General features: G+C 50.1%; 2 protein-coding genes and 2 pseudogenes across 2 annotated transcripts; 1 reads left to right on the forward strand and 3 right to left on the reverse strand.

The window, feature by feature from the left end:
• Positions 1-7,377: 7,377 nt before the first annotated feature.
• Positions 7,378-8,406, reverse strand: LOC136105199 (olfactory receptor 14J1-like). Its single transcript, XM_065844828.1, has one exon. The coding sequence runs from the start codon at positions 8,404-8,406 to the stop codon at positions 7,378-7,380; it is 1,029 nt and encodes a 342-aa protein (XP_065700900.1).
• A 10,758-nt stretch (positions 8,407-19,164) lies between these two features.
• On the forward strand, positions 19,165-20,061 carry LOC139828675 (olfactory receptor 14J1-like). Its single transcript, XM_071812820.1, has 2 exons — positions 19,165-19,899; positions 20,026-20,061. The coding sequence occupies exons 1-2, from the start codon at positions 19,165-19,167 to the stop codon at positions 20,059-20,061; spliced, it is 771 nt and encodes a 256-aa protein (XP_071668921.1).
• A 3,265-nt stretch (positions 20,062-23,326) lies between these two features.
• On the reverse strand, positions 23,327-40,022 carry LOC136105107 (olfactory receptor 6E1-like; annotated as a pseudogene).
• Positions 40,023-45,746: 5,724 nt separating this feature from the next.
• LOC136105109 (olfactory receptor 14J1-like) lies at positions 45,747-46,916 on the reverse strand (annotated as a pseudogene).
• Between the last annotated feature and the right edge of the window lie 19,431 nt (positions 46,917-66,347).

The following is a 66,347-nucleotide window of genomic DNA, read 5'->3' on the forward strand; positions in this document are numbered from 1 at the left end:
CCTCACAGTCACAGGCCCTGGTTGTTGTGGGGGATTTTAACTTCCCTGATGTTTGCTGGAAGGACCATTCAGCCAGCCAGCCACAGTCCAGGAGGTTCCTCCAGTGCATTGATGATAACTTCCTCATGCAGATGGTGGAGGAGCCGACCAGGAGAGGTGCACTGCTGGATCTCATCCTCACTAACAAAGAGGGTCTGGTCGAAGCAGTAAAGGTCGAGGGCTGCCTGGGTTGCAGTGACCACGAGATGGTGGAGTTCAGCATCTCGTGTGGCAGGAACAGAATAGCAAGTAGAATTGCAACCCTGGACTTTAGCAGGGCTGACTTCAGCCTTTTCAAGCAATTGCTGGGGGAAATCCCATGGGCAAGACTGCTTGAAGGAAAAGGGGCCCAAGAGAGCTGGATTGCATTCAGAGATTGCTTCTTCCACGCTCAGGATCAGAGCATCCCCACACGTAGGAAGTCGAGGAAGGGAGCCAGAAGGCCTGCGTGGTTGAATAGGGATCTGTTGGGTATGCTCAAGCAGAAGAGGCAAGTTTACAGGTCATGGAAGCAGGGGTTGGCCACTTGGGAGGAATATAAGGCTGCTGTTAGAGGATGCAGGAGGGCAGCTAGGGTAGCCAAGGCCTCCTTAGAATTACAGCTGGCGAGAGGGGTCAAGGACAGCAAGAAGAACTTTTTCAAATACATAGCAGATAAAACTAATACCAGAGGCAATGTAGGCCCACTGATGAATGAGGTGGGTGTCCTGGTGGCAGAAGACACAGAGAAGGCAGAATTGCTGAATGCCGCCTTTGTCTCTGTCTACTCCGCTGGAGGCTGTCCTGGGGAACCCTGTACCCCTGAGACCCCGGATGAAGCCAGGTTAATGGAGGAGTTTGCTTTAGTCGATGAGGACTGGGTTAGGGAACAATTAAGTAGTCTGGACGTCCATAAATCCATGGGTCCAGATGGGATGCATCCGCGGGTGCTGAGGGAGCTGGCTGAAGTCATTGCTAGACCGCTATCCGTCATTTTTGCCAAGTCTTGGGAAACGGGAGAGGTGCCCGAGGATTGGAGGAAAGCAAATGTCACTGCAGTCTTCAAAAAGGGCAAGAAGGAGGACCCGGGTAATTATAGACCGGTCAGCCTCACCTCTGTCCCTGGGAAAGTAATGGAACAGCTTATCCTTGGTGTTATCTCAAGGCACATCAAGGATAAGAGGGTCATTAGGGGCAGTCAGCATGGCTTTACCAAGGGGAAGTCATGCTTGACCAACCTCATAGCCTTTTATGAGAATGTACCAAGGTGGATGGATGATGGCAGAGCGGTGGATGTGGTCTACCTTGACTTCAGTAAAGCCTTTGACACAGTCCCTCACAGCATCCTCACAGCTAAATTGAGGAGGTGTGGTCTAGACAATAGAGTAGTGAGGTGGGTTGCAAACTGGCTTAAAGAGAGAAGCCAGAGAGTGGTGGTCAATGGTGCGGAGTCCAGTTGGAGGCCAGTATCTAGTGGAGTGCCTCAGGGGTCAGTACTGGGGCCAATATTATTCAATATATTCATTAATGATTTAGACGAGGGAATTGAGTGTACTATCAGCAAGTTTGCTGATGACACTAAGCTGGGAGGAGTGGCTGACACGCCAGAAGGCTGTGCTGCCATCCAGCGGGACCTGGACAGGCTGGAGAGTTGGGCGGGGGATAACCTGATGGAATTTAACAAGGGAAAGTGTAGAGTCCTGCATCTGGGCAGGAACAATCCCAAGTTCCAGTATAGGTTGGGGCATGACCTATTAGAGAGCAGTGTAGGGGAAAGGGACCTGGGGGTCCTGGTGGACAACAGGATGACCATGAGCCAGCACTGTGCCCTTGTGGCCAGGAAGGCCAATGGCATCCTTGGGTGTATTACAAGGGGGGTGGTCAGTAGATCGAGAGAGGTCCTCCTTCCCCTCTACTCCACCCTGGTGAGACCCTATCTGGAATATTGTGTCCAGTTCTGGGCCCCTCAGTTCAAGAAGGACAGGGAACTGCTGGAGAGGGTCCAGCGTAGGGCAACAAAGATGATTAAGGGAGTGGAGCATCTCCCTTATGAAGAAAGGCTGAGGGAGCTGGGGCTCTTTAGTTTGGAGAAGAGGAGACTGAGGGGTGACCTTATTAATGTTTATAAATATATAAAGGGTGAGTGCCATGAGGATGGAGCCAGGCTCTTCTCAGTGGCAAACAATGATAGGACAAGGGGCAATGGGATCAAGCTGGAACACAAGAGGTTCCACTTAAATTTGAGAAAGAACTTCTTCTCAGTGAGGGTAACAGAGCACTGGAACAGGCTACCCAGGGAGGTTGTGGAGTCTCCTTCCCTGGAGACATTCAAACCCGCCTGGACACATTCCTGTGCGACCTCACCTAGGCGTTCCTGCTCCAGCAGGGGGATTGGACTAGATGATCTTTTGAGGTCCCTTCCAATCCCAAACATACTGTGATGCTGTGATACTGTGATAATTGAAGGCTGTGATTGCATCAGGCAAAGGCAAAGAGCAGCAGCTCTGATGCTGAGAAAACCCTTGGTTTGTTTCATGAAGGACAATGGCCAAGCCTTGAGCCCCTGCCTCTAGGAAGGGAGATCCTGTCCCCCACGTGTGGCTCAGGACTCTTCCTGGGGATATGGGGAGTGCGATGCCCAGTGCAGGACAATGGTGTGACACTCCCTGGGGGTGCAAGGAGGCAATGGGGTGCCATGGCCATGACAACCATGTGTCTCCTCTTAGGCCTTGGGACACAAGCCAAAGCCAAGAGGATGAAGACCTTGGCTCTTTCAGGGACATCCAGCCTTGCCAGTGCCCTTGGCCATCTCCACCATGGTCCATCCTGCACTGTCCCAGGCCTGTGGCTGTTTCCCCACAGGCTGCAGACACCCCATGTGCTTCCCCACCTTGTTCTCACCCTAGTGTGTCCCCATCTGTGCTGCTGTCTCTCCATCCTCACCAGCTGTTCCTTGAAACACAAAGCCATGGCTGATCCAGAGTCCATCTCAATGACCACAGCCATGTGCTCAGAATGACATTTCTTTATCCTGAGCTCCACTCTGGACCTCCAGAGCTGCAGTTTCTGATGCTTTTCCTTTCTCATGCTGTTTCCATCTACTAAAAAGAAAAAGTGCCATCATCTTGGAAAGTGATTTTCAACATTTCTGAAGCTACTACTACCTTTTCTTGTCATGATTTTATCACAGCCACCAACTAAGACCATGAGAGCTGCTCACATCCTGCTCCCAGTCCTCAAGTGGGATAAGAGAGAGAAATGAAAGGGAAGAGAGAAACCTGTGAGTTTATAAAAAAATATAATAAGACAATGAAAATAATACACTGCTACTTCTAATATGCTTATACTAAAATACACATAAAGTAAAATATATGATACTCAGTGCAATCCCCCACATAACTCCAGTTGTGCTGAGCAGGCAGCCCCAAAGAAGAGAGCACCCTGGTCCTGAACAGCTGATCCCAGCAAGAGAAAGTAAAAGTGCAAAAGGCAGAGAGGCCCAAGGGCCAAATGAGAATCAGGAAAACATCATAAAACTGCACTAACACTGAACTCCCAATAGAATGGAACTTCCAAACAGAGTCAACCAAAGTAGCCAGCAAACCAAGAGTAACTGGCTGGAAAAGACATCTCCAGCTTTATACCAAGCATGACACTAATGGTAGAGAAGAGCTCATTGATTGACCTGGATGTCAATCAAGGTGCTGCCCTGTCTGTGCCCCCTCCTGTCAATTCGCACCTGCAGCTGGACTCTAAAGAAGTCCTTGGTTTCACTGACAATAGTCCAGGTAAATTAAATAGAAATAGATAAATTAAATTAAGAAAATAGGAACACTTGGTCCTGAACTACAAGAGAAAGCAAAAGGGCAACAGGTAAAAAGGTGCAAAGGCCAACTGCACTATGGCAAAATGGCAAAAGGCTGAACTAACATTGAACTCATGACAGAATGAAACTTCTGAATGGAACGACCAAACCAGCTGTAATACCCAAAGTAACGGATGTAACAAGCCCTAAAAGCTGGCTCCAGCTTTAGAATGAGTATGATGCTAATCATAGGGAATATTTCATTGATCAGCCTGCATGTCAATCCAGGTGCTGTCCTGTCTGTGTCCCCTCCTGCCAATTTGCATCCCCAACTGGATGGCCAAAGAAGTCCTTGGTTTCCCTGACAACAGCCGAGATCTCAGTGAGTTCTGACATTCCTTTCATAGCAAATGGCAAACACTGTGAAGCTGCTAAAAGACAGAATTAACTCCATCCCAGGGAAGAAACAGCGTTATCTCACTGTTCTCGTAGTAAATCTAAACAAAAGACTGTACTGGCTGTGAAGGAGAAAGGTTCAAAATGCATGAAGGAAATTAACTCAATTTCAGTAAAACCAGCACGTTTCCTCAGCCTCCTCTTCACCAGGCTAAAGAAGTTTGGGTCTCTCAGCATCTCCACACATGACCCAGACTTTCTCTGGCCACACGACAGCTCCTCCCTGTTCCTCCAGAATGGGGAACCTCACACTGGGACACACCCCTCCAGATGTGACCACACGAGTGCTGAGTCACGATGGACAATAACTGCCCTTGTCTGGGTGGCCACGACCCTCCCAGTGCAGCCCAAAGTGCTCATGGGTATATTCCTGTTTAGCACCACTGAGAACTGGCTGAACATCCAGGCTCAGAGGGTTGTGAGTAGTGGCACAAAGCCCAGCAGGAGGTACCATGAGGACTGAAGGACACTATATCCCTACCCAACATCTCCTCCCCACAGGTGTCTCTTGGGTCCCTGGAACCACCTCAGTGACAAGGGGGAGAGCACTTCCTGTATGAGGTGGAGGAGATGGGGACTGGAATGAGGGATCTGGGGAGCTTCTCCTGGTTGTTTGTGCAGCAACAAGCTGTGCTGAATATTTGGAGAGAGGAACTCTTCCTAAGGGCCTCCAAAGGGCTTGGGGATGGTCTACAGTTTCCTATATGCTGCCTTTTCTGGTGGAGGCCACAGAGGCTGCCAGCCCTTTAGGGGACCCAGGACAGGCCTTGTCCTTTCTCTGGTCACAGCTGGACCCCAGTTCTCCAGCTCAGCCCCAGCTCAGGAGCCTTGTCTAGGGGTGACTTTTGGGGTAAGGTTGACAAGAGGGATGCATAAGTTTGTCTTAAGAACATGTGATGAGCACCAGGACTGAAATACCAGAGCAAAATGATGTGGCTTCTGGGTGAATACTTTCTGCAGTGCAAGTCCTGACGCAGGGTCTCAGACTTGCTTTCCATGCCACCCTTCATGAGGGATGATGCACTAAGGGATGGCAAGTGGGGGACACCAATCCTTCTCCAGCTACTTCCCAGGCCTGGTGAAGCACCAGGGCAGCAAGGATTTCTGGCCCTGCACCCTAAACTCTAGGTATAATCATGGGGCAGCTGAACACCAGCATTTTTCTCTCCAAGGCCATTTCCAGCCCAGGTCAGCTCCTGTCTGACCTCCCCCATTCCTCTTCTGATCTGCTCTGGTGCTCCTAGTCCCATCCTGTTCTCCCCACAGTGCCCCAAACCGGCAGTGATGCTCTGCAGAGCAGGTTGGCTGCAGAACCATGGGGTGACTGCACACTGGTTGTGCTGCTCAGTGAGGGACACAGATGCAGCTGGATGGGCTGCACTGTCACTGAGCTCTTTCCTGGGGGTCTAAAGCTCTGGAATGGGTCCAGAGCATTTCTTGGGACTCATGGGGTTTTTCGCTCATTTCTGTTCAGCAATCCCTTCCTTGTCCTTCAGGTTCCTGGAAACTGGTGCAGGAAGACATGTCCTATCCCTTTCCCAGGGACAGAGGTATGCTGGCCACCCCTTCATTCTTCAAATTCTCCTTCCGGCCCTTCTTGAAGATGGGTTTGACATCTTCCTTTCCTGAGGACCTCAGAACTTCTCTGATTCTGCTGTCACTCTTGGTAGCACAATCCAGAATCATGGGCAAGGGTGACAGAGCACTTGAAATGAGCCTGTCCCAGCAGCTGAGATGAATCTCACTGGGCCACTGAGGTTTGTTCCTGGAATCACACACAGAAATGCCACGGTTCCAACAGGCATCCATATCTGAGTTGGTCTCAGGACTCCTTCTGCACCCAGGGATGCTCACAGACAGAGTCTGACCCTTTTGCACATAAAGGCCGTAGTCTCAGTTTCTTTCTGGCCTCCTGTTGCCACTCCAAAGGGATGTGAGAAACCTCAGCCCTGTGCTGTGCCACCTGCTCTGCACTCATCTGAGGTGTCCTACATCATGAGGAATGGACACGGGGACATCAGTTCAAGGAAGAAGATCCCAGTGGGTTGTTTCCCCTGGGCTGTTACTCCCAATGTGAAGTGACCTTGAGACACAGTCTGTGCCACAGGCCTTCATGGAACCCCCAGGAATAGCTGCTGTCGTTAGTGTTCACCTGGATTCATCTCACCTCTCGTACATGATGTGCATGCTCACATCTCATCTCTGCAATGCAGACATGGATTTCTGACCTACTCATTCAGTGTCCATCCATGGAGGGAAGAGCAATGTCTGTGAGCTGGGGAGAGAGGCCAGGGCTGGTAGTGCGGGGCCAGACCATGACGATGCCCTGGGGCAGATGCTGTGGTGTGTCCAGTGCACAGGGGCACAGCCCAGTCCCTGCTCTGCTGGTCCTGCAGGTCTCTGGCAGGAGGCCTGGCTGTGAGAGGACACTGCTGTGTGCCAGCCCTGCACACACACACTGATCAGCTGAACAGTGGTGTTTCATATGTGGGTCACTTTCTTGGGCATGTTCTTGAGAGAACCTTTGTAAGAAGACCTAAACCTTGAATCCCTGTCCATAGGAAATCACCTTTCTATCTGGAAAGGCTGTTGTGAGGCCAGCTCTGTCACAGCAGTGCCCATTGCCTGTCCCTGCCTGCACTCACAGCACTGACACACAGCAGGACGGGGACCAAGCTGCCAGAGCACTCAGGCCTTGCACCAACACAAGGGGTGAGAAGGAGAGTGTGGGAGTGGAACCAGAACAGCTCTGGAAGGCCAAGTACTGGTTCTCCCTGGCTCTACTGCCATGAGAGAGCTCTTTTCCCTTCCACCCATTCACACGGGAACTGTCCCTGCAGCTCCAGAAAGGTCTTGAAGTTAAGATGCCAGTAGAAAAAAAATTGTTGAAGGTCGTTTATTTTACTTGAACACAGAAAACATGAATTCCTCACTGACACAGCCACTCAGTGAGAAAAGAAAAGCAAGCAGCGAATTGCAAAGGGAATTAAAATATTTTCATACTAAACAAACAAAAGGAGAAACAAAAAATACTGCAGACAGGATGAATCTGCAATGAGTTAGACTATAACACTTATATAGAACAAGACAGAGCCAGTTTATAGCTTCAGAAATAATCCAGTCATCTGTTTCCTCAGGGCATCCTTGAGCTCCTGGTTCCTCATGCTGTAGATGAGGGGGTTCACTGCTGGAGGCACCACCGAGTACAGAACAGACACCACCAGATCCAGGGATGGGGAGGAGATGGAGGGGGGTTTCAGATAGGCAAAGGAACCTGTACTGATAAACAGGGAGACCATGGCCAGGTGAGGGAGGCAGGTGGAAAAGGCTTTGTGCCGTCCCTGCTCAGAGGGGATCCTCAGCACGGCCCTGAAGATCTGCACATAGGACAGTATGATGAAAACAAAACAGACAAATGTTACTAATACACTAACCAACAGAAGCCTGACTTCCCTGAGGTAGAACCATGAGCAGGAGAGCTTTATGATTGAGGTGATTTCACAGAAGAACTGGTCCACAGCATTGCCCTTGCACAGTGGTAGTGAAAATGTATTGGCCGTGTGCAGCAGACCACTGAGAAACCCAGTGGCCCAGGCAGCTGCTGCCATGTGGACACAAGCTCTGCTGCCCAGGAGGGTCCCGTAGTGCAGGGGTTTGCAGATGGCAATGTAGCGGTCGTAGGACATGATAGTGAGAAGGTAAAATTCTGCAGAAGCTAAAAAGACAAAGAGAAAGAGTTGTGCAGCACATCCTGCAAAGGAAATGACCCTGGAATCCCAAAGAGAGTTGGCCATGGATTTGGGGAGAATGGTGGAGATGAAGCCCAGGTCGAGGAGGGCGAGGTTGAGCAGGAAGAAGTACATGGGGGTGTGGAGGTGCTGGTCCCAGGCTATGGTGGTGATGATGAGGCCGTTGCCCAGGAGGGCAGCCAGGTAGATGCCCAGGAAGAGCCAGAAGTGCAAGAGCTGCAGCTCCCGTGTGTCTGTGAACGGCAGGAGGAGGAACTGGGTGATGGAGCTGCTGTTGGACATTTGCTGCCTGTGGGCATGAGGACCTGTGCAAGGAGGAAAGGACAGCGACAAGTTAGGGGAGACTTCTCTGAGGAAAATAAACAGGCTGTTTCTCATGGAAAACCCCCTCCCTGATGGAGGGATGTTTCTGTTCATTCTCTCTTTCTTCCAAGTGAGGAAAACAGTTCATCACAGTTTAAAATGTAGTTTAGGAATCTAGTTTCCATGAACACAGCTCTGGGGGAAATGCCCCTGTGTAGGTGTCAGACCAAAAACTGAACCACACTCCCACCCCAACCGCCGAGAACAAGAGCAGCATGGACAGGTGGAGAAACAGGGAAGGACACTGCAGTGCTACCAGAAAATAAAGCAAGGACAGAAAGGCAGACGGGCATGCTGTGGAACCTTCTCCTTACCCGGCTGTGCTGCTCCCACTCACTTAATGACACTGTAGAGCAAGTACTTTTAGCACCTTTTTTGTGTATCACGTCCCAGGAACCCTTCACCTGGAGGTCCAGCTGCTGAGGTGGGGACTCATGACCTGGACCCCATGGCTTTGGGGCAGAGGCTCTGCTGGGGAGAAGACAAGGGGGTTGCACTGGGAAATGTGTCTGCAGTCGAGAGGATGTGAAAGAGGTTCCTAAATCCCATGTCCATCATTTCTGGTAGCAGTTAACTCTTCCTGCCCATACCTGTGCTGCCTGCAGCTGTGTCTATGTCCGTGGGTCTGCTCCCTGTCAGTGTCACAGACCCCGTCCCACCCGCTGTGTGCTCAGCTCTGTCCTGCTCACACCTCCTGGCACTGCCCAGGGGCAGCTCTGTGTGTGCAGGGGCTCAGGAGCAGCTCAGACAAGTCCTAACGAGAACTGGGGTCTCAGTGTCTTCTCCAAGGAGAGAAATAAATCCCCATCTCCCACTGCACACCCAGATAACCAAGAGTGGAAAACTGAAAGCACAGACTCCTTCCCTTGCAGCTGTTGCTGTCTTGATGTTGTGGTTCAGAAGGACTCTCTGTAGTGTCTGTGGAGTGATCTGGAGCTCTGAGCAGCCCTGACCCACACAGCACCCTCTCCACAGCAGAAGCACCTTTCTTGCCCTTATGGGCGAACGCTCATTTCCCCAGCAGCTTCTGCCATGGGATCTCCCCGGGCAGGCTGAGCGCTGACCCTGGCAGGCGGCAGAGTCCCTGTCCCGGCACAGCCCTGGGGTGCAGGGACCCTGCTCTGCAGGAAAGCCCTGGGCACCCCTTGGTGCTCACCTGGCTTCACAGCTGTTCAACATTGCCTGACAAGAGCCACCTCCTTACAGATCCCACCAGCTGTGCCTGTGCCAGTTTTAGGAGATGCCTCCTGGAGCTACAGTTGCATTGCCCTGCACCCAGAGACTTACCATGGCAAGGGCTGCAAAGGTTTCTCATGCAGTGAGCTCTCAGTCATCCTCCCAATCCTGACCACCTTTCATCTCTCTCTGCCTTGCTCGTCTCCCTGAGATCCCCAGGCAGAGCCCTCAGCCCTGCTGCGCTGTGCAGAGGAGCTGCTCCTGGGCAGAGCTGTCTCTCTGCAGCGGTGCCGCTTGCCAGGAGCTCCCTCTGTCCCAGGAGCCCAGCCCAGCTCAGCAGCACAGGAGCAGCCCAAGACGCTTTAATGACCCCTCTGGTGGTTTTGGTGCTGAGTTGATGGACCTCAGACACAAAAAAGAATTTTAAGAAACCTTTCAAGAAGTCAAAGTCTGATGCAAACTCCAAAGTTTCTTGTAACGTTAATGAGTCCCACTGAGGGACACAACTGAGAAATCATTCTGAAGGTCAGTTAGAGAAGAAAACTGGAAGCAGTGATGACAGATCAGGAAAAGTAAAGGCATCGCTTGTGCTGAGTAAACCTGGTTGTGTTTTACTAGCCAAAGGGCCAAGCCCTAACCCCCGCCCTGGGAAGTCAGATCCTGTCTCTCCCACATTGCCCAGGGCCCTTCCTGGACAGTGTGATGTGGGGCTGTGCAAGGCCAAGGGCAGGACTATGGTCCCACACCTCCCAGGTTCCTGGCTGGGGACAAGGAGGCCAGGAAGCCCCTGTGCTGGAAGGACAAGGTGTCTCCTCACAGGCCTCAGAGGTGGAGACAACAACCATAGCCAAGGGGAGAAGGAGCTCATGTCTGGTGGGGGCTTTCAGCCTCTTTACATCCCTTGGTCATCTCCACGAAAGCCTGTCCTGTGCTGTGGCATCCCGTGCACCTGTTTCCCTGCAGGCTGCAGACATCCCCCCTGCTGCCCCACCTTGCTCTTGGCTGAGCATCTTCCTTCCTTTGCTGAGATCTCTCCATCCTCCCCAGCTGTTCCTTGAAGCACAACGCCTTGGGCTGATGCAGACTCCCTCTGCTGACCTGCTCCACCACAGCACTGCCCTTCCAGTCACATTCCTTCCTGCTCATGTCCAGCCTGGACCTCCCCAGCTGCACTTTGGGCCATTATTTCTTTCCCATGCTCTTTCCCACTATGCAGAAAACCTCCACCATCTTTGAAACCACCCTTCAAGCACTCTCAGGCTACTCCTGCAATGCTGCAGCCTCCACAGCACCACTCGGCCAAAGCAGCCCAGGTCCCTCAGCATCCCACACCATGTGCACAAGGTGCTGAACCTGCCTTGGCAGAGCCCTGCACTCTCCAGTTCCTCCCTGCTTCTCCAAACTGGGAAGCCGCACACTGGCACACCCCTGTGTGTGTGGGGTCACACCAGTGCTGAACCGAATGGGATGAGAACTCCAGGTGTCTGGGTCCCCACGCTCCTCCTCATGCAGCCCCGTGTGCAGCTGCCTTGTTCATGGTGAGCGTGCACCACGGGCTGGTGTGGGGACCTTGGAGTGCCCAGGCCCTTCTCCTCAGGGTCACTGATCAGCGTGTCAGGTCCTGCTCTGTCCTGATCGATGGGGTTATTGTCCCACTCTGATACAGCACTGGTCACTTCATCTTGTCAATATTCAGAGTTATCTGATGGGTCAATAACAGATGCATGGAGCTCTGCCTGGGGACAGACAATGTCAGCTGAACATTGAGGAGGGCAATGTTGTGATCAGTGGACATCAGCTACAGACTCACTGGTCAGGAAGAGGAATTAGATGAGGCCTCCTTCAGACAAATGAAAGAAGCCTCATGTTTCCAGGGCAGTGTCCTCCTGGCAGACCTAAGATATCCCAATATCTGCAAGGTACCAGCCATCCAGGAGGTTTCGGACCTCATTGACAACATCTTCCTGACACGGGTGACTGAGGAGTCAGTGATGTGAGCTGCCCTGTGAGACTTCACACTTACAAACCAGAAAGAGGTCAGGATGGAACAGTCAGGGATGGGAAAGTGGAGCTGAGGCTCCTAGGAGATGATAAGAAGGCCAAGAGCAGGATTTCAGGAGAGCAAGCTTTGGCCTGCTGAGGGACCTGCTTGGCTCCTATGGGATATGACCTTGGTGTCTGCAGTGCTTTTCTCTCATATCTCCTCCCTCCTCTCTCCCACCTGCTGTTGTGCAGCGTTTTTGACGCTTTCTCAAATACAATATCACAGGGGTGCTGCCAGCATCACTGAGTGGCTCAGATTTCGCAAGGAGTGGGTCCATTTTGGAGCAGCTGAAATTAGCTCTGTCTGACGTTGGTCAAACTCCTGTTGTCTTCTCAGAGAGGTGACAACTGTAGCACAACCACACCCACCCCCCGTTCCAAGACTTTGCCATAAACCCAGCACAGGGTGACAGTGCGTTGGATGTTACAAAATAATTGATCGTGAAGAAGAAATTGTAAAGATCTTCTTTCAGCAATGCATGAAAGTCTCCAGGTTCCTATGGGGAACTATAATTGCCATGACAGTCACTGGCTGCAGGTGCCAACAGTCCAAAGGATCTTGGGCCAAATGCTTAAGAGGGCTGCCTGATGGGCCATCAAGGGTGATGCTCACCTGGATCTGGTACCAACGAAGAAGGAAGAGCTGGTGAGGGATGAGAACATGAGTGTCCACCTTGGCTGTTGTGACCAGGACACAGTGGGGTCCCAGGCACCAGAGGGGAGGGAGGAAGGCCAGCAGCAGAGCACAGGCTGGTGGGCTCCAGAGGAGAAGACTTTGACATACTGGGGGATGGCAGGTAGAGCTGGTGATGTGGTAAAGTCATGGAGGGTGAAGGAGCTCAGGAAATCTGATCAGCCTTATAGGACAGCCTGCTCCAAGCACAAGAACGATCCCTCCGAGTACCCATGAAAAGAAGCATTTATCTCGTGAGGCTGCTCCTCTGAACTGATGGAACTCCAGGGCACAAAGGCAGCGCACAGGAGGTGGAAGCAGGGGAAGCTGCAAAGGAGGAATTTAGAAACCTTGGCCATGGATGCAGAGATGATTCCAAAGTTGCCCTGGACTTGATACCTAAAGGGGAGGCTGAGGGCAGCAAGATGAGCTGATACAGCTTCCTTACAAAAAAAAAAAAAGGAATAGACAGGGAGAACATGGGCTTGCTGCTGAACTTTATAGGGGCAGAATCAGACAGGACTGAGGTTCTTCATGGCTTCTTTGCCTCCATCTTCACCAGCAAGGTCTCCTGGGACTTTGTTCCTGAAGGCAGGAGTCTGGAGAACACCCAGCAGTGGATGGGGCTCAAGTCAGGGGTGACCTGAGCATACTCAGACACCATTACAGAACAGGAGATGGGTCACTTGACCAGCTCCCTGAACACAAGTGTCACTGTGCTGTGGCACCTGCCACAACCACCTCTTGGTCCAGAGGAGAGGAGTGTGATTCCTCTTGAGGTGTCCTGGCCTGTCTCCTCGGTCAAGTGATGCTTTAGGCACCGACTTCTCTGACATTCAGTGTTTATCAGGAGATTCTCTAGATCAATATTTATTGGAGATTGTTGATGCCAGCTGTTGTGGAAATTAGGGTTTTGGGAGGGGGATGGAAATATTAGAGATTTGGTTTTATTACTCTTTATTATGGAAATTCTCACTGTTTGGCTACAATTCTGAAATCTCTGAAATCATCCACACCAGACTTGAAGCCTTTAGGGAAGTTCTGCAGAGAGCATTGTCTTGTAAGGGCATTTTGGATGTTACTGAGCCCTCTGCTGCCACGATGCTGAACTGCAGGTACTGAAAGAATGAACAAACCTGTCATGACCTGAAGGGCAGAAACAAATCCCAAGTTTCTGAGGGTGTTTGGGACCCCACGAATGGCCATTGCTGACACAAGCAGTCCCTGTCCCTGGAGGCTGCTCAAGGAAACCCTGGAGACAATGGTCATAGGTGATAAAGGCGATGTGGAGGTGGCTCTGGTGCCACGTCAGCTCTTGATGTTGGTTCATCATCAGAATGGCCAAGCCCTGACCCCAGGACCAGACCAAGGAGACCCTTTCAGTCAAATGTTTCTCAGGCTCTGCCTGTGGTCACTGTGAGTGTTTTGTGTTTTGGGGGTGGGTTTGGTGCCAAGTGCTGTTGCTTTAACCACAAGGCTCTGGTTTTCTGAGGACTTGGCAATGTCTGTGAGGTCCCTCAAACCCATTCAACTTCTTTCATACAGCTGGCAGTGGTCACCAATCACCTGAGTTGTCCCAGTCCCAGACTTGCTTGAATCCTCTATTTGGATCCATACCCATCACTCCAGGACGTTCATACATCCTCCAGGCTCATGGATGATTCCTGAGGTCCATCCAAGTGTGGGCAGTGTAAGAGAGGAGCAGAGCAGGGCCAGCTCATGGGCCATGACTGAACACAGCCACCCCAGCAGCAGCCATTCCCCATCTCCCAGGCACAGCCAAGCCCACAGCATGCAAATGGCACTGCCATATATCCTTAGTCCAAAAAAGCCTACCTTCTTTCCGAAATCAACAACAATCTTTCTACCATTCCCCTTCGACCCCCAGATATCAGCCGCATTCGACTTGTGGCTCAGACATGGTTGTAAGGATTTGCTGAAGTCATCAGCCATCACCCTTTTCTACCCCACATCTCCTGACCCTCTCCCACACCACACATGGCTGGTCACTGCTGTTCAGGGCCTCGCGCTCTACAGAGGAGACCTTGAGCTTCTTGGCTCTTCCTGGTGCTTGTTATAATCTTCCTCACTCCATCCAGATCTCATGGTGAGATTTCTTGTTCATGACAGGGCCTTTGTAACCAACTCTTATGAAATGGTTGTCCTTCTGTGATCATCTGTGCAGAAGAAGTGATCAGAGAAAAGCACCAAATATGTCAAATCTGATGCCGAGTGAAGTGCAATAAAACCCTGTTGAGCCAGCCCCGTAGTTGTGTCTTTCCAGCAAGGAGTTTCTCCTGAGAAAGGGATCCAACCTCTGCCACTCTCTGCAGAGGCACATGAGCGGTGTCCATGCACCTGGGGACACAAGGAGTGACTTTTGCAAGATCACCCTCTATCTGGACCATTTAGATCTGTACCTGTGGATGGGGTATCAAGCCTTACAGTACAGCAGAGACTGGAGTTCTGAGCTCCCTTCAACTCCCTATGTGACAGTCTGTAAAATTAATTAACCCAGTGAAAAAGTTGGTTTTGATTCTCTTCACAGCCTGAAGCACCACATGGCTCAGGAGACAATCCAGGATACCCAACCAGCACTCACATGCTCTGCACTTAAATTTCAGGTGTTCCCGGGAATCTCAGCAGACACGGCACGCTGATATCTGGGTTCAAGGAGCTGGTCAAGAGCCTCGTCTGCATTTCTGTAACGGTGGCTTTGCTGCCTGGCTGATGTGCAGACTCTGTACATGGATGCTGACACCTCTTGAGCAACCTGCTCTGAAAGGATGAACAAGGTGGTGTTTTCTTTCTGGAAGGGTATTAGGACAGCAAACAAGAGGAAACTGGGTTGGAGGAAATGAAAAAGGATACAAAGGTTGTGATTAGGGCTGTTTATGGTTACTTGTAAAGCAGCCTTGCACCTCATGCGAATTATTTCTGCAATCAGAGGGAACCTGAGAGCTTCCTCCAAATCAGAAACATGAAGGGTAAGGAAGGAAGGACAGTGTCATTCAGTCTCTAAGGCACCTAAAGAGGTGTCTTGACCAACCTCCTCCTAAAAGCAGGGTCAGACCAGATTAGTGAGGAGTCTATACGAACACATTGTGGTAACTTTCTGATGTAGACTGGATGCACACTGCTGGGAAACAGCTTCCAGTGCTTGGCTGTCCTCAGGAATGGAAAGTTTCTCCCTTTATCTATTGTCCTTCTAAGCCAAACCATCCAGATTGCCTTTTACCCATCTACTTGCACAATGACACAGACCATAATACCCTAACTTCGGCACAAGCACATTGTGGGGGATGATGCTGAATGCCTTGCTGACTTCCAGGTAACAGACCATCAATGTTCTCCCCACATCCACAACCCCGTACTTTCCTCACAGAAAACAGAGGATGGACAGGCACAACCTGCCCTGGGTAAACCCCGTCACCTTCTCTTCCAGACACCCAGAAATGGGGTCCCAGTGGACATGTTCTGGGGCACAGCCCTTAGTTCCCCTGCTCACCCATTGGCCATTTTGAAAAGTGCACACACTGTGTGAGAACTGCCAGTGCTCAGGGAGTCCCCCCAGTCTCCATGAGCTTTCCAAGATGGTGGAGAGTGGCCTCCCTCTGACATTGTCCTGCTGTCTCAGCTCCTGAGATGCTGCCCCTGCTGTCCCATAGACTGGAAAGGATTGTGTTAGTTCCAGTGACCCCTGACTTGATCCTCATCCACTGCTGGTTGTTCTCCAGGTTCCTGTCTCAAGTCACAGAGGCCTGGGAGACCTTGCTGGAGAAGATGGAAGACAAGAGGACACAGGGATTCTTTCCCTTATTAAATTCGTCAGTGGGCACATGGTGTATTTGTTTCTCCTTCAACAGTTCCTGCAGTAGTAACAGCTCATTATGGGCCCTTGAATTGGACTGAGTTCTGATCTGGGCTGTTGCTGTGCTTGGAGGCTGCTGTCCTTGCAGACCAGATGAACTCACTTCTGCTACCCTGCCTGGCAGTTCATTCCACCCGTGTCACAGCTCTGTCTGCAGCACTGACAGCTCCAGCTCCCCAGTCAGGTCCCTGGCTGAGGACATTGCCTCACAACTGGGCTGGACCACCCCAGCTGTGGCACCAGCCCAGCTCTGACCTGCCACAAGAAACCTGGTACCAAGTGCCCAAGACCCCACGTGTGCAAAGGCTTTGCCTTAGAGCACAGACATGACATGGCCAAAGACTGATGAATGTCTCTCTAGGCCTACGAGTATAAAACCAGAATAAAATGCCTAAAGTCATTCAAATGAAGATATTCCTCCTCTAGCTTTGAGGAATTAGATACTTTGCTGTGAGATTCCTGGTGTCCTGTCTCATGATGGGACAAGAAAATATGATTCTCACAGTGATTTATTTTTAAAAACTAAATATACAGTGCTGTAAAGAAGTGTCTCTGAAGAGGAGAGAGAATCAACATCACTGATTACTTCAACTTTGAAGTTGTGCCCCTGGAGCCCCAGGGGCATGTGGAGGGAGCCCAGAGGGGACAGAGAAAGGGACATCATGGGCTGCTCCTGTGCTGCTGAGCTGGGCTGTGCTCCTGGGACAGAGGGAGCTCCTGGCAAGCGGCAGCGCTGCAGAGAGACAGCTCTGCCCAGGAGCAGCTCCTCTGCACAGCGCAGCAGGGCTGGGGGCTCTGCCTGGAGATGCTGACGGGAGAGCGGCCAGGCAGAGAGAGATTAAAGGCAATGTAGGTGGTTCGTTGCTGAGGATTCAATGAGACAAATCTTCACAGTTCTAACATGGTAAGTCTCTGGCTGTAGGACAATGCAGCTGCATTTCCTGGAGAGAGACCCTAAAGATGATACATCCTACAATTTACAGGATATGTCAGGTCTCTCTCACAGTATCTCTGTTGTAGAGAAGAACATACTCCAGAGCAGGGCTTCCCCGCGGCATCATCAATGGGAAAGGGCATCATGGCACCTTCTGCTGAGGGTGACTGCAGGGGGAGCTCCCAGGGGTGCCCAGGGCTGTCCTGCAGAGCAGGGTCCCTGCAGCCCAGGGCTGTGCCGGGGCAGGGACTCTGCCGCGTGCCAGGGTGAGCGCTCAGCCTGCCCGGGGAGACCCCAACAACAGTGGGGGGAGAAGCTGTCGCATGAAGGAGCAAACTCTATAGGGCAGGAAATGTGTTTCTGCTGTGGAGAGGGTGCTGTGTGGGTCAGAGCTGCTCACAGCTCCAGATCACCCCCAGCATTTTTCCAAGGGGATGCCTCAAGGACAAGATCAGTGCAAGGATTACCAGACAGATAAGGAGCTTTCCTGAGCCTGTCTTTTCAGTTTCCTCTCTCAAGGGGTGTGGGGTGCAGGAAAGGAGAAAATGAAAATGAGCTCTCACGCTTAAACAAGTCACTGAGACTCCTGAACTGCAACTCTGAGTGATCAGCACATCTGCCAGAAGGCTCATAACATCCCTTCACCACCCCTCTGCCTGTGCACAGCACCTGCATCACCTTGGCTGGACCCGTCAGCCTCAGTCTGTCCTGTCCTGTTTTCCAACCTGTAAACAGGAAGATGCCCCCAGGCAGTGCCCTGTGAACAGGCAGGATCTGTAGGGCCAGGGGGAGGGCACAGAGGGTGGGATGGGGTCTGTGAGCACTGACAGGGAAGAGACATGGACAGGGAAACACCTCCCAGGGGGAGAATGATCAGAAATGAGAGGAAATTAGACCTGGAATTCTATGGGAGGGAGAACAGAGAGAAGTCCCTGTGATCCCCTGCAGTGCAGATCCCTCCTGTGAGCAGCCCCCTGGCCTCCTGTCCCACCCAGCACAGCCTCTGCCCTCAGGGCCGGGGGCTCCAAGGCATGAAGCAGCTCCTGTGCAGCCAGAGCTCCAGTTCCTCTGCAGAGCACAGGGGCTGAGAGCAGCTGCCCGGCAATGTTGGTGTCTGGGAGGTGGCTGCACAGCTGGGGAAGGGTGACGCTGTCTGAGTGCCCGGCTGCCTCTGCCCTGGCCTCTCTCACACCTACCCTCACCGCATTGTCCTTCTTGCTCCCCTGCTCTGGGTCACTGCTGTTGGGATCTTGTTCTTGCTCTCAGGCTCTCTGGGGATGGCAGTTTCAGCTGCAGAGTCACAGCCTGATCTTGTGGGTCCTTTTCTGCAGGTGTGTCCATGGGAACATGTGTCCAGCTTTGCTCTGACCTGTGGGGTGTGGGCAATGCAGGCTGTGTGGTTGTGGAATGATCTGAGTCTCCCTGAATCAAGTTCCATCATTAGAACTCTTGTGTGTCTTGTTGAGGTTTCCTTCCAAGCTGCGAGCTTCCCTCCAGGATGGAAACCTGTCCTATAGCATCTGTGTGTTTTCTGAAAGCTCCATGAAGAAGTGCAGAGATGCTGCAACCAAGAAAATGCTTTTTAGGAAAGGATGAGACTTGTTTTGGTTTCATCTGACAAAGCTGAACCCCAGGACTGTCCCCTGCCCCCGTTCCCATGCCCCGCACTGCAGAGCAGGGCTGACTCCTCGGCAGCCAGCGGGCACAGGCCCTGCTCCTCACGGCACCTCCAGACAGCACCAGCCAGGGCTCAGACACGGAGTTGGAGGAAGGTCTGGAAAAGGACAAGGGGGTGTAGATGAGGGGGAGGGTGTATGAGAAATAGCTTTGATTTTGCTCAGAGAAGTCTCCCCTAATTTGTCACTGCCTTTTCTTCTTTGGTCAGTGTCCTATGTCGAGAGGCAGCAAATGTCCAACAGCAGCTCCATCACCCAGTTCCTCCTCCTGCCGTTCACAGACACACGGGAGCTGCAGCTCTTGCACTTCTGGCTCTTCCTGGGCATCTACCTGGCTGCCCTCCTGGGCAACGGCCTCATCATCACCACCATAGCCTGGGACCAGCACCTCCACACCCCCATGTACTTCTTCCTGCTCAACCTCGCCCTCCTCGACCTGGGCTCCATCTCCACCACTGTCCCCAAGTCCATGGCCAACTCTCTGTGGGATACCAGGGTCATTTCCTATGCAGGATGTGCTGCCCAACTCTTCCTGTTTTTCTTTTTAGCTTCAGCAGAATTTTATCTTCTCACCATTATGTCCTACGACCACTACATTGCCATCTGCAAACCCCTGCACTACGGGACCCTCCTGGGCAGCAGAGCTTGTGTCCACATGGCAGCAGCTGCCTGGGCCACTGGGTTTCTCAGTGGTCTGCTGCACACGGCCAATACATTTTCACTGCTACTGTGCAAGGGCAATGCCCTGGACCAGTTCTTCTGTGAAATCCCCCAGATCCTCAAGCTCTCCTGCGCACACTCCTACCTCAGGGAACTTGGGCTTCTTGTGGTCAGTGTCTGGTTAGGATTTGGGTGTTTTGTGTTCATCGTGGTGTCCTATGTGCAGATCTTCAGGGCCGTGCTGAGGATCCCCTCTGAGCAGGGACGGCACAAAGCCTTTTCCACCTGCCTCCCTCACCTGGCCGTGGTCTCCCTGTTTGCCAACACTGCCATGTTTGCCTATCTGACGCCCCCCTCCATTTTTTCACCAAGCCTGGACCTGGTGGTGTCTGTTCTGTACTCACTGGTGCCTCCAGCAGTGAACCCCCTCATCTACACCATGAGGAACCAGGAGCTGAAAGTGGCACTGAAGAAAGTGATTCAATCATTTTTCTGTCAGCAGCAATTAGTTACCCAAGTCTCTTCAGAAGTTCTTTCCAATTCATCTCAGGATCCTCCTTTGGGCTGTGCATTTTGTCTGTGATAACCATGTTTGTCAAAGAATTTCTTCATCCACAAAACTTCTCCAGAGGCATGAAGCCAGCCTCTCGGAACCAGAGACCTGTTTACCTGTTTCTGGGACCACGACTTCCCGTGTTGGATCTCTGTAACACAGGGTGTTTCAAAAAGATGGATCCATTTTGAAATCACTGTATCTCTGAAATTTGCTCCGTCTTTTTGAAACAACCCGTAAAAGGGGATTTCCTCACTTTCTGTATTTGGAGCTTGGGCTCCTCTTCCAAAGCTGTGGTCAGCCTGAATAAATTTCCCCCCCACCAAGGCCATGCTGCTGTACTTGGGTTTTTCATGCGCTCAGGGGAGGACATGGGGCAACATGCGATGTCACGGTTCTGGTTTGATTGTCCATCTGTGGGTGCCCAGTGTTCCTGGAGATGGTGAAGGACCTTCAGTGATCTGCCTTGAACTATCTCACTGTGGTTTTCAGGCACCACAGCCTGCTCCTAGTGCTCTGTGCTTCAACGGGGGAATAAATGACCCACAGAAACCTATTTCTGCATTCCCAGCTCAGGGCAGGCTGCTCTGTCACTGCGGTAGCAGAAGCAGCATGAAGAGCTCCTGGGCAGGAGTCTTGTGCTGGTGAGAGGGGCTGGCACAAGAGGGCTGCCAGCAACGGGTGTGAAGGATCTCTTGAAAACAAGAGCAGAGGACACAGTGGGACGGTCCTGTGTTCCTGCCATGGCTGATCCCAGCCCTTGGGCTGATAGGGAGGTTGATGCTCCTCTCTGTCTCAATCCATCTATGTATCTGATCACCCTACCATGCATCCATGCATGCATGCATGCATCCATCCACCCATTCATCCATCCATACTGGTACTCCATATGGGTGAGCTGCCCCATGATGTTTCTCATCCCAGTGAGATCATATAATCATTTAAGTTGGAAGAAACCCTCAAGATCATCGTGTCCAGCCATTAACCTAACTCTGGCTATAAACCATGTCCCTAAGAACCTCATCTATATGTCTTTTAAACACCTTCAGGGATGGTGACTCAACCACTTCCTTGGGTAGCCTGTTCCACTGCCTGACAACCTCTTCTGTGAAGAAATTTTTCCTATTATGCAAACTGAACCTTCCTGGGTGCAACTTGTGGCCCCTTTCTTCTTGTCCTATCACTTGCTGTTTGAGAGAAGAGACCAACACCCTCCATGCTACAACCTCCTTTCAGGCACTTGTAGACAGTGATAAGGTCTCCCTTCAACCTCCTGTTCTCCAGGCTACAGAGTCCCAGTTCCCTCAACTGCTCCCCATCTGACTTGTTCTCCAGACCCCTCACCAACTTCACTGCCCTTCTCTGAACTCACTCCAGCACCTCAAGGTCTGTCTTGTAGTGAGGAGCCCAAAACTACACACAGGATTTGAGGTGCAGCCTCACCAGTTCCGAGAACAGGGGGATGATCACTTGCCTGGTCCTGCTGGCCACACTATTCCTGTTGCACGCCAGGATGCTGCTGGCCTTCTTGGCCACCTGGGCACATGCTGGCTCATGTTCAGATGGGTGCTGATCAACACCCCGAGGTCCTTTTCCATTGTCAGATTCCAGCCGCTCTTCCTTAAGCCTGTAGTGTTGAATGGGGTTGTTGTGACCCAACTGCAGAACCCGGCACTTGGCGTGAAACTGAACAAGTCCAAGTGCTGGGTTGTTCACCTGGGATAGAGTAACACTGAGTGCAAGTGTAGATTAGGAGAGAGTGGCTGGAGAGCAGCCCTGCAGAAAGGGATCTGGAGTGATGGTTGGCCACACGGTCAACAGGAGGCAACACTGTTCCCCAGCAGCCAAGACAGTAACCCACATCCTGGGGTGCATCAAACAGCATGGCCATGTGGTCAAAAGACATGACTATGCTGCTGTATTCAACATTGGTGTGGCCTCACCTTGAGGGCTGTGTGCAGTTCTGGGCCCCATATACTATTACAACAAGGATGTGAAGGCCCTTGGATGTGTCCATTGCAGAGCAACAAAATTGGTGAAAGGGCTGGAAGGATTGTCCTCTGAGGAGCAGCTGAGGACTCTGGGCTTCTCTTGTTTGGGGAAAAGGAGGCTCATTGCTCTCTACAGCTTCCTGAGGAGGGGACATGGACAGGGAGGTGCTGAGATCTTCTCCCTGGTGTCCAGTGATAGGACACGTGGGAATGGTTCAAAGCTTGGTCAGGGAAGGTTTAGACTGGGTATTAGGAACCATCTCTTTATCAAGGTTGGTCAAAAACCAGAACAGGCTTCCTAGAGAGGTGGTCAATACCCCAAGCCTGTCAGTGTTTAAGAGACGCTTGGACAATGTCCTTGGTACATGATTTATCTTTTGGTCAGCCCTGAATGGGTCAGGTATTTGGAACTAGATGATCATTGTAGGCCTCTTCCCACTGAACTAGTCTAGTCTAGTCTAGTCTAGTCTGTTTTACACATATACCTGTAACAGGGTGGATCCTGGGCCCAAACAGTCTGCTCAGCAGCCTCCTCAGGATATCGGTCTTGCCAATTGCAGACACCAGGACACATGAGCCCCCAGGGCTGCAGCCCCATTCCAGATACTGGTACAGACCCCCCCAGTCACACACATGTGCACACACACTCTTATGTCTGGTCACTCTGGTCTCTCAGTTGCTGGCACCAATGACATACAGGCTGTCTGACCCCCTGCTCCTGTTCTGCTCGCTACACTCACACATTCACGCAGAGGAGAGATTTGCTCACATAGCATAGATTTAGAAATTAAGTTTAATGAGAAGACAGGACAGACTGCACTGGTTGGGGTCCTTCCCCAGACTTCCCATGATAAGTCCTGTGTAATCCAGAAACGTTCTTCCCCTGCACCCGAATGTGTCCTGCACCCCTAGGCAAAATCCTGTTAGTCTAAATGGTGATCCAGAGAGCTGCTCTCAGTCATTCCTCTCAATGGGCTTCAAACCTGGACAATGAGGCTGATGGCACTCCCAGGGCAGCCTTGGAACAAGATGTTAATTCCTCAGAGCCTGTAATTTGGGTTCCCACTTGCCAATGAGCCTCTGTGCTATTCTTGGTTTTGGAGGTGGGCTTGTGATGAGTTGGTGGCTCATGTGATGGTGCTGGGAGCAGTCGGGGCAGGGTATTAACTGACTTACTTCTCCTGCCTTTGTTAGTGCCTTCCTTGTGTGTGCAGAGGAGCTTCTTATCACTTAACAACATCCAACGAGAACATAAATCTCCTGAGTCATCTGTGTCTGGAGGTTGCATACATATGCATCGGTATTATCTAGCATATGATAGCAGATCACTGGAATTGCTGTCCAGAAATGCCACATGATTAGCGGAAAATCTGTGTTGTTGTACGGGCAATGGCTTCATTCAGGGCCAGTATCACAGTCTTGTTTCTGAGACCATAGATGAATGGATTTAAGAATGGGTACAGAACAGTGTTCAGCAACGCTACCATGCTGTTAGTCTCCAAGGAAACATATTCTGAAGGACATGCATAGAGAATAACACAGCTCCCATATGCAATGGCCAAAGTGGTGAGATGGGAAGAACACGTGGTAAAAGCTTTTTTCCTCCCAGAGGCTGCTGGAAGATGTAGAATGCAGAAAAGGATGCACATGTAAAATGCCAGAGTTAAACATAAGGAACCCAGAACGACAAATGATAAGAAAACAGAGTCTATTTTCCAGAGCAAGCTGGTGTCAGAGCAGGACAGTTTGAATAAGGTGGAGTTGTCACAGAAAAAGCGATGGAAAAATAGAAATAGGATTGGGCAAAGCAGCTGCTCAGTGAGATTGTTCTCTTACCAGAACCCAGGATCACAACCAATTTTATGCTTGTGGAGGATGTAAACCAGATGGTCCCATGTTGAATTTCAGTTCATCATGCTGAGACAGGAACACGGCAAAAAACAAGTGTGATAATTCCACAGTCTGGGTGAAACGCTCTACAAGACCTTCTCTGCTTCTTTCCTTCCTTGCAGTCTTCCTATAGTACACAAATAAAGTATTTCAAGCATTTCTCACACCCTGATTTTTCTCTATCCAGTTTAAACTGGAATTCTCAGACAATTTGTCGTCTTCTTTCAACCTTTATCAAACACTCGTAAAGAATTCTTCCTTCAACACAGGGGATTTTAAAGTCTGTTAGCTATTTTATGCCATTCCTGCCAAATTCCAAATTCATGCAGACTGGTTCCAAACATCTATCACACCTCTGTGGCTAAGTCATCCCTTTTATTGCACAAATGTGTCCATTGGGGCACTCCTGGGTCCCTATTTGTGTCCCCCCCGAACTCCTGGGTCCCTTGGGGCACTCCTGGGTCCCCCATTTGTGTCCATTGGGGCACTCCTGGGTCCCTATTTGGGTCCACTGGGGCACTCCTGGGTCCCTCCCAAACTCCTGGGTCCCTTTTTGGGTCCCTTGAGGACCCAAATTGATTTGACCCCAAATCAAATCAAATCAAATCAAATCAAATCAAATCAAATCAAATCAAATCAAATCAAATCAAATCAAATCAAATCCAATCCAATCCAATCCAATCCAATCCAATCCAATCCAATCCAATCCAATCCAATCCAATCAAATCAAATCAAATCACATCAAATCAAATCAAATCGAATCGAATCGAATCAAATCAAATCGAATCAAATCAAATCAAATCAAATCAAATCAAATCACATCACATCAAATCAAATCAAATCAAATCACATCAAATCACATCAAATCAAATCAAATCAAATCACATCAAATCAAATCAAATCAAATCAAATCAAATCAAATCAAATCAAATCGAATCAAATCAAATCAAATCAAGTCAAATCAAATCAAATCAAATCAAATCAAATCACATCAAATCAAATCAAATCAAATCAAATCAAATCAAATCAAATCACATCAAATCAAATCAAATCACATCAAATCACATCAAATCAAATCAAATCAAAGCACATCAAATCAAATCCAATCAAATCCAATCAAATCAAATCACATCAAATCACATCAAATCCAATCAAATCCAATCACATCAAATCAAATCACATCAAATCAAATCAAATCAAATCAAATCAAATCAAATCAAATCAAGCCAAATCAAATCAAATCAAATCAAATCAAATCAAATCAAATCACATCAAATCAAATCAAATCAAATCAAATCAAATCAAATCAAATCACATCAAATCAAATCAAACCAAATCAAATCAAATCAAATCAAATCAAATCAAATCAAATCACATCAAATCAAATCAAACCAAATCAAATCAAATCAAATCAAATCAAATCAAATCAAATCATATCAAATGTATATCGAAAGCTTTTCTTTCTACTCTTCAGTACTTGCCTTTTTGGATTAGGAGTCCCTGAGTATCTATTGATTTCAGAATAAGCAGTATCAAGCACCTCTTCCATAACCCCCTGCTTTCTTCCATAGCTTCGTGCTCTCTCTTTCTTGAGGAAAGGGGATAGGAGGGCAGAATAGAGAACAAGTATAACTCATCTTCTTTAGTGCTCTAAATAATGACTGAGATTGGTTATGGTTCCACACAGTCTCATCTGCCATCCATCTGCATTGAAATGCAGTTGCTTCCAAACAGTTGCTCATTGCTGTTACTATTAAACGTCCTGACCTAAATGCAGACCAGGAGAAAAGGGACTGGAAGAGATTTGTAACTTTTCTTTTGCGTGCCAGCTATAGGTTGGGAGGACCCAGCCTTGAGAGTTTTCTCCTGTCTCCATTGATTATACAGGGAGCTTCGGGAATACAAACTCTCACAGGCACCTGTTGTGAGGTAGGTGGAACTCAGTAGTCAAGTCTCGACTCTTTGATTTCTGAAGTTATATTTTTTAAATCAAATCACACATCTAGGAGAAAGAAGCACAAAAAAAGCCCACATATACAATAAAATCTGGTGTTTTTCCCTTCATCTTTACATTTGTTTTCAGACGTAGAAAGGAATAGAGCAGACGGCTCCAAAACCAGGGTGATTCAAAATGCAAGGGGATAAGGGGGAGAGGAGGAGATGGGGGGTTTGAGGTGGTGAAACAAAGTTGTGCAGGTGCGCAACCAGAGCTCTTCAGTCACCTGGGTGCTCCAAGGACTTTCCCATCCCATCGTCCACAGAGACAACAGGAGAAACCAGTCTGAGACAATGGATCAACACAAAACCAAGCGATCGAGTAAAGTCAACCTCCTTCAATATCAACCACCTCCAAAATCAGCAAAAATTAAAGGTTTGCCCAACTTGTGTGGGATTTCTTCTTGTGGGATTCCAGACAGTGCTGGAGACAGGCAGATCCTGCTGTGCCTGGGCCTATTTCCTGTTCATAAAGGTAGTTATTAACATCCTGGGTGAAGAATCAGACTGTTTCAGAGATCCCTGTAGCAGTTTCTGCTGCAAAACTGGATAAAGTTGAGCAATTACTTAAGTTGCTTGCAAATGCCAGAACTAACTAACTAACCAACTAACTAACTAACTGACTAACTAACTAACTAACTAACTAACCAACTAACTAACTAACTAACTAACCAACTAACTGACTAACTGACTAACTAACTAACTAACCGACTAACTAACTAACTAACTAACTAACTAACTAACTAACTAACTAACCAACTAACTAACTAACTAACTAACTAACCAACTAACTAACTAACTAACTAACCAACTAACTAACTAACTAACTAACTAACTAACCAACTAACTAACTAACTAACTAACTAACCAACTAACTAACTAACTAACCAACTAACTAACTGACTAACTAACTAACTAACTAACTAACTAACTAACTAACTAACTAACTAACCAACTCACTAACTAACTAACTAACTAACTAACCAACTAACTAACCAACTAACTAACTAACTAACTAACTAACTAACTAACTAACTAACTAACTAACTACGAAAAGTTTCATGAGGCAGCTGAAGCACCACGTGTGACTGGGAAAAGTCTCCCAGGACCTATGGGAGCTCTTCTGGAGTATGAGCTGGTAGGCGTGAGCTGAAGTAGGGGACCTAAGGGGTGGTGCGGGGCTGCTAGGTGGGCTGAGCAGGGACCTCAGCAGCACAGCAGCTCATTGTGTCCCTTTGGACGCTGCTGTGAGGTCACTTCTGTCACAGGAACTGAGTGACCAGCAGCGGGAAGGCAAATACTCAGAAGTCATGAAGGCCATCAGAAAGCTGCTCCCAAGATGATGACAGATGTGGGAAGGTCAAGGTGAACTGAGTCAAGAGAGGAGAGGAAAGAATGGCTTGGCCAAGAGAGATGAAAGATCTGGAGGGTTTCAGGTAACAGTGATGCCGTTGTGACGTTGACTGTGGCATTCATGTTAGGCCCTTACCTGCGTTCTAAGCAATAATCTTAAACTCTAACCTTACCCCTAAATGCCAACCCTCACCCTGACAGTAATGCACTACTTTAAACCCAATCTCAAAATTTACCTCTAACCCTTAACCTCTAAAGTGAACACCTCATGCTCAAAGCTCTCGTTCCCATGCTCAACCCCCATCACCTCCAACCCCTCTCCCTACCATACTTAAGCAGCTTGGCCCCCTGGGGCAACATAGGGTGATTCTGGAGCAGCCACGGGCCATCTGAAGAAGGACGTGAGGTTACAGGTATTGAGCAGCTGTTAGGACCAAGGAGGAGATGGGCAGCATTGCTGGGACCAGGTCTGTGGTGCCTCAGGGACTTGTGGGCCGGCAAGAGGCACAAAGTTGTGATGGTGGCTCTGAGGTCACTTCCACCTGAGCACCTGATCGGCCACCTTCAGGCACATGGCTGGTCTGTGTGTGTGTCATTAAAGCTGTGCCTAAGGAACTGATAAGCCACCAACATGCACGTAGCTTGAATGTTGTTTGCAAGGTCACTGCTGCCCTAGCACCTTGCAGGACTGTCATGGAGATGCGCCTGGCAGTCAGAGGAAGACCACCAGCAGGTGCATGTGAGACGTGGAAATGACCTTGCAACCCTTGAGATTGTAAAGAAGGTATGTATTTACAGCACTGGACACACCGGGAATAATTTCACCTAATACCCGTGTGTATTTCCAGTAGCTGTGAGCTTGGTTAAATGCAGTAAAATGTTACATATTCATGAAAGTTTTAGGAATGCCTATACATATTCATAACCTGTCCCCAAGAAGTTCTTATTACAATGAGTTCCGGAAGACCATTTCCATAGTGTCCACCTCCAGCTCCTCCTGGTTGCAGCTGCGCAGTGATCGTGACCCCGGGTCCTCTTCTCTGTACCTGGGACCTTTGGTCCAGTGTGATGAGTTGGCTGGGACTCAGACTGCTGAGCTGGTTAGAACTGGCGTATCTCCTGTCCTGTGCCCAAGTTTCTGTTATCTAGTTCACCCAAGGATGCACAAAGAATGCACCCAAGGTTTTTCATCTTTGCAAGGTGTCAGCAAACTCCTGTTTCTCGTACAATAAGTTATACAAAGCTAAGCAAGGTTAGGCAATAGAGATGTGGGTTAAGGCTTAGCTCTCTGTTAGCTCTTTAAGTGTTAGTTCTTTAAGTGTTAATTAGTTAATTGTTAATTGCCTGTATCAAGCTGGTGGAGGTGAAGTCAGCCTGCCCAGGGTGGGGGAGAACGTGACTGCCAGTACCTTGGTACCACCCTGGTGTGTACATGGGGAGAGGCACAGTGGAGCACAAAAGGTGCTAAGGAGCCATCAACTGCCCTATTGAAGGCTCTGGATCTCAGGGGGTTGTGCAACTGCCACAGTGGGGCATTGTGATGTCACAAAGGAGCCCGCCCAGGCACCCCTTTAAATACAGGGCAGGGAGGCGGTCACCCCACCGTGGCCTGGTCCCAGTGAAAGAAGAGACACGGCCACTCTCACCACCGCTATGTCCCATCCCTGGACACTTTTGGCCACCAAGACCAAGTTGTCCATCTCTGGACCCAAGATGTCCCATCTCCAGCCCCCTTGGACCAACCAGACCCTGGATGCCTCATCCCTGGACCACTTAGGCCAACAAGATGTCCCACGTTTGGACTCTCTGAGGCCATCAGGAGCCAAAATTTCCCATCCCTGGATCCCTTAAGTGACCAAGACCAAGACGTCCCATCCCTGAACACTATGTGGCCACCAAGACACAGGATGTCCCATGCCTGGATACATTAGGTGACCAAGACGTAAAATATCCTATCCCTGGGCCCCTTGGGCTACCAGGACCTATAATGTCCCATCCCTGCACCCCTAGGGAGATGGCCTATCCCTGGACCCTTTGGAGACACCAAGTATTAAGATGTCCCATCTCCAGCCCCCTTGAGCCAACCAGGCCAAGATCTCCCATCTCTGGTCCCCTTAGGCCACCAAAAGACCTAAAATGTCCTTTTCCTGGAACTGTTGGACCGCCGAGAGCCAGGATGTCCCATCTGAGACTCAAGATGTCCTATCCCTGCACACTCTGGGACACCCTTGGGCCACCAAGATCTTAAAATGCCCCAACCCTTGGACCACCCAGACCAAGATGTCCCATCCCTGGAAACTCTGGGACAACCAGGCAAAGATGTCCCATCCCTGGACATTTTGGGGCCACAAAGACCAAGGTTGTCCCATCTTGGGACCCAGGATGTCCCATCTGCAGACATCTTGCACCACCAAGACCTCAAATGTCCCAACCATTGGACCCTTCTGACCACCCAGGCCAAGATGTCCCATCCCTGGACACTGTGAAGACACCAAGACCCAGGATGTGGGACACAAAGTCCTAAGATGTCCCATCTCCAGCCCCCTTGAGCCACCCAGGTCAGGATTTTTGAGTGGCGGAGGAACACACAGGTCGACTCAATATGAGTGATAAAGCATAGTTCGATTTATTAGCCCGAATAGCATATACTTATACAGTTCATGATAATTATGCATACCTGTCACCTACCAATTGGCTTAAGCTCTAACAGCCACATTTGCATGGTCCTCCTACTTGCAGCTGCTAGCTATGCTTATTCTACACTGTAGTGCTCTTGATAGCTGTTTGTGAAACTCTGCCAAGGTCTCAGTGACCTTGCTGATTTTACTGAAACAGTCAGCGGTTCCCACTGCGGCCCAGTCTTGCTACTTATGCTAAGGCCTTCAGAATAGGCTATGCTCATACAACCGCTCTGCAGACCCACGTCCCCCATTTCCAAGCCATTCTCCAACAAAGGTTTCCCACCTCTGGATGACTTAGGCCACCAAGTCATACAATGTCCAATCCCAGACCTGGAATGTCCCATCCCTGGAGACTCTGGGCCATCAAGAACTAAGATCTCCCATCCCTGGAGACTTTGGGACACCCAGGTCAAGATGTCCCATCCCTGGACACTGTGAGGCCACCAAGACCCAGCATGTCCCATCCCTGGACACTTTGGGTAGTCAAGACCTAAAATGTCCCATCCCTGGACCCCTTGGGCCATTGAGAGCAAGAATGTCCCATCCCATACCCCGGATGACCCACCCCTGGACATTTTGGGCCAACCAGACCGAAGATGTCCCATCCCTGGACCCCTTAGAACACCAAGACCCAAGACCCAATCTCTGGACACTTTGGGGACACCAAGACCAGAGATGTCCCATCTCTGGACCCAAGATGTCCCATCTCCAGCCCCCTTGGGCCACCAAGACCTAAAATTCCCCAACCCTTGGACCACCCAGGCCAACAGGACAATTCCCTGGACACTTTGGGCCACCAAGATCCAGGATGTCACATCTCTGGGCCCCTTAGGTCATCAACACATAAAATGTCCAATCCCAGACCCCAGGTGTCCCATTCCTGGACACTTTTGGACACCAAGACCTAAAATGTGCCATCCCTGGACACTTTGATGCACCCATGTCTAGATGTCCCATCACTGGACACTGTGAGGCCACCAAGACCCAGGATGACACATCTCTGGACCCCTTTTGGCTACCAAGACCAGGATGCTTTCTGTCCAGTCATCTTGGGCCACCAAGACCAAGATGTCCCATCCCTGGACCACATTGGCTACCAAGAAACACTATGATTAATCTCTGGACCTCATGAGGACACCAAGACCCAGGATATCTCATCCCTGGGCCCAGATTGTCCCATCTCCAGCCCACCTGGGCCATCAAGAGCCAAAATTTCCCATCCCTCTATCCCCTGGGCTACTCAGGGAAAGATGTCCCATCCCTGGGCCCCTTAGGCCACCAAGACCTAAAATGTCCCATTCCTGGACACTTTGGGGCCATGAAGACCAATGTTGTCCCATCTCAAGACCCAAGATATCCCATCTGCAGCTATCTTGGGCCACCAAGACCTAAAATGTCCCATCTCTGGACACTCTGGGACACCCAGGTCTACATGTCCCGTCCTGGGACACTGTGATGCCACCAACACCCAGGATGTCCCACCTCTGGACCCCTTTGGCTACCAAGACCAAGATTTCCCATGTCCAGGCATCTTGGGCTGCCAAGACCAATATGTCCCATCTCTGGACCACTTGAGCTACCAAGAGCCTGGATGTCCCATCTCTGGACATTGTGAGACCACCAAGACCCAGGGTATCTCATCCCTGGACTCAAATTATCACATCTCCAGCCCACTTGGGCCATCAAGATCCAAAATTTCCCATTCCTGTCTCCCCTGAGCTACTCAGGGAAAGATGTCCCATTCCTGGGCCCCTTAGGCCAACAAGACCTAACATGTCCCATCTCTGGACACTTTGGGCCACCAAGACTTATAATGTCCCAACTCTGCATCCAATATGTCCCATTCCTGGACACTTTGGGGACACCAAGATCAGGGCCCTGAGGGGCAGTGACTTACGTGAGGAGGATGGACTGGTTGTCATGATCTGCCAGGAGGAGAGAGATGGGATGACATTAGGGGAGATGTTTGGGATCTTGGGGTTCACCCTCTTCCATATGAGGAGGGATGAAGTTCGAAGAGATGTTTGGCATCTTGGATGGGATTCTCCATCCTCCAGGTGAGGACCAGGTCTAGGTCAGAACCCATTTTTGGGGTGGGATCTTCAAGTTTGGGGTCCCAGCAGGAGGTCCCTACCCATCAGCATGTTCTGGTAAGACTGTTCAAGTCGGAGATGATGTGGGGAGGAGCTTCACTCCACTTCTTGCCCTGGTAGGCGGCCACCACCTCGGCGTTGTAGATGGGCAGCCACTTGTAGTGGTTGATGGTCACACAAAAGAGCCCTGAGTAGGTCTGGACAACGGGCAGATGGGTCAGAACCAGGAGGTCCTACCTCACCAGGAGGGGACATGTTGGGTGCGGGTGGCCCAAGGGGTCCAGGGATGGGACATTTTGGGTCTGAGTGGTCCAAGGGTGCTTGGGAAGGGCCACCAGGTTCTAGGTGCCCCAAAAAACATGGGGAACCCACCCAGGTTCTAGGTGCCCCATAGACCCTTCTGGAGGTTCATCCACTTCTAGTGAACCTCAAGAGCTTCAGGGCAGCAGTCACACAGTCACAGAGTCGCAGTGTCACAGCCAGAGTCATAGTCACAGTGCCACAGAGTCAGGGAGTCACAGACTCACAGTCACGGAGTCACGGACTCACAGTCACAGAGTCACCGTCACAAAGTCACAGTCAGAAACACAGTCACAGAGTCACAGAGTCAGAGTCACAGAGTCACCGTCACAAAGTCACAGCCAGAATCACAGTCACACAGTCACACAGTCACAGTCACACAGACAGAGTCACAGAGGCACAGTGTTACAGTCACAGAGTTGCAGTCACAGAGTCACAGTAAGAGTCACAGAGCCACAGTCAGAGTCACGGAGTCACAGAGTCACAATCACAGAATTACAGAGTCACAGAGTCACAGTTCTCATCCCATTTTGTTCAGCACTGGTGTGACCCCACACACACGGGTGTGTGCCAGTGTGCGGCTTCCCAGTTTGGAGAAGCAGGGAGGAACTGGAGAGTGCAGGGCTCTGCCAAGGCAGGTTCAGCACCTGTGCACATGGTGTGGGATGCTGAGGGACCTGGGCTGCTTTGGGCCAGCAGCGCTGGTGAGGCTGCAGCAGTGCAGGAGTAGCCTGAGAGTGCTCAAAGGGTGGTTTCAGAGATGGTGGAGGTTTTCTTCATAGTGGGAATCACAGAATCACAGAATGGACTGGGTTGCAAAAGACCTCAGAGATCATCAAATCCAACCCTAGGTCCAACTCCAGTCTGTTTACTAGATCATGGCACTAAGTGCCATGTCCAATCTCAGTTTAAAAACCTCCAGGGACGGTGAGTCCAGCACCTCCCTGGGCAGCCATTCCAATGCCTGACCGCTCTCTCTGTGAAGAATTTCTTCCTAATCTCCAGCCTAAATTTCCTCTGGCAGAGTTTAAGTCCATGCCCCCTTGTCCTATTGCTGACTGCCTGGGAGAAGAGCCCAATCCCCACCTGGCTAGAACTGCCCTTCAGGTCGTTCTAGAGAGTGCTGAGCTCACCTCTAAGCCTCCTCTTCTCCAGACTGAACAAGCCCAGCTCCCTCAGCCTCTCCCCATAGGGCTTGTGCTCAAGTCCCTTCACCAGTCTTGTTGCTCTTCTCTGGATCCACTCCAGCGCTTCAATCTCTTTCCTGAACTGAGGGGGTAAGAACTGAACACAATAGTCCAGGTGTGGCCTCACTTCCCACGCTATTTTTGATACAGGACAGGATACCATTGGCCTTCTTGGCCACCTGGGCACACTGGTGGCTCATGTTGAGCTTCCTGTCAATTAGCAGCCTCAGGTCCCTTTCTGCCTGACTGCTCTCCAGCCACTGTGTGCCCAGCCTGTAGTGCTGCAGGGAGTTGTTGTGGCCAAAGTGCAGGACCCAGAACTTGGCCTTTTTGAACTTCATCCCATTGGAATCAGCCCATTTTTCTAGTCTATCCAGATCCCTCTGCAGAGCCCTCCTGCCTTCCAGTAGGTTGCCTTCAAATGGCCGAATGTGATTTTAGGACTGTATAAATTTAACTACTCATACATTTATACATTTGGCCCTTTGAAGGCAACCGTGAGGCTGATGTGACCCCCGGTGAAAATTAATATGAAAGGCAATGTAGGTGGTTGGTTGCTAAGGGATTATTGAGAGACAAATCTTCACAGTCCTAACACGGTAAGTCTCTGCATGTAGGACAATGCAACTGCTTTTCCTGAAGGAATGTCCTGAAAGCGGCACATGACACAGTTTGCAGGATCTGCCAGGTCTCTCTCACAGTATCTCTGTTGCAGAGAAGAACACACTCCAGAGCAGGGCTTCCCTGCTGCACTGTCAGTGGGAAAGGGCATGATGGCACCTTCTGCTGAGGATGACTGCCTGGGGAGCACCCAGGGGTGCCCAGCCCTGTCCTGCAGAGTAGGGTCCCTGCACCCCAGGGCTGTGCCAGGGCAGGTACTCTGCTGCCTGCCAGGGTCAGCGCTCAGGCTGCCCAGGGAGATCCCAACAACACTGAGGGGAGAAGCTGCGGGGGGAAGGAGTGACCCACGGCAGGGCAAGGTCCTTCTGCTGTTGGGTTCTCTGTGAATCAGGGTTGCTCACTCCAGACCTCTTACAATAGGACGTTTCAAGAAGATCTCTACAGATATTACTAAAAAGATAAGGAGCTTTTAGTTATCTCTTCCATGACTCAGGGGAGGGAGGTTGTAGGAAAAGATAAATGTAAAAGAAGCTCTCAAGTTTTAGCAAGTCACTGAGACTCCTGAACTGCAACTCTGAGTGATCAGTTCATCTGCCAGAAGCCTCTGAACATCCCTTCAGCCACTCCCCTGCCTGTGGACAGCAGGAGCATCACAGCAGCTGAACCTGTCCTTTTTTCCAACCTGCAAACAGGAAGATGCCCCCAGGCAGTGCCCTGTGAACAGGCAGGATCTAGAGAGCCAGGGTGAGGGTACAGACGGTGGGATGATCTGTGAGTGCTGACAGGGAAGAGACATGGACAGGGGAACACCTCCCAGGAGGAAAATCTCCTGGCAGAAGGGACAGGATCAATGAATGAGATGAAACTCAAACAAGAAATGCAGTCAAAGGGTGAATTCAGAGATTTGTGTATGATCCCCTGCAGTGCAGATCCCTCCTCTGAGCAGCCCCCTCGCCTCCTCTCCCACCCAGCAAGGCCTCTGCCCTCAGGGCCGGGGGCTCCAAGCAAAGAACCAGTGGACACAGACCCTGCTCCTTGTGGCACCTGCAGACAGAACCACGAGGGCTCAGCCACAGAGTTGGAGGAAGGTCTGGAAAAGGACAAGGGGGTGTGGATCAGGGGGAGGGTGTGTGAGAAATAGCTTTGATTTTGCTCAGAGAAGTCTCCCCTAACTTGTCACTTTCTTTTGATCCTGTGACAGTGCCACGTGCTCATCAGCAGCAAATGTACAACAGCAGCTCCATCACCCAGTTCCTCCTTCTGGCATTCACAGACACACGGGAGCTGCAGCCCTTGCACTTCTGGCCGTTCCTGGGCATCTACCTGGCTGCCCTCCTGGGCAACGGCCTCATCATCACCACCATAGCCTGGGACCAGCACCTTCACACCCCCATGTACTTCTTCCTACTCAAGCTCTCCCTCCTTGACCTGGGCTGCATCTCCACCACTGTACCCAAGTCCATGGCCAATTCCCTCTGGGACACAAGGGCCATGTCCTACACAGGATGTGCTGCCCAGATCTTTTGGTTTTTGATCTTTATAACGGCAGAATATTCTGTTCTCACCATCATGTCCTACGACCGCTACATTGCCATCTGCAAACCCCTGCACTACGGGACCCTCCTGGGCAGCAGAGCTTGTGTCCACATGGCAGCAGCTGCCTGGGCCACTGGGTTTCTCTATTCTCTGCTGCACACAGCCAATACATTTTAACTGCCACTGAGCAAGGGCAATGCTGTGGACCAGTTCTTCTGTGAAATCCCTCTGATCCTCAAGCTCTCCTGCTCACACTCCTACCTCAGGGAAGCTGGGCTTCTTGCTTTCAGTGGTTTCCTGGTTTTGGGATGCTTTTTGTTCATTGTGGTGTCCTATGTGCAGATCTTCAGGGCCGTGCTGAGGATCCCCTCTGAGCAGGGATGGCACAAAGCCTTTTCCACCTGCCTCCCTCACCTGGCCGTGGTCTCCCTGTTTATCAGCACTGGTGCATTTGCCTACCTGAAGCCCCTCTCTGTCTCCTCCCCATTCCTGGACCTACTGGTGTCTGTTCTGTACTCGCTGGTACCTCCAACATTGAACCCCCTCATTTATAGCATGAGGAACCAGGAGCTCAAGAATGCTCTGAGGAAGCTGATTACTGGATGTTTTCAGCAGCCATAGACGGCCTACTTTCTCTGCAGTGAGCTCCAGTGTACATCATGACAGGCTAAGTTTGTTTTTCTTTCTCTACTTTTTTTTTCCCTTTTCCCCACATGTTGTCATCTTCAAAGTTATGTCACTTTTCATCCCATTAAGTATCCTCACATTTTGTGTGACTGAGACACTTTGTGTAAATGGGGAGTTTCTCATTGTATGTAAGTGAAATAAATGAACCTACAACAGCTTTTTTTGTTTGTTTTCAGTCTGAGATCCATCCTCAGAATAGTTAGAAGGAATGTGACATGAAAACACCTTCCTGGCTGCATCAGCTCTGGGAAGGCTGCTCTGTGCCTGGAGCAGTAAGAGCTCTTGAGGTCCTCAAGGGCCAGGGCTTTTGTGCTGGCCTGGGGAGAGGGGATGGCATGGAGGGGCTGCAGACCTCTCAGGATGTACTGGAGAGGAGAGTAAATGACACAGGTGCCTCCTTTTCCTTTTACCATGACTGTTCGCCCACCTCTGGGGTGACTTCTCTCTGAGCTGCAGGAGCTGCTGTGCCCTTCAGAGCGGCAGAGGCTGTGGGGTGACTGCCCAGAGCACCCGCAATGGGCACTGCTGTGGGACCAGCCCTGACTGGGCTTTGCTGTGGAGAGGGTGTTGGTGGTGGAGAGAGGGCAGGGGAGGTGGCAGAACCTTGAGAGAACTGGACTGGGCTGGAAAGTACCTGGGAGTGAAAAACATCAGCGTGTATCTCGTGGTGCATGACCATGCAGGGTGAAGACTCACACCAGGGGGTTGTGGTGCAGAGCCAGGGCTTCTGGAAGGGATCAAAGACATGCAGGTGCAGGAGAGAGGAGACTGCTCTATGCCCTTGGTGACATGGACAGACCAGGAAGGTGGCCCAGGGCCTTCATCACCCCCCAGTCACTGGCCATCGCCCATGGGCCATTTCCAGCACTGGCCGCGCACCCCAGGTTTACGGGTAAGGTTCCCTGTGAGGCCATGTCCATCCTCCTGCTGGGCTCAGGGCCTGTCTCAGGGAATGGACAGCCCTGCCCAGACTCTCTCCTGGCCCAGACCCTGGCAGACCCTGGAGCAGGGCTGTCTGTGACCCCACAGGTGACACAACCTCTCCAGGAGCTTGGAGAGGCTGCCCAACAGGAAGGCCATGGGGTGACAAAGCACCAAGGACTGCTTTGGCTATCAAGTCAGGAGACCGTTCCCCACCCCGAATGCACCCTGTCCTGTGCTGAACCTGCACCATGGGGCTGTGGGACCACGTGTGGGGCAGCAGGGCTGGGCTGTCACAGCACAAGGTGCAGACAGGGGCCACAAAGCTGCTGCCAGGGGTGACAGCAAGGACAGGTACAGACAAGGAGTACATGTACATTGGCTTTACTGTGCAGGGATGGCTTTGGGAAAGGCAAAGCTCACCTGGAGTTGGCGGCTGCAAGAAAAGTCAAGAGCAAACTAAGAGCTTCAACAGCTGTGTTAGAGACCACGGCTGAAGAAAGGGAACACAGAGCTGCTACTGAGTGAAGAGGGAAATTTAGTAACAGCAGACACTGACACTGAGGGGCTCAATGACTTCTGTACCTGGGTCTTTACTGAAACCATCTCCCAGGCCTCTATGCTCAATGAAGGGGTTCAAGGAGGAGAGCAAGTCTTTGGAGGACCCTCAGGAAACCCCAGCAGGACAAACACCAGTGTCTGCCCCTGCAGGAGACTCACCTGGCAATGGCACAGGCTGGGGATGTCTGGTTGGGAGCAGCTCTGTGGGAAAGGTCTGTGTGGGCAGGGAGCTGGACAGGAGGCAGCGTGTGCCCTGGTGCAAGGGAGGCCAGGAGCACCCTGGGCTGTGCCACCAGGAGCACGGCCAGGAGGTGGAGGGAAGGGATTCTCTGGAATAGTCCATCCAGATCTCAGATCCCAGTTCAGGAAAGATATTGGCAAGCAGAAGTGGGTTGAGCAAAGGGCCTCAGGACAGCCAGAAACTGGAGCACTTGGCCTGTGGGGAGAGGCTGAGGGAGCTGGGCTCGTCCAGCCCAGAGAAGGGAAGGCAGACAGGGACCTCATCACAGCCTGTCAATACCAACAAGGAGATCATGGAGAACACACAGCCAGGCTCTTCACCATGGTGTGTGGCAGAAGAACAAAAGAGAACGGGTGGCAGGTGAAAGAGGAGAGGTTCAGCCAGGACATAAGGAAAAGCTTTTTCCCTAGGAGGTGAGTGTCAACTTCATTTTCACCAGGGATCACATCAGCCTCATGGTTACCCTCAAATGGCAGAACATCATTTTAAAGGACTGTATAAATTTAACTACTCCTACATTTATACATTCGGCCCTTTAAGGCAACCGTGAGGCTGATGTGACCCCCGGTGAAAATGAATTTGACACCCCTGCCCTGGGAGCTCAGCCAAGTGCTGTCGCAGGTCACCCAGAGAGGCTGAGCAGCCTCTGTCCTTGCGGGTTTTCAATCTCTGATTGAATGAAGGCTTGAACACCTTGTTCTGACCCAGTTTCTGACAGGTTGGACTGCAGACTCCTGAGGTCCCTTCAACCTCAGTTCTCTTATGATCCCATTGGGATGTTGGGCTCTGTTTCTAACGGGAGCAGAGGAGATGATTAAGCGGCATGAATGCGCCTGTGCTGTAGGTGACCATCTAAACCAACATCTAAACCCAGCCAACACCTCAGTGTGACTCGCTCTAAGCCAAGTGTGAGGAGTCCTGGGTAGGGAAGGTTTAGAGGGCATGGGGCTCTATGCATGACACAAAATGGTCTTGGCTTCATGCCTGCAGGCCCATCCGATGTCAGTTAATGTCAATGAAAGTTAAAATATGAACTGAAGACAAAGTTTCAAAGCCAAGGAAGGTTTCAACGTACTTTTCCTTTTTTTTAAGTCTTTGGGGAGTTATTTTCTTCAAAAAGGAAAGTGTTTTCCACAACTAGAAATGGATATAAGACACACATGTCCTCAGCTACATGGATAGCTTTTTACATATTGATTTTTCCTATGGCACACATTACATTCTTACATATTAAACATTTTTTATTTTCTTTTTAAGTATTTTGGTGGATTTGTTTCTTTGAAAAACTAAGAGTTTTCCAGAACTGGGCATGGATTTAGGACACAAATGTCTTCAGCTCCAGGGACACAAACACCTGGTGCCAGTGTAGATGCCCTGGGAACCCTTGCCTAACTTCCACTGCATTGCAAGGTGCTCTGGTCTCCCCAGGTCCTCTGTGATAGATGCCAATCCCAGGCCAGCACCTCGGATAAAATGGGTCCCCTAAAATGGCACTGGCTGTTTATGGTGAGACAACTAATGACTGATGTCTGTTGGAAACGTGGACGTGTTTATATTTTTGTTGTGTTTTTTGTTTGTTTGTTTGTTTTTTGTTTGTTTGTTTTTGAGGGTGTTTTTTGTTTGTTTGTGTGGGCTTGGTGGTGGTTTGTTTAACATATTAACTAAAAAAAGAAAAGGACAAAAAGTGAATCACCAGGCCGTGTACTAAAGGCAGGAGAAGAAATATCGGTCTTCCCCTGTACTTCTATTACCAACACGCTATTATTTCATCTCCCTTGTCATTTAGGAGTTTCCACCTCTCCTGACTAAATGTCCATGTCAAAGGACATCTTTCCAACAGTCTGTCTGGATGTTCGCCCTTCCCAGTGCTCTCAGGTTTCCTCCTCCACTTGCTCTTTGGTCATTCAGTTGCCTCTCCACTGTCTGGTTTCTGCTTTGAGCCTCAGGCAGTTACAAATTACCCCAGGCTTCAGAGGTCTAATCAACATGGTACACAGCAAGTTAATTGTGTTTCTATCTATCCTTTCCTATCTCTCTGTCTAAAAATAGTTCTTGTGTGGATGTGCCTTGTGGATGGTGGACCTCATCAGATCCAGCTTGCACACACAGCTGAGGAAAGTGTTTTACTGTTTATTAAACTGTGCAGTGTTTGCACAGGAGAGCAGGAGGAGCTGGTGCACAGGAGCTGCAGCATCTCCTGCAGAGCTCAGTGGAGAAGTCTGATGTGAGGAAAAGTGATGCAAGTCTCTGGTGGCCAATGAGGGAACCAGCAGACTGGGGGTGGGGGGTGAGGAGCGAGGGTGTCCATACAGTGTCCAGCCTCAAGGGACTGTTCTCCTGCCTGTGCAGATGTCTTCAGGAGACCCTCTGGATCAATGTCCAGTGTAGAATGCTGCTGTCACTTCTTCTATACAATGAAAAATGACAGAAAACACCCTTGAAAGAAAAAAACCCTCCTTTATGAAATCTTCTTTGAAATCTTCATCAGCAAGTGTCCCATTGAAACCTCTCCAGGTAATTCTACAAGTCTTAAAGATTTGAATGAGATTACAGAAAGAAGCATTGCTCCTTAGGGTTTTCTGTGTTTTAATGAGCCCCATGGTGAATTTGGTGCTGAGTGCATGAACCTCAGATACCAAGCACAGACTGAAGAATCTGCTCAAGAAGTCCAAGTCAGAGAAAACTCCAAAGTACCTTGAAGCATTAATGGGTCCCACTGAGGGCTGTTACTGACAAAGCCTCCCCGGGGACTCGTTAGTGCAGAGAATTGGAGACAGTGATTGCATCAGGCAAAGGCAAAGTGCAGCAGCTCTGGTGCTGAGAAAACCCTTGGTTTGTTTGATGAAGGACAATGGCCAAGCCTTGAGCCCCTGCCCCTAGGAAGGGAGATCCTGTCCCTCACGTGTGGCTCAGGGCTCTTCCTGGGGATGTGGGGAGTGTGATGCCCAGTGCAGGACAATGGTGTGACACTCCCTGGGGGTGCAAGGAGGCAATGGGGTGCCATGGCCATGACAACCATGTGTCTCCTCTTAGGCCTCGCTGTCAGGGACATCAGCCATAGCCAAGGGGACAAAGACCTTGGCTCTTTCAGGGACCTTCAGCCTTGCCAGTGTCCTTGGCCATGTCCACCACAGTCCATCCTACACTGTCCCAGGCCTGTGGCTGTTTCCCTACAGGCTGTAGACACCCCATGCGCTTCCCCACCTTGTTGTCACCCCAGTGTGTCCCCACCTGTGCTGCTATCTCTCCATCCTCACCAGCTGTTCCTGGAATCACAAAGTCATTGCTGATCCAGAGTCCTTCCGAATGACCACAGCACTGTACTCAGAATGACATTTCTTCATCCTGCTGTCCACTCTGGACATCCAGAGCTGCAGTTTCTGACGGTTTTCCTTTTTCATGCTGTTCCCTCTACCAACAAAAAAAAAAAAAAAAAAAAAGAAATTGCCATCATCTTAGAAAGTGATTTTCAAGTTTTCTGAAGCTACTACTGCCCTTTCTTTTCATGATTTTACCACAACCACCAACTAAGACCATGACAGCTTCTCACATCCTGCTCGCAGTCCCCAGGTGGGACAAGGGAGAGAACTGAAAGGGAAGGGAGAAACTCGTGTGTTTATAAAATAAAAAGAATAAGACAATAAAAATAATGCACTACTACTAATAATATACTAAAATATACATACTAAGCTATACATAAAGTAAAATATATGATATTCAGTACAATCCCCTACATAACTCCAGTTGTGCTGAACAGACAGCCCAAAAGAAGAGAGCACCCTGGTCCTGAAGAGCTGGTCCCAGCAACAGAAATTAGAAGTGAAAAAGGCAGGGAGGCCCAAGGCCAACTGAAAAACAGCAAAACATCAAAAAAATGAAATAACACTGGACTCCCAATAGAATGGAACTTCCAAACAGAGCCAACCAAAGTAGCCAGAAAACCAAAACTAACTGGCTGGAAAAGGCATCTCCAGCTTTATACCGAGAATGACGCTAATGGTAGAGAATAGCTTGTTGATTGACCTGGATGTCAGTCAAGGTGCTGTCCTATCTGTGCCCCCTCCTACCAATTTGATCCTGCAGCTGGACAGCAGAGAACCCCTTGGTTTCACTGACAATAGTCAAGGAAAATTAAATAGAAATAGATAAATTAAATTAAGAAAATATACTCAGTGCTATCCCCCGTGTAACTCCAGTCACACGGAACAGCCAGTCCTGCAGAAGGGAGCACCTTGTTCCTGAGCAGCCCATCCCAGCAAGAGAGAGCAGAAGGGCAACAGACAGAAAGGCCCAAAGGCCAACTGCAGAATGGTAGAACCGCAAAAGGCCGAACTGACATCGAACTCCTGACAGAATGAAACTTGTGAATGGAACAACCAAACCAGCTGGAAAACCCAGAGTAACGGATGTAACAAGCCCTAAAAGCCGGCTCCAGCTTTAGACTGAGCATGACGCTAATCATAGATGATATTTAATCGTTAAGCCTGCATGTCAATCCAGGTGCTGTCCTGTCTGTGTCCCCTCCTGCCAATCTGCATCTGCAGCTGGATGGCCAAAGAAGTCCTTGGTTTCCCTGACAACAGCCAAGATATCAGTGAGTTCTGACATTCCTTTCATAGCAAATGCCAAACACTGTGAAGCTGCTAAAATGAAAAATGAACTCTATCCCAGGGAAGAAACAGCATTATCTCACTATTTTCATAGTAAATCTAAACAAAAGACTGTACTGGATGTGAAGGAAAATGCATGAATAATATTAACTCAGTTTCAGTAAAAACAGCACATTTCCTCAGCCTCCTCTTCACCAGGCTGAAGAAGTTTGGGTCTCTCAGCATCTCCACATGTGACCCAGACTTTCTCTGGCCACATGGCAGCTCCTCCCCGTTCCTCCAGAATGGGGAACCTCACACTGGGACACACCGCTCCAGATGTGACCACATCAGTGCTGAGTCAAGATGGGCAATAACTGCCCTTGTCTGGGTGGCCACGCTCCTCCCAGTGCAGCCCAATGTGCTCATGGGCATATTCATATTTAGCACCACTGAGAACTGGCTGAACATCCAGGCTCAGAGGGTGGTGACCAGTGGCACGAAGCCCAGCAGGAGGTACCATGAGGAGCACTGAAGGACACCATATCCCTACCCAACATCTCCTCCTACAGGTGTGTCTTGAGTCCCTGGAACCACCTCAGTGCCAAGGGGGAGAGCACTGCCTGTATGGTTTGGAAGAGATGGGGTCTGGAATGAGGGTCCTGGGGCAGTTTCTCCTCGTTGTTCATGCAGCAACAAGTTGGACTAGATATTTGGAGAGAGGAACACTTCCTAAGGGCCTCCAATGGGCGTGGGGATGTTGTACAGTTTCCTGCATGCTGCCTTTTCTGGTGGAGATCACAGAGGCTGCCAGCCCTTTGGAGGACCCAGGACAGGCCTTGTCCTTCCTCTGGTCACAGCTGAACCACAGTTCTCCAGCTCGGCCCCAGCTCAGGAGCCGTGTCTAGGGATGGCTTTTGGGGTAAGGTTGATAAGAGGGGTGCATAAGTTTGTCTTAAGGACATGTGATGAGCACCAGGACTGAAGTACCAGAGCAAAATGATGTGGCTTCTGGGTGAAAACTTTCTTCAGTGCAAGTCCTGACACAGGGTCTCAGACTTGCTTTCCATGCCACCCTTCATGAGGGATGATGCACTAAGAGATGGCAAGTGGGGGACACCAATCCTTCTCCAGCTACTTCCCAAGCCTGGTGAAGCACCAGGACAGCAAGAACTTCTGGCCCTGCACCCTAAACTCTGGGTATAATCTGGGGCAGGTGAACACCAGCATTTTTCTCTCCAAGGCAATTTCCAGCCCAGGTCAGCTCCTGTGTGATCTCCCCCATCCCTCCTCTGATCTGCTCTGGTGCTCCTGGTCCCATCCTGTTCTCCCCACAGGGCCCAAAACCGGCACTGATGCTCTGCAGAGCAGGTTGGTTGCAGAACCATGGGGTGACTGCACACTGGTTGTGCTGCTCAGTGAGGGACACAGATGCAGCTGGATGGGCTGCACTGTCACTGAGCTCTTTCCTGGGGGTCTCAAGCTCTGGAATGGGTCCAGAGCATTTTTTGGGACTCATTGGGTTTTTCGCTCATTTCTGTTCAGCAATCCCTTCCTTGTCCTTCAGGTTCCTGTAAACTGGTGCAGGAAGACATGGCCTATCACCTTTCCAGTGACAGAGGTATGCTGGCCACCCCTTCATTCTTCAAATTCTCCGTTCTGCCTTTCTTGAAGATGGATTTGACATCTTCCTTTCCTGAGGACCTCAGAACTTCTCTGATTCTGCTGTCACTCTTGGTAGCACAATCCAGAATCATGGGCAAGGGCGACAGAGCACTTGACATGAGCCTGTCCCAGCAGCTGAGATGAATCTCACTGGGCCACTGAGGTTTGTTCCTGGAATCACACACAGAAATGCCACGGTTCCAACAGGCATCCATATCTGAGTTGGTCTCAGGACTCCTTCTGCACCCAGGGATGCTCACAGACAGAGTCTGACCCTTTTGCACATAGAGGTCGTAGTCTCAGTTTCTTTCTGGCCTCCTGTTGCCACTCCAAAGGGATGGGAGAAACCTCAGCCCTGTGCTGTGCCTCCTGCTCTGCACTCATCTGAGGTGTCCTACATCATGAGGAATGGACACGGGGACATCAGTTCAAGGAAGAAGATCCTAGTGGGTTGTTTCCCCTGGGCTGTTACTCCCAATGTGAAGTGACCTTGAGACACTGTCTGTGCCACAGGCCTTCATGGAACCCCCAGGAAGAGCTGCTGTCGTTAGTGTTCACCTGGATTCATCTCACCTCTCGTACATGATGTGCATGCTCACATCTCATCTCTACAATGCAGACATGGATTTCTGACCTACTCATTCAGTGTCCATCCATGGAGGGAAGAGCAATGTCTGTGAGCTGGGGAGAGAGGCCAGGGCTGGTAGTGCGGGGCCAGACCATGACGATGCCCTGGGGCAGATGCTGTGGTGTGTCCAGTGCACAGGGGCACAGCCCAGCCCCTGCTCTGCTGGTCCTGCAGGTCTCTGGCAGGAGGCCTGGCTGTGAGAGGACACTGCTGTGTGCCAGCCCTGCACACACACACTGTTCAGCTGTACAATGGTGTTTCATATGTGGGTCACTTTCTTGGGCATGTTCTTGAGAGAACCTTTGTAAGAAGACCTAAACCTTGAAGCCCTGCCCTGAGGAGATCACCTTTCTATCCGGAAAGGCTGTTGTGAGTCCAACTCTGTCACAGCAGTGCCCATTGCCTGTCCCTGCCTGCGCTCACAGCACTGACACACAGCAGGACGGGGACCAAGCTGCCAGAGCACTCAGGCCTTGCACCAACACAAGGGATGAGAAGGAGAGTGTGGGAGTGGAACCAGAACAGCTCTGGAAGAACAAGCGCTGCTGCTCCCTGGCAGTGCTGCCATGATGGACTCTTTTCCTCTCCACCCACCGCAGGAACTGTCCCTGCAGCTCCAAACAGGCCCTGTGGAAAGGATCTCAGGAAAAAATAGATGCTGCAAGGCCTTTTAATTTGTTGAAACACCCATAGAGCACAACTTCTCATTCACACAGCCCCTCAGTAAGCAAAGAAGACAGTGAATTGGAAAGGGGATGACAATATTACCATATGTGAAAAACCATAAGCAGCAACAAAAAATACAGAAGACAGGCTGGGCCTACAACAATTTACACTATAACTGTTAAACAGAAGATGACAGGCAGTTTATAGCTATAAGGAAATAATCCAGTCATCAGTTTCCTCAGGGCATCCTTGAGCTCCTGGTTCCTCATGCTGTAGATGAGGGGGTTCACTGCTGGAGGCACCACCGAGTACAGAACAGACACCACCAGGTCCGGGGATGGAGAAGAGATGGAGTGGGGCTTCAGGTTGGCAAACGTGGCAGTGCTGACAAACAGGGAGACCACGGCCAGGTGAGGGAGGCAGGTGGAAAAGGCTTTGTGCCGTCCCTGCTCAGAGGGGATCCTCAACATGGCCCTGAAGATCTGCACATAGGACACCACAATGAACACAAAACACATGAAAACTAAACAGGCACTAAAGACAATAAGTCCAGATTCCCTGAGGTGTGAGCAGGAGAGCTTGAGGATGTGGGGGATTTCACAGAAGAACTGGCCCTTGCACAGTGGCAGTGAAAATGTATTGGCCTTGTGCAGCAGAGCATTGAGAAACCCAGTGGCCCAGGCAGCTGCTGCCATGTGGACACAAGCTCTGCTGCCCAGGAGGGTCCCGTAGTGCAGGGGTTTGCAGATGGCAACGTAGCGGTCGTAGGACATGATGGCTAGAAGTGAATATTCTGCAGTAGCACAGAACAAGAAAAAAAAGAGCTGGGCAGCACATCCTGTGTAGGAAATAGCGCTGGTGTCCCAAAGGGAATTGGCCAAGGACTTGGGGAGAGTGGTGGAGATGGAGCCCAGGTCAAGGAGGGCGAGGTTGAGCAGGAAGAAGTACATGGGGGTGTGGAGGTGCTGGTCCCAGGCTATGGTGGTGATGATGAGGCCGTTGCCCAGGAGGGCAGCCAGGTAGATGCCCAGGAAGAGCCAGAAGTGCAAGAGCTGCAGCTCCCGTGTGTCTGTGAACGGCAGGAGGAGGAACTGGGTGATGCAGCTGCTGTTGGACATTTGCTTTTCCTGAGCATTGGGGCGCTGTCATGAGAAAAAAAAACGCAGTGAAAAGCCAGGGGAGTGTTCTCCGAAAACTAAAACCAACTCCCCTAGACCCTCCCCTGTCACACACAGATACCCTTTTCTTTTTCTAGGAGAACTTTCTCCAGCACTGTGGCTGGAACCCTGCTTGGCACTGGAAAATGTGCAACCTAGAGCAGGGACTCTGCCCATGGGCTCTCAATAATTCAGCCCAGCTATGCAGAAATGTGGCCACGGGAACGGTGGGGACTGTCCTGGTTCTGCTAATACAGAAGGGCTGTCAGCACTTGCTTTCCAGTGATAAGGAACAGAGATGGTGAAGGCAGTTTAAGAGTTCCAGGATTCTTTACATCTCCCCACATATTCACTGCAGAGTATTGTTGGGCGTCAGAAACCCTCAGCATTTCTGCTGCACTCCGGGAAATTAGAGCAAGTCCTGTGAGGATGCCTGTGGGTCAGTGCAGAGTGAGGGCAGCTGCTCTGTCCCTCTGTCTGGCTCCAGCTACCCTGGGCTGGCACCTTTCTGAGATGGAGCCTGATCACACTCCCATGTTACCCTGAAAAGCCACCAGGCACTGCTAAGAATAGAAGGACCCACCTCAGAGCATGACATGCCTCACCCTTTCCTAAGGTCTCAGCACCCCACATTTAGCCCAGGACACGCACGACTTCTTTTCACAAAGCAAACAGCATTTTCTCTGATGCTTCATCTCTGTGCTTCTACATGGCGATTCAGATAACACACAGATGCTGTAGGACAGGTTTGCATCCTGGATAGAAGCTCACAGCTTGGAAGGAAACCTTAGTGAGACAGCCAAGGGTCCTAATGATGGCATTTGATTCAAGGAGACTCAGTTCATTCCCCAGCCCCACAGACTGCATTGCCCACACCCCACAGGTCAGAGCAAAGCTGGGACAAGTGTTCCCATGGACACACCTGCAGGAAAGGACCCACAAGATCAGGCTGTGACTCTGCAGCTGAAACTGCCATCCCCAGAGAGCCTGACAGCAAGAACAAGATCACAACAGCAGTGACCCAGAGCAGGGGAGCAAGAAGGAGAATGCGGTGAGGGTGGGTGTGAGAGAGGCCAGGGCAGAGGCAGCCGGGCACTCAGACAGCGTCACCCTTCCCCAGCTGTGCAGCCACCTCCCAGACACCAACATTGCCGGGCAGCTGCTCTCAGCCCCTGTGCTCTGCAGAGGAACTGGAGCTCTGGCTGCACAGGAGCTGCTTCACGCCTTGGAGCCCCCGGCCCTGAGGGCAGAGGCTTTTCTGGGTGGGACAGGAGGCCAGGAGGCTGCTCACAGGAGGGATCTGCACTGCAGGGGATCACAGGGACTTTTCTCTGTTCTCCCTCTCATAACAATTCCGAGTTTAGTTTCCTCTCATTTCTGATCCTGTCCCTGCTGCCTGGAGATTCTCCCCCTGGGAGGTGTTTCCCTGTCCATGTCTCTTCCCTGTCAGTGCTCACAGACCCCATCCCACCCTCTGTGCCCTCCCCCTGGCCCTACAGATCCTGCCTGTTCACAGGGCACTGCCTGGGGGCATCTTCCTGTTTGCAGGTTGGAAAACAGGACAGGTCAGACTAGGCTGACGGGTCCAGCAAAGGTGATGTAGGTGCTGTGCACAGGCAGAGGGGCGGTGAAGGGATGTTATGAGCCTTCTGGCAGATGTGCTGATCACTCAGAGTTGCAGTTCAGGAGTCTCAGTGACTTGTTTAATCATGAGAGCTCATTTTCATTTTATCCTTTCCTGCACCCCCCACCCCTTGGGAGAGGAAGCTGAAAAGACAGGCTCAGGAAAGCTCCTTATCTGTCTGGTAATCCTTGCATTGATCTTGTCCTTGAGGCATCCCCTTGGAAAAATCCTGGGGGTGATCTGGAGCTGTGAACAGCCCTGAATCACACAACACTCTCTCTACAGCAGAAGCATCTTTTCTGCCCTGATAGGGTTTGCTCCTTCCACTGACATCTTCTCCCGTCCTTGTTGTTGGGATCTCCCGGGGCAGTCTGAGCGCTGACCGTGGCACACGGCAGAGTCCCTGCCCCGGCACAGCCCTCGGGGGCATGCATCCTGCTCTGCAGGACAGCCCTGGGAATCCCTGGGTGCTCCCCCTTGCAGTCATCTTCAGGAGAAGTTGCCGTCATGCCCTTTCCCATTGATGGTGCAGCAGGGAAGCCCTGCTCTGGACCATGTTCTTCTCCTCTACATGAGAAATACTGTGTGAGAGACCTGGCAGATCCTGTAATACTGTGGGATGTGCCAACTTGAGGAGATACCACCAGGACATGCAGCAGCATTCTCCTACAGCCAAAGACTTACCATGTTAGGACTGTGAAGATTTGTCTCTCAGTGAGCCCTCAGCAACCTACAACCCTACATTGCCTTTCCCCTCTCTCTGCCTGGCTCCTGTGCCCTCGGTGCTGCAGGCAGAGCCCTCAGCCCTGCTGCGCTGTGCAGAGGAGCTGCTCCTGGGCAGAGCTGTCTCTCTGCAGCACTGCCGCTTGCCAGGAACTCCCTTGGTCCCAGCTTAGCAACAGAGGAGCAGCCCATGATGTCCCTTTCTCTGTCCTCTCTGGGCTCCCTTGTGGTGTCCCTGGAGCTCTAGGGGAACCTGCTGTGAAACAGGCTCAAGTCAGCACTGATTTCCTTGTCTCAGCTGAGGAGAGACACTTTTTTCCTGCAGAGTCATTTCTCTCATTTGAAAAATATTATGGTCCAGGAATCAGCTTTTCACTTCCCGTCTTTGGACATGACGACCAGACAGGGGCACAAAATGATCTAATTTGCCTTTTCTGAGGGGAGGGAAGGGATTCTACCCCCATTCCATGTCTGTAGTCCTCAGCTACCCCCACACACAACACAAACCCACAGGAGATGGATTCCTCTGGCCTCAGTTCAGGTGCACACGCAATAGACACTGACTTGTGAGCTCCTTGTCTCAGGTCCCATGCTAATGAATGGAGGCAGAGGCCAAGACTGATGTGCTGAGATGCAAAGACGAGGTGACATGTGAAGTGCCAGAGGTGATGCACAATACACGGAGCTGGCTGCAAGCTGAGTGGAGCGATGCCAAGAGGAGAGGCAGCATCTGGGGGCAACTTCTTGTAGGCCGGTGGGGAATCACTTTGGCCAATAGAACTGACATCAGATAGCCACTTTTAGGATGAGAGAATCTATATTTCTTATGTTTGGGCAGCCTATGCAGGGATTTAATTGATGAATGGAGTCTGCAACCACAAAGAGAGCTAAGTTTCTCTCTGTCTTTTCCATCAGCTGGGTTGACTCCAGCTCCTTTGACTGTAATGGCAGCGGTGTCATGAACATCCCCACATTGTCTGATCACATTCAGGGAAGTTGTTCCTTCTATTGCCAGTTACAGACCTGCAGTGTTACGTGAGGTGCCAAGGCTCTCGCACACCCCTCATGCACTGGGCAGGGACAGCGATGGTCCTGTACAGGGCAGCCATCCCCGTTCACACTGATGTGTGACCGACACCCCAGACAGGACTGCAGACAGATTCGGTGTCTTTGTGAAACAAACTGGTTGCCACCACAGGAGTGTGGCATGTCCATCATTTCTCTATCCAGTAGACGTAACGCGGTCCATAAATAGGAAGCACACTGCACTGGAGTCTCCACGTATGTGTCTACACATTGAAACTTCTGTTTTTTCTCTCCACCAGCCTTCACTCACCCCCCTTGATGATACAGCTGAGGAACGGACCAACACTTTTCACAGTGGGCCTGTCAGGAGCACCTTGTCAGTCATGGCGATCACCTTCATGTCCATCAAGGCCCTCTGGGGCAGCAGAGACACCACTGCCAGGTCTGCACTTTTCAGGCCTGTTTCCCTCTGACCTTGGGGACAGCAGGGTTTGCTCACTCTCTTGACATTCAGTTTCAGCTTTATGTTTTTCTCTACCAGTCACTCTGTCTCTTCTATGAAGGAAACTTTTGCACACATGGGAACTTGTATTAGAAACATCGAATCATAGAATCATTTTGCATGAAGATACCCTCAAGATCTTCGAGTCCAACCATAACCCAACTCTAGCATTAAACCATGTCCCTGAGAAGCTCATCTTAAAGTCTTTTAAACCCCTCCAGGGGTGGTGACTCCACCACGGCCCTGGGCAGCCTGTTCCACTGCCTCACAACCCTTCCCATGGAGAAATGTTTCCTAATGTCCGACCTGAACCTTCCCCGGCACAACTTAAGGCCATTTTATCTCATCATATCACTTGATACATGGGAGAAGAAACCAAGAACCTCTATGCTACAATTTGCTTTCAGAGAGCTGTGCAGAGTGAGAAGGTCTCCCCTCAGCCTTCTTTTGTCCAGGCTAAACTGCTTCAGCTCCCTCAGCCGCTCCTCATCAGACTTGCGCCCCAGACCCTTCACCAGCTCTGATCCCTTCTCTGAATTCACTCCAGCTCCTCATGGTCTTTCTTATAGTGAAGGGCCCAAAACTGAACCCAGGATTCAAGGTTCGGCCTCACCAGTGCCCTGTACAGGGGGCGATCTCTTCCCTGGTCCTGCTGGTCACACTATTCCTGATACAAGGCAGGACGCTGGTGGCTTTTTTGGTCACCTGGGCACACACTGGCTCATGTTCAGCCACTGCCCATCGACACGCCCAGATCTTTTTCCACCAAGTAGCTTTCCAACCACTCTTCCATGATCCTGTAGCGTTCATGGGGTTGTTATGATGCAAGTGCAGAACCCAGGACCTGTCCTTGTTGAATCTCATAAAATTGGCCTCAGCCCACTGATCCAGCCAGTCCAGATCCCTCTGTAGAGCCTTCCTACCTGCCAGCAAATGAACACTCCCACCCAATTTGGTGTCATCTGCAAACTTATTGAGGGTGCACTTGATCTCCTCATCCAGATCATGGATAAAGAGATTAAATAGAAATGGCCTAATTCTGAGCCCTGGGGACACCACTCATCACCGGTCCCTAAATGGATTTGGTTCCGTCCACCACAGCTCCAGCCACTTCTTTACCCATTGTAGATACACCCATCCAGGCAATGAGCTGCAACTTCTCCAGGAGATGCTGTGCGATAGGGTGTCGAAGGCCTTGCTGAAGTCTAAGGACACAGCATCCACAGCCTTTCTCTTATCTTGTTGATCACTTTGTCATAGAAGGGGATCAGGTTGGTCAAACAGGACCTGCCTTTCATAAACCCATGTTGACTGGGCCTGATCATATGGTTCTCTTATATGAATCCTGTGATATCACTCAAGATCATCTACTCCATAACCTTGCCCAGCACCAAGGGCAGACTGACGGGTCTGTAGTTCACCAGGTCATCCTTCCAGCTCTTCTTGTAGATGGGTGTCATCATGGCCAACATCCAGTCAACCGGGACCTCCCCACTTAGCCAGGATTGCTGGTAGATAGTGGAAAGTGGCTCGGTGATCACCTCCACCAGCTCCCTCAGCACCCTTGGGTGTATCCCATCTGGCCCCATAGACTCATGGGTGTCCAAGTGGTGTAGCAGGTCACCAACCATTTCTCTTTGGATGATTTGGGTTTCATTCTGCTCCCCATCCCTGTCTTCTGGCTCAGGGGGATGGGGACCTGGAGCACAACTGTTCTGACTGTTAAAGACAGAACAAAGACAAAGAAGGCATTTAGCACCTCAGGCTTTCCCTCATTTTCTGTCACTATGTTTCCTACTGTATTCACCAGGGGATGGAGATTCTCCTTGGCCCTCCTTTTGTTGCTGATATATTGATAGAAATTGTGGGAGATTTGAGGGATTTCCTTGAAGTTAATGGACATTGTATGGAACTGTAGTGACTAGGCATCTGAGGCCTTTGTATCGAGCAAGAGAGCAAGAGTTGAGCAGCCTCCATGCCTTAAGTGACTTTGTGCAGCCTTGAGCACGTGAAGAAGAGTCAGCAAGTCAGCAATTTAGTAGATACTTTTTGCTTAGCACTAGAGCTCGTGCAGATTTGTAAAATACAATTATTTGTTAGTTTGCGGCGCGTGAACAGTAGCTACTGACCAATTACAAGCAGCCTTTAGATGCGTGGATGGCACGTGGACAGGTCAAAAAGATACTCAAAGAGAGTTGTAACAATAAACGGCTTTGCTTGAATTCAAATTGGATTGTGTGGAGTCCGTGACTGTCGCCCTCCCATGTAATTAGTCCTGACACTGTATCCACAGCAGTGTGTGCATATTGCCACCCCCTAGATGCGTTAGGGGGCCGTTAAAATCAACCTGACAGGTATGCAAGGCCCACTGACCGTGTTTTATCTTTTCCCATGGCCTACATAATGCCCTTAAATGTACCCGAGTACAAGTAGCACAAAGATCTGCGCATGTTTTACAAGTCTAAAATAGCAAAGGGCTTTGATTGTGAGCCACGTTCCATGCACGTGAAGTATAAGCCGATTGATGTCCACAATCTATATGCACGTTTAGATCTCGAGCATGCAGCTTGGCAGAGGCCATATTATTTACTTCCCTGTTGTTTTGTGACTTAAATGTATCAACTTTATTGTGCTCTTCTATTAACCCTTCACAAGGGGGATCCACCTCCACAGAAAAATGAAAGGGATGAAAGTTTTGCAATGCCCTAAAAATCCCCCAAAGGCATGCAATTGTGTTACTGTGGCTGGTACGGAAAACTGCCGGACTGTTTGGTATTTCTCTAAACTGTCCATGCCAAACTATTCCTAAAAATAGTGCAGTAGCACTAGGGCCCTGTGTTTTCATTGGATTAGTTGCCCGGTCTTGGTCCTGTAAATGAAATTTCAGGATTTGCCAGCTACTTCAGTTTCTTATTGTGACACTGCCATGATCATCAATATAATGGCAAACAGAAATGGTACCTGACCAGAGTGCGACATTAGCTGCTATCATTTGGTGGCAAATGGAGGGACTGTGTTTGTCAGGCAACATGGGGGGACTGCAGAGATGCTGCTCGCTATTGTAGGAGGAAATTCATGCTGCCAAAGCTGCATTAGAATTGAAGCTGTTCAATACTGTGAAGGGCAATCAAAAGAGCTTTTTAAATATATGAATAAAAGCAAACTAGAAATAAACTAGAAATAACTTTGGCTCATTACTCGATGAGCATGGTCACCTTATTAACAGGAACATAGGCAAAGCTGAGATGTTTAGTGCTTTCTTCACCTTGGTCTTCAACATTGATGATGGTCTTGTGGGCCCACACCACCCTGGACTGGAAAACCACAGTTGTGAGAACGGTAAACTCCAAAACGATCCGGAATTGTACTGGGTCTGCCACTCCAGCTGGAACCCTGCAAGTCGATGAAGTCTGATGGGATTCACCCGAGACTGCTTAAAGAGTTGGGGATGTCATGACAGAACCCAATGGAATGGCAGAAAGATGTGCCAGGGCATGGTCAGGCTGGACGTGAGGAAAAGGTTCTTCACCCAGAGGTGCTGGACACTGAACAGGCTCCCAGGGAGCTGTCACGGCCCCAACCTGACAGTGTTCAAGAAGAGACTGGACAACATCCTCAGACACACGGGGTGACCTGTGGGGTGTCCTTTGCAGGGACAGGAGTTGGACTGCATGATCCCTGTGGGTCCTTCCAAAGCAAGACGTTCTCAGATTCTGTGTATCCCTGAGGCAATACTTGGACAGTACATTGCTTTTGTTGCCAGGTAAAGGCAAACTGGTCTGGTATTGAGCTGACAGGTGGGGTGGGCACAGTGCAGGTGATGGGGCCAGGCACAGTTGGCTTTTTTGCATAAGCATTAACTTTTGCCATCAGCAAAACTTTTCTGATGTTCTGATCCCATCTATTTCTGACTGTGGGATACCAGCTTGTACAAGATCATTCTACATCTGTGTCCTCGTAACCCATGCAGTAATTCCATTTTGTTTTGCTGCCTTTCCTTGATTTACCACCCAAACAGAGGGTCCCAAAATTACAGCCAAAATTTCCCCCAAGGAATTTACTAGAGCACCTCCCATACCTGTAGCAGTTGTCACTGCTGCTGTAGTCAAGGGTTTGAGTGAGGCAGGCAATCCTCTCAAAAACTGCGTTTTGACACTCGTTACTGCTACTCTGTCCAGACTGGATCCTAAAAGCAATGCATGAGCCATCCCCATCTGCCACATCACATTAATACCTTTTTGCATCGCACACCAGGTTCTGAGGAATGACACTGATTTGACAGGTTCAGCATACAGTGACAAAACTTTTGCACACAACCTTTGATATGTTGTAATGTGACAGCTTCACGATCAGGAGCTCTAAGATGGGTAAATAATTACCAAACCCATCTGCTGGCTGACTTGTGAGAAGAAGCCAGTGCTGCTTCCCATGGCAACACATGCAGAGATGTTTCAGTTGCCTGGGGGGTAACCACTGCCCCATTATCAGTCTCTGACCATGTCTCTGGTGGAGCCACTTGATCCAGGAAAGTGGTCACAGGGGCCCAGTGTTCAGTACTGGGCCATCCCTGAACACAGGGAGTCAGCAGCACGGCCACCCCAGTCCCTGACCTTTTTGCAAATCATGGCATGGCTGTTTCTGGTGGTGCTGAACATGCCAAATGTGTGAGCTGACACAGGCAGGTCACAGGAACAACCACAAACCGCAGATGAAATGCAAAGTGTAAATTATTTTCTTTACCTCACTAACTGGGGGATCCCCAAAAAAGCACCTAAGCACCTGGGCAGAGGTGACACAAGCAAGAGCACAAGTGCTGCAGAGCTCAGTTCTGGCTGGATCCCAGGACCTGCTGGTTTCACCTGTACATCAGGGATTCATGCATGCACAGTTTACCACACGGCTTTCATATTTACCTGCGATAGAGCAGGAATTTCAAGGATGTTTGAGAAGATGTCTTTAAGATTTCACAAGTCTATGTTCTCTAAAGACACAGGCTCCACTTGTGAAGCAAGCACACAAGGCTAAATAAATATCAGTGTGATTTGTGTTTTTCTACACCCAGGTACAGTCACTTAAGTGTATTTACAAATCTCCTCCTTGCCAATCTCCCCTTATATTCTCACACCTACAATTAGTGTCATGCTCAGTATAAAGCTGGAGCTGGGTAGGTACTTCCATTAGTTCAGGTCTTCCAGCTACTTTGGTTAGTTTTGTGTGGAAGTTCTGTTCTGTTGGGAGTTTTGAGGGAGTTCAGCCTTTTGCTGTTCTGCCATTTTGCAATTGGCCCTTGGGACTTATTGCTCTGTCTTGCTGGGATTGGTTGTTTGGGACCAAGGTGCTCCTTTCTCCAGGACTGGCTGTTCCGTGTCACTGGAGTTACATGAGGGAATGCACTGAGTTATTTTCTTAGTTTAATTTAGTTTGATTTGTTTGTATTTCATTTAGTATTTTAATTTAATTTTATTATATACATAGTAGTATTAGCATGTTAGTAGTATATTCCAAAACACTATTTTTATTGTCTTATTAAAATGCTTTTTCTGAACCCATGGATTTCTCTCTTCTCTTCAGTTCTCTTCCGTATTGCACTTCATAGGTTGGGGGACTATATGAGCAGCTGCTGTGGTCTTAGTTTCTGGTTGAGGTAAAACATCGACAGGGAAGAACAGCAGTAGATCAAGATCTCTTGAAAATCATTCAGAGGAACCCTGGATCAGCCATGGCTTTGTGTTTCGAGAAACAGCTGGTGAGGATGGAGAGACAGCAGCAGAGGTGGGGACACACTGGGGTGACAACAAGGTGGGGAAGTGCATGGGATGTCTGCAGCCTATGCGGAAACAGCCACAGGCCTGGGACAGTGCAGGATGGACTGTGGTGGACATGGCCGAGGGTGCTGGCAAGGCTGGATGTCCCTGCAAGAGCCATGGTCTTTGTTCCCTTGGCTGTGGCTGATGTCCCTGACAGTGAGGCCTAAGAGGAGACACATGGTTCTCATGGCCATGGCACCCCATTGCCTCCTTGCACCCCCAGGGAGTGTCACACCATTGTCCTGCACTGGGCATCGCACTCCCCACATCCCCACCAAGAGCCCTGAGCCACATGTGAGGGACAGGATCTCCCTTCCTAGGGGCAGGGGCTCAAGGCTTGGCCATTGTCCTTCATCAAACAAACCAAGGGTTTTCTCAGCATCAGAGCTGCTGCACTTTGCCTTTGCCTGAAGCAATCACAGCCTCCAATTATCTGCTCTAACGAGTCCCTGGGGAAGCTTTGTCAGTAACAGCCCTCAGTGGGGCCCATTAATGCTTCAAGGTACTTTGGAGTTTTCTCTGACTTGGACTTCTTGAGCAGATTCTTCAGTCTGTGCTTGGTATCTGAGGTTCATGGACTCAGCACCAAATACGCCATGGGCCTCATTAAAACACAGAAAGCCCTAACGAGCTGTGTTTCTTTCAGTAATTTCATTCCAATCTTCAAGACTTGTAGAACTAACTGGAGAGGTTTCAATGGGACACTTGCAGATGAAGATTTCAAAGATTTCATAAAGGAGGGTTTTTTCTTTCCAGGGTATTTTCTGTCATTTTTCAGTGTATAGAAGAAGTGACAGCAGCATTCTACAATGGACATTGATCCAGGGGGTCTCCTGAAGACATCTGCACAGGCAGGAGAACAGTCCCTTGAGGCTGGACACTATGGACAACCTTGCTCCTCACACCCCACCCCCAGTCTGCCGGTTCCCTCATTGGCCACCAGACACTGCATCACTTTTCCTCACATCAGACTTCTCCACTGAGCTCTGCAGGAGATGCTGCAGCTCCTGTGCACCAGCTCCACCTGCTCTCCTGTGCAAACACTGCACAGTTTAATAAACAGTAAAACACTTTCCTCAGCTGTGTGTGTAAGCTGGATCTGATGAGGTCCACCATCCACAAGGGACATCCACACAAGAACTGGTTTAGACAGAGAGATAGGAGAGGATAGAAATAAACACAATGAACATGTTGTCTACCATGTTAATTAGAGCTCTAAAGAATGGGGCAAGTTCGTAACTCCCTGAAGCTCGAAGAGGAAACCAGACAGTTGAGAGGAACTGAATGACCAAAGAGCAAGTGGAGGAGAAACCTGAGAGCACTGGGAAGGGCAAATGTCCAGACAGTGCTGGAAAGTTGTCCTTTGACAGGGACATTGAATCAGGAGAGGTGGGAACTCCAGAATGACGAGGGAGATAAAATAATAGAGTGTTGGTAATAGAAGTACAGGGGAAGACCGATATCTCTTCTGCTCTTAGTACACTTCCCATTAATTCAGATTTTGGCTTTTTTTTTCTTTGTTTGTTTTAATATGTAAAAAAATCCAAAACCAAAACCAAAAATCACACCAAAAAACCACACACAAAAAGCAAACACAAAAAAAACATAAAAAAAAAAAACACAAAAAACAGAAAAAAAAAAAAAAACGAACCCACACAAACAAACAAACCCCCCAAAAAACCATTGAAAACCAAAAAAGAACAACAAAGACATGCACCTTTCAAGGCAGACATCAGTCATCAGTTGTCCCACCATAAACAGCCAGTGCTGTTTTAGGGGCCCCAATGTACCTGAGGTGCCTGCCTGGAATTGGCATCTGTCGCACAGGACCTGGGGAGACCAGAGCACCTTGTAATGCAGGTGGAGCCTGGGCAGGGGTTCCTGGGGCACCTGCATTGGCACCAGGTGTTTGTGTCCCTGGAGCTGAAGACATTTGTGTCCTAAATCCATGCCCAGTTCTGGAAAACTCTTTCAAAGAAATGTACCCCTCCTAGAAAGACGCTCAAATAAATAAATAAATAAATAAATAAATAAATAAATAAATAAATAAATGAGAAGTATGTTGACACCTTCCTTTGCTTTGCATCTTTGTCTTCAGTTCTTCTTATTTTAATTTTCTTTGACATTATCTGACATACAATGAGTTTACAAGCAAGAAGCCAAGATCATTTTGTGTCTTGCATAGCGCCCCATGCTCTCTGAACCTTCCTTGCCCTGGACTCCTCACACTTTGCCCAGAGCAAGTCACACTGAGGTGTTGGCTGGTTCCCTGGCTGAGATGTTGGTTTAGATGGTCACCTACAGCACAGGTGGATCCTGCCCCATCATCGTCTGCTCTGACCAGTTAGAAACAAGAGCCCAACATCACCATGGGATCATAAGAGAACTGAGGTTGAAGGGACCTCAGGAGTCTGCAGTCCAACCTGTCACCAACTGGGTTACACCAAGGTGTTCAAGCCTTGATCCAATCCGAGCTTTAGCAGGACTAGAGAAGTGATCATCCCTTTGTAGTGGGCACTGGTGAGGCTGCACCTTTAATCCTGGGGTCAGTTTTAGGCCCCTCATGGCAAGGAAGACATTGAGGTGCTGGAGAGAGTTCACAGGAGGGTGACAAGGCTGGTGAAGGGTCTGGAGCACCAGTCTTATGAGGAGCGGTGGAGGGAGCTGGGGCTGTTCAGCCTTGAGTAAAGGAGGCTGAGGGGAGACCTTGTCACTGTCCACAACTGCCTGAAAGGAGGTTTGATCATGGTGGGTGTTGGTCTCTTCTCCCAAGTAGCAAGTGATAAGACAAGAGGAAATTGCCTCAAGCTGCACACGGGGAGGTTTAGATTGGATATTAGGAAAAAATTATTTGGGGAAAGGGTTTAGAAGCAACAGAACAGACTGCCCAGTGAGTTTGTGGAGTCACCATCACTGAAGGTGTTTAAAAGACATACAGATGATGCACTTAGGGATATGTTTTAGTGCCAGATTTAGGTTAGGGTTGGACTTGATGATCTTAAGGGTCCCTTCCAACCACAATTATTCTCTGATTCTATGATAAGTCATTTTTGATATTTTCTTTCTCAGAGGACCATGCAACCTCCCTGAGAGCCAGGACTTTTCTGAGGTGTTGGAGAGATGTCTCACGGTCACACCAGCCAGTTCCACCAGCACCTGTCTGTCCCTTCCCAGACCAAACCTTTTCTCCATATCCCAACCTTCCAGGCAAATTTCTGGGACACAGCAAATGCTGCCCAGGTCTTCTGGGCCTGTTCAGAAGAGAGCAGCAGGCCAACATGTTGATGGGCTCCCTGTGCACTTCAAAGCTTTCCTGACCATTTTTCTCAATGCCCCACTTGCATCCAAACTTTCTGGTCCTTAAGCTGTGGATGAGGGGATTGAGCAGGGATGTGGAGATGGTGCAAAAAAAAGGCTTTGTCAAACTGTCTGGGGAGGGCTGTTCTGGACATCCCACAGTCACGGATGAGGTTGCTGGAGAAACCAGTGGCACTGGTGAGAGGTCTAGGTGGAGAAGGCCTTGTGCCTGTCTACACTGGAGGAGAGCAGTGATGCATTCATGGGATGCCCATGTGAACAGGAAGGGAACAAATGGCTCCAGCGGACAAAAGGCCTTCCAGCCAGTTCTTTATCCATCACAGATGCACCATCCAGGCCATGAGCTGCAGCTTCTCCAGGAGATGTTGTGGGATACGGTATCAAAGGCTTTACTGCAGCCTAAGGACACAACACCCACAGCCTGTGTGGCGGATTCACTCCCCACGACAGACTTTCCCTCATCTGCTCAGTCGGTCACCTTGTCATAGAAGGAGATCAGGCTGGTCAAGCAGGACCTGCCTTTCACAAAGCCATGCTGATTGGGCCCGATTGCTAGTCTGGTATGAGTGACCTCACAGTCCTTTCCCAGCCATGTTCCTGCTGCTGGCCTATCCCCTGCAGAGGCAGAAGTGACCTCACAGTCCCCTCCACAGCCATTGGCTTCCTACTGGACTATGAGTTCCTGAGACACAAGTGACCACATGGCATCGTACCAGCAATCACCCTCCTTGTGGTCCAGTGTGTGAGCAGATCAAACTGAGCTGCTTTCATCAAATGTATCCAATAGATTTCCTATCAAGGCTTTGAGTGCAGAAACGTTCCTCAGAGGACCTGCTGTATTTACTCTGGGGCATTATATATCTCTCTTGATAGATTTCTCCAAGGAAAAGATTCATGGAATCCTACAATAGCGCAGGTTGGAAGAGACTCCTGAACATCATCTCTGTCCCACTGACCTTTATGGCACCCCAAGGTTCATTTGTGCTCCCTTGGGTTCATCTCACCATGTGCACACATTGGACATGCACATGATGTCTATGGTTACATCTCATCTGAACAATGAAAACATGGACTTTTGACCTTGTATTTCATAGAATCATAGAATGTCTTGAGTTGGAAGGACCCACAAGTTCATGGAATCCAACTCCTGTCCCTGCAAAGGACACCCCACAGGTCACCCCGTGTGTCTGAGGACGTTGTCCAGTCTCTTCTTGAACACTGTCAGGTTGGGGCTGTGACACCTCCCTGGGAGCCTGTTCAGTGTGCAGCACCTCTGGGTGAAGAACCTTTTCCTCATGTCCAACCTGAACTTCCCCTGGCACACCCTTCTTCCATTCCCTTGGGTTCTGTCATTGGTCACCACAGAGAAGAGATCAGTACCTTCCCTTCCTTCTCCCCTTGTGAGAAAGGTGTAGCCACCATGAGGTCTCCTTTCAGTCTTTTCTTCAGCTCTGATGCTGAGAAACCCCTTGGTTTCCTTTCTGAAGCAGAAAGGAGAAGCCATGACCTGTAGGCAATGGGAAGGGGGATCCTGTCCCTCACACACGGCTCAGGGCTCTTCCTGGGTCCGTGGGATGTGGGTGTGCAAGGCCCAGGGAAGGACAACACTGGGACAACAACTTCCAGCTTCCCCATGGGGCTGCAAGGAGGCAGCGAGGCCCCAGTGCCATGAGGACAACATGGCTTCTCCTGGGCCTCAGTGGCAGAGACAACTGCCACGGCCAAGGGGACAGAGACCTGGGTTCTGTGGGTCCCTTCCAGCCTTGCCAGCGCCCTTTGCCATCTCCACCACAGGCTGTTCTACACGGTCCTACCCCTGCCCCTCTTTCCCTGCAGGCTGCAGACACCCATCTCGCTTCCCCACCTGCTCTCAGCCCAGCATTTCTGCACCTTCACTGCTGTGTCTGCACCCTCACTGGCTGCTCTTGGAACACAAACCATGGGCTGATCCAGCTCCCTCTGGGTGACCTCTTGCACCACAGCACTGCCCTTCCACTGACATTTCTTCCTCTGATATCCAGTCCTCACTTTCCAAACTGTCCTATGTGATATTTTTTTCCCTCTTCTGCTTTTTCCCACTACAAAGGAATACTCAGCCACCTCAGGAACTGCCCTTCATGCAGGGAACCCAACCCATTAGGCTTCTTGTGGTCTTTTACCTGACAGAAGACAAGTAACCTCACCATGATCTTATAAATCCCAGGACTGCTGCTGTTCTTTCAGTTTCTCTGACAGACACGACCATGTTCCTGCTGCTGTCTCGTCATGTTCTCAGGTGGGATGGACATGACAACCCGTCTCCAAGGCCTCTTCCTGGGTAGGGACTGTGGGCACTTAGGCAGAGGTTCTTTCCCAGCCATGTCCCTGCTGCGGGGCTGTCACCTCCAGAGACAGAACTGACCTCACTGCCCCTTCACAGCCACATGCTTCTGTCTGGATTATGAGTGTCTGAGACACAATTGACCTCATAATACCATAACCATCCATCACTGTTTGGTCCAGGACCCTATCAGAAAACAGTATGATTGTTTTATCAAATTTATCAAATATATTCTCTACTAGTAATTTGAGGGTAAAAACACTCTTCTGAGGAACCGTTGTATTTATGTTGACACCTTTAGAACTCCTTTTCTGTCTCTTATTCTTTTTGTTTTTCCTCTGCCTATTCTGTCTTCAAAATCCTCTTCAAGGCAAAGATTCATTGAATCGCAGAATATCTTGAGGTTTGAAGGGAGCCCTTGCCTCACTTGTCTCACTGTCCTGCTCCAGGCAGGGTGAACCAGGTGAGGTTGTTCAAGGGTTCAAAGTGCACTCGTCACATCATACAGAGGGAGAATAAAGACATTCAGCAGTGCTGGCCCAAGCGCTGGTCCCTGAGGGATTGCATGGGTAACCGGCTACACTGAGGGCTTTGTACCACTGATGACATTTGGCTCGATTGTCCAGCCAACCTCCCACCCAGCTTCCAGTTCTCCAGCCCAGAGATCACTGATCTGGCTACTAGGACACCTTGGAACACCATGTCTGTGACCTTGCAAAATTCCAGGCATGAAGGCAGGCTGACCAGTCATTAATTCTCCTTCATGCTTTTCTTGCAGATGGGTTTGACATTTGCTTTTCCCGAGGGCCTCGGAACCCTTCTGACTGTTTTGTCACTTTTGAGAGCACAATCCAGAATCACAGGCAAGGGTGGCAGAGCAGACTGGAGCACTTGCAATGATCCTGTCCAGGGCAGCTGAGACGAATCTCACTGGGGCAGTGAGGTTTGTTCCTGGAGTCACACACAGAAATGTCAGGTTCTGTCAAGCATCCATGTCTGACCTGGACTCGTGAACTCCTTCTGTACCCAGGGGTGCTCAGAGACAGTGTCTGTCCCTTTTACACATAGAGGCTGTAGTCTCAGTTTCTCTCTGGCCTCCTGTGGCCACTCCCAAAGGATGGGAGGCACCTCAGCCCTGTGGTGTGTCAGCTGCTCTGCACTCATCTGAGATGTCCCCCATCATGAGGAATGGACACGGGGATCACAGCTGGAGGATGCACAACCCGGTGCTGCATTCAGGTGGTATCCCAAAGGATGTTTCTTCCAGTATGAAGTGACCTCAAGAGCTTGTTTGTGCCACAGGCCTTCCTGGAATCCCCAAGAACAGCTGATGACGTTTGTCCTCACTTGGCTTTATCTCACCTCACATACATGATGTGCGTGCTCACATCTCATCTGTACAATGCAAACATGGATTTCCGACCTGCTCATTCAGTGTCCATCCACGGAGGGAAGAGCTGTGAGCTGGGGAGAGAGGCCAAGGCTGGAAATGGTGGTTATGAGGGGCGTGACGATGCCCTGGGACAGCTTCTGAGGGGTGTCCAGTGCACAGGGGCACAGCCCAGCCCCTGCTCTGCTGGTCCTGCAGGTCTCTGGCAGGAGGGCTGGCTCTGAGAGGACGCTGCTGTGTGCCAGCCCTGCACACACACACTGTTCATGTGTACAATGGTGTTTGAATCTGTGGCCACATTTGTGGGCATGTTCTTGAGATAACCTTTAGAAGAAGACCTAAACCCTCTGGCCCTTCCCATAGGAGATCACCTTTCTATCCGGAAAGGCTGTTGTGAGGCCACCTCTGTGACACAAGTGCACATTGCCTGTCCCTGTCTGCGCTCACAGCACTGACACACAGCAGGACGGGGACCAAGCTGCCAGAGCACTCGGGCCTTGCACCAACACAAGGGATGAGAAGGAGAGTGTGGGAGTGGAACCAGAACAGCTCTGGAAGACCAAGCGCTTGTGCTGCCTGGCAGGGCTGCCATGCTGGACTCTTGTCCCTCCACCCATGCACAGGAACTGTCCCTGCAGCTCCAAACAGGCCTTTCAGGAAAGATACAGTGAAAGAAGAGTCACTACAGAACCTTTTATTTTGTTTAAATACACAGAGATCATGGTTCCTCATTTGCCCAGCCAGTGGTTATAAAAGAACAGAGTGAATTAGAAAGGGGATGACAATGTTTTCACAACCGAAAAAAACACCGGTAACAACAGAAAATACAGATTACAGGCTGGGCCTGTAATTAGTTACATTAAAACTGCTATATAGAATAAGTGTATTGGTTTGGTAAATACCCAGATATCTGTTTCCACAGGGCATCCTTTAGCTCCTGGTTCTTCATGCTGTAGATGAGGGGATTAATAACTGGAGGCACCATCGAGTACAGAATTGCCACCAGCAGGTCCCCGGAAGGCGAGGAGATGGAGGTGGACTTCAGGTACGAAAATGCACCAGTGCTGAGGAACAGGGAGACCACGGCCAGGTGAGGGAGGCAGGTGGAAAAGGCTTTGTGCCGTCCCTGCTCAGAGGGGATCCTCAGCACAGCCCTGAAGATCTGAACATAGGAGAAAAGAATGAAAATAAAACAAACAAATGCTAAACAAGAGCTGACCACAATAAGCCAGACTTCCCTGAGGTAGGAGTGTGAGCAGGAGAGCTTGAGGATCTGGGGGATTTCACAGAAGAACTGGCCCAGGGCATTGCCCTTGCACAGGGGCAGTGAAAATGTATTGGCCGTGTGCAGCAGAGCATTGAGAAACCCAGTGGCCAAGGCAGCTGCTGCCATGTGGACACAAGCTCTGCTGCCCAGGAGGGTCCCGTAGTGCAAGGGTTTGCAGATGGCAACGTAGCGGTCGTAGGACATGACAGTGAGAAGGAAATATTCTGCTGTAGCACAGAAAAAGAAAAAAAAAGCTGGGCAGCACACCCTGCATAGGAGATGTTCCTGGTGTTCCAGAGGGAATTGGCCATGGATTTGGGAACAATGGTGGAGATGGAGCCCAGGTCGAGGAGGGAGAGGTTGAGCAGGAAGAAGTACATGGGGGTGTGGAGGTGCTGGTCCCAGGCTATGGTGGTGATGATGAGGCCATTGCCCAGGAGGGCAGCCAGGTAGATGCCCAGGAAGAGCCAGAAGTGCAAGAGTTGCAGCTCCCGTGTGTCTGTGAATGGCAGGAGGAGGAACTGGGTGATGGAGCTGCTGTTGGACATTTGCTGCCTCTGCTGGGGACCTGTCCAAAGAGGAAAAGGCAGTGACAGTTTAGGTGAGACTTCTCTGAGGAAAAACAACATGTCATTTCTCCTTGAACATCCCGTCTCTGAATGAGCAATGATTCCTCTCATTCTCCATGACTACCATCTGAATGATATCGTTCATCACAGTTTAAAACGTAGCTTTAGCATCTGGTTTTCCTGAGAATACTTCTGGGACAGGACTCCCAGTGTTGGTGTTCGAACAAAAAGTGGTCCCCTTCCCCTCCCCACCCCAATACTAGACAGTAAGAGAACCAAGGACAGGTGGAGAAACAGGGAAGAACACTGCAGTACTCCCGAAATTAAAGGAAGGACAGAAAGGTAGACAGGGATGCTGGGAAGCCTTCTCCCTACGCAGCTGTGCTCACTGCCGCTCACATGATGTCACTGCAGGGCAAGTGCTTTTAGCATCTTTTTTTTTTGTGTACCTCATTCCAGGAACCCTTCACCTGGAGGTCCAGGTGCTGAGGTGGAGACTTGTGACCTGGGCCCCATTGCTTTGGGGTAGAGGCTCTTCTGGGGAAGAGAGCAGACAAGGGGATTGCACTGGGAAATGTGTCTGCAATCGAGAGGATGTGAGAGAGGTTCCTAAATCCCATCTCCAGCATTTCTGGTAGCAGTTAACTCTCCCTGCCCATGTCTGTGCAGCCTGCAGCTGTGTCTCTGTCCCTGGGTCTGCTCCCTGTCAGTGTCACAGACCCCGTCCCACCCGCTGTGTGCTCAGCTCTGTCCTGCTCACACCTCCTGGCACTGCCCAGGGGCAGCTCTGTGTGTGCAGGGGCTCAGGAGCAGCTCAGACAAGTCCTAACGAGAAGTGGGGTCTTAGCACCTTCTTTGGGGCAGAGAAATAAATTCCCATCTCCCACTGCCTACCCAGCCAACCAACAGTGGAAAGAACTCAAAACTTAAAATCATCCCTATGAGATAAATACTTCCTCAGTGTCCCTGATCCACGCAGTTCCCTCTCAATGGCAGAAGGACCCTGCCATGCCAGATCTTGCTCTTTCCACCAGATCTTCTTTCCTTGGTGTTTTTGGGATC

Source organism: Patagioenas fasciata, chromosome 9, assembly GCF_037038585.1.
Source record: "Patagioenas fasciata isolate bPatFas1 chromosome 9, bPatFas1.hap1, whole genome shotgun sequence".
Classification (NCBI taxonomy): domain Eukaryota; kingdom Metazoa; phylum Chordata; class Aves; order Columbiformes; family Columbidae; genus Patagioenas; species Patagioenas fasciata.

Excerpts from the sequence above, each read along its gene's own strand:
- LOC136105199 (XM_065844828.1), bottom strand. The coding sequence starts at position 8,406 with ATGAGAAACAGCCTGTTTATTTTCCTCAGAGAAGTCTCCCCTAACTTG.
- LOC139828675 (XM_071812820.1), top strand. The coding sequence starts at position 19,165 with ATGTACTTCTTCCTGCTCAACCTCGCCCTCCTCGACCTGGGCTCCATC. Across the intron at positions 19,900-20,025 it reads TGAAAGTGGCACTGAAGAAA|AATTTCTTCATCCACAAAAC; the intron begins GTGATTCAATCA and ends TGTTTGTCAAAG.